The sequence below is a fragment of the Rhynchophorus ferrugineus genome, unplaced genomic scaffold (assembly GCF_030347505.1).
Source record: "Rhynchophorus ferrugineus isolate W39M unplaced genomic scaffold, kcgeb_rfMv2 rfM17, whole genome shotgun sequence".
Taxonomy (NCBI): Eukaryota; Metazoa; Arthropoda; class Insecta; order Coleoptera; family Curculionidae; genus Rhynchophorus; species Rhynchophorus ferrugineus.
In genome coordinates this window covers 1,158,625-1,230,713 of record NW_027472596.1, presented here as the reverse complement: position 1 = coordinate 1,230,713, position 72,089 = coordinate 1,158,625, and the positions used below count along the sequence as shown (strand labels likewise).

At 38.4% G+C, this 72,089-nt stretch overlaps 3 protein-coding genes across 4 annotated transcripts; 1 reads left to right on the top strand and 2 right to left on the bottom strand.

Annotated features, from left to right (window-relative positions):
• Positions 1-37,965: 37,965 nt before the first annotated feature.
• Positions 37,966-44,630, bottom strand: LOC143205787 (uncharacterized). Its single transcript, XM_076418822.1, has 3 exons — positions 44,240-44,630; positions 40,987-44,185; positions 37,966-38,643 (listed from the first exon to the last, which is right to left on the bottom strand). Exons 1-2 carry the CDS (start codon positions 44,628-44,630, stop codon positions 44,145-44,147), a joined length of 432 nt encoding a protein of 143 aa, XP_076274937.1. The 3' UTR covers positions 37,966-38,643; positions 40,987-44,144.
• A 121-nt stretch (positions 44,631-44,751) lies between these two features.
• LOC143205785 (uncharacterized) lies at positions 44,752-46,992 on the bottom strand. 2 transcript variants are annotated; one of them, XR_013007907.1, is made up of 3 exons: positions 45,492-46,143; positions 45,370-45,432; positions 45,164-45,245 (listed from the first exon to the last, which is right to left on the bottom strand). XR_013007907.1 is itself a non-coding variant. In XM_076418818.1 (2 exons), the coding sequence occupies exon 1, from the start codon at positions 46,010-46,012 to the stop codon at positions 45,497-45,499; it is 516 nt and encodes a 171-aa protein (XP_076274933.1). In that variant the 5' UTR covers positions 46,013-46,992; the 3' UTR covers positions 44,752-45,432; positions 45,492-45,496. The 2 variants fall into 2 exon arrangements, 1 of the variants encoding a protein (XP_076274933.1); XM_076418818.1 differs by having other exon boundaries at positions 44,752-45,432; positions 45,492-46,992.
• Positions 44,869-46,538, top strand: LOC143205792 (uncharacterized). Its single transcript, XM_076418829.1, has 2 exons — positions 44,869-45,592; positions 45,746-46,538. Exon 1 carries the CDS (start codon positions 44,869-44,871, stop codon positions 45,193-45,195), a length of 327 nt encoding a protein of 108 aa, XP_076274944.1. The 3' UTR covers positions 45,196-45,592; positions 45,746-46,538.
• Positions 46,993-72,089: the final 25,097 nt, after the last annotated feature.

Below are 72,089 nucleotides of genomic sequence, written 5' to 3'. Positions count from 1 at the left end.
AAGGCTACGAAAAGCCAAATGAGTTATTGGCCTAAAATATCGGCCAGCTCGGTAATACATCTATTGTCCGAGAGACGAAGAGTGGAGGACTTGGGGGACGTCTGTTTCTCTATGAATTTGATTGTTCCTGACGAACCACGGGGCATTGATTATTCTTCTGAGAATTTTGTTTTGGAAGACTTGAAGACGTTCCACCTAGCTAGGTGAGACGTATTTTAGATAGACACTGGAGCCGCATAGAACGACTGATCGAACCAGCATCTTGTACAGGAGAGATTTTATAGATAGAGGAAGCCTGCTGGCCCGGTTGATAAGCGGGAACAGCAAAGTAACAATACCTTGCCCTTTATGGAGGGACTTTTGAATGTGGGAATTCCACCTAAATTTGCGATCGAAGACAAGAGCGAGATAGGTGGCTTCTTCTGACCATGGGATTTCGGCGTTCTCGATTTTAAGACGCGAAATGCTCGGTGCAAAACGCTTCTTGTGGAAAAAGATGGCCTGGGTTTTCTGTGGGTTGACCTCCAGAAATGTAACCACTGGACCGTCTCATCGAGTTGTTTTTGGAGTCTGCTTCGGATATGCGGTGTTATTCTTGAAGAAGCAAAGTAAGCAGTGTCGCCTGCGTAAAAAGCAGCCTCAACTTGTGGTCTCCTAGGGATATCTGAAAGAAAAATATTAAATAGATCGGGTGCCAGGGGGAGCCTTGTGGAACTCCTGCATCGATGGTTTTCCGGCTAGAGAGAATATCTTTAATCTTCACCTGGAACGATCGTCCTGACAGAAATTGTCAAAGGCTTTGGTTAGGTCCAAGAAAACCGCTCCAAGTCTCCCACGAAAAGTGAAAGTGAATTAGTGTAGTGGAAGTGCAGGGTGAATCTAATTTACAAGAAAATTAAAGTTTTCTGATAAATTTGAATCAGAATAGAATCTAATTATTAGATACTATTCGGACTATTTTGTTCTCTTGTGTAATCGTGCAGTTTGATTGCCAAAATTAAGCCTGTACAGAGGAGAAAGAGGATAAACAAAGGACTTTAGGAGGGTGAAACCTATCCGAAAACAAAGAGTGAGTGTGTGCACAGTGATTGTGTATGCAAAATAGTGACCAGTGCGAAGGTCGGTAACCAAGTGGCGACAAGTCAAAGGGGAACGAAGCGCTGGAATCAAGGTAAGTGATAGTCAATAAGGATTAAGCAACGCAGTGTTGTGGAATTACAGTCCCATACACAGTTTTCAAAATTTTTTAAATTCTAAATTTATATAAAAACAAAAATCAGCAAATTTATCCGGCTTTAATAACGCAATCAGACATTAATATATCGAGTTCCGTGCTAGCTCTCGAAGAGAACGGTCGTGTCCGGTCCGCCGAACCTACCTGCGCTTCCGAGAATTACCCGAAACTTTCTCAAAGACGGTCGATCCGTTATCACGTTTCCACCAGTGCCTACTTCAAAAAAAAAGCGTCTGTAAGCGCCGAAAAGGCGCACTTACAGACAACGTTTAACGTTTGTAAACGCCGGAAAGCGTTTTACAAGCGGGGCAATGGCGTCCCACACGCCAGAGCCAGCACCGCCTTCAGAAAGTTGCCGTCTAACAACCGACAAATGTGCCGATGATAGCCCTGACGATGCCCCGATGAGAGGTAATGAACTCATCGAGTACCTAAAAATTGAAAACGCAGAGCTCAAAACTGAGGTTACCCAACTGCGAATACTGCTAACAGAGCAAGGAGAAGAGCTCTCCGCAATGCGGATGATGCTGCAAGACGCCCTTACTAAACCCACTCCGGCGCAGTTAGTACATCAACCTCAAGAGACAACAAATGAAATTACATCTCAACCGCTAGAAAATGAAGATCCGGATGATGGATTCACCGTGGTGGGAAAGAGGAAGAGGGGCCCCATCACCCCACCACAACCAAGTCAGCTGTCGAAGGCCGTCGATAAGGCTAGACATGTAGCTGCAACCAAGCCGGCTGCCAAGCCGTCTACCCAACCCATCCAGCAGAGAGCCAAGGCCAACTCGCAACCATCAACCTCCAGAAATGCCGTCAGATCACCGTCCACCAAGCCGCTAACTAAGACAGCTACCCAGCCAACGCCCAAACCAGCGGCCGTCATGACGACCCAGCCAATTCAGGTAAGTAGACAGGCTATTAATTCACTGAATACATCGCCTCAAGCTACCACAGTTCCAAACACTTCGGGAACTGCCTCACAATCACCAACATCACTACCTATGCCAACTCTTTCGGCGAACCCAAATCCAACCACTGCTCCAAGAAAGGAAAAAATCCCACACATCGTTCTTCGTGACACGAAAAAATATTCAGAAATCCTTAGAACTTCGAGAGATAATTCAATAGAAATTACTGCAACTTTAAGCCGAAAACTTCGAACGATTTCCGCAAACTGACCAAGCTTCTTGAAGACCGGAAATACGCATTTCACTCCTTCTGCCCTCCTTCTGAAAGACAATACGAGTCATCATCCGCAACATCCCAACGATTGTAACGGTTAACGAAGCCAAAGAACACCTTATTTCGCAAGGTTTCCACCCAAAATCTCTTCAAAGGTGGAAACTTAAATCAGGCGAAGACCTTCCCATAATCCGGGTCGTTGTTCCTAACGAAGAAAGGAACATCATTAATCTCACCAAAATAGGCCTGTCAATCGTGAAAGTCGAACTCCAGCGAGGCAACGGCCAGCCTGTGCAGTGCTTCAACTGCCAGCTGTTTGGCCATTCCAGCTCTCGTTGTAGAGCGCCTCCCCGGTGTGTCAAATGCGCCGGACACCATGAAACCCGTTTGTGCACCAAGGTACGCGATGAGCCACCTAAATGCAGCAATTGTGGAATCTTAGACCAACCCAATCCAGACAAGCCTCCGGCAACACAAACTCTGTGTGGACCAACCAGGGAGGAAGGAGGTTAGCTCAAAAGCTGGCCTCCTCCAACCGGGCGGCTCCCGCCAATATCGCAGCCCCTGCCCCAATGCAACCTTCTGCACTGCCAGCGGGTCTTCCAACTACCTTCACACTGCAGCAGATGCTCAGCATCCTGCAGTTCATTCAATCCCAACAATTATTTCCCAATGTAGCCGCCTAAGCGGCAACCCCCCCTTTCCCATCTAGCTTTCAGCAGCTGTTTACTCGTCAAAATGGCTGCTTCCAAAGTTCTTAAAATCATGTCGTGGAATGCCAACAGCTTACGCGATAAAAAAGTGGAGCTGGAACTCGTTTTTTCGTCTTCAGACATCGATATAGCACTTATCCAGGAGACTCTCCTAAAACCCTCTCATCGTTTTCCCTTCTAAACTACACGGTTTACAGGAATGACCGTATCCCAACTCGCGGTGGCGGAACTGCTATACTAGTCAAAAAAGGAATTAAACACAACCTTCTGCCTTCAATTGTATCGTCACCAAATATCGAGTCCACCTCTATCCAGGTGGAAACTCAGGATCGTCCAATCGTGATCACTTCTCTGTACAGGAAATGCTCCACACATGACTCGTCTGCCTTCAAAACGCTCTTTGACGGCCCAACCTCAAAAATAATCGGTGGAGACTTCAACGCTCACCATCCCATGTGGGATTGCGAGCGCGCAAATCGAGCAGGCAACGACATCGCAGCACTGAGTGCAAACTTAGGGCTTGGTCTCGCCCTGCCGGATGAGCCTACCCATCACCCCGCTATTGGACAACGGGGCACTCCACGCATTCTGGATTTTTTCATTCTCCAGAATATCAATCGTCCTTGTGATGTACAAGTTCTCGACGAGTTACATTCGGACCATCGTCCGATTATATTAACTCTCGGGGATTGTTGTGCAATCGAAATTCCTCGCTTCAAGGCCAGAAAGAAAACCGACTGGAAGAGATATCAGGAAATTCTCTTGGAATCCGGTCCAATCCCGAAGATTGATCGACCTGACCAACTCGAGCGTACCGTGTCGAAGCTAACACGAGACATCCAGTCCGTCTATCACAATTCATCATTCGAAGTTCCATCTTATTCAAACTCTCAAAGTGAGCCAGTTCCTGAAGGCATCAAGTCACAGATCAGACTCAAAAATCGTCTCTATCGTAGAGCTCGTGAGACCCTCAACTCGGCAGACAAAAGGGAGGCCAACAGAGTAAAACGAGAAGTGAAGGAATCCATCAAGGCCTGGCGATCCGAGAAATGGAACTCATTTCTAGCGAACCAAAGACTGGATGGCCCCGCAACTTTCTGGCGACTCTCTAAAAGCCTCGTGGGGAAGGTGCAAAACGTCATACCCCCCTTAAAGTCAGCGGAGACAGGAACTTTTGCAGTCACCGACCGCGAAAAGGCCGAGCTCCTCGCTAAAACCTATGAGGCTCAAATGGAACGCCTCCCTCCTGCTACAAATATAAACGCTGCTGACAACGACGAAATCATTAGAAATTCCAACTCCGTTCGTTCGCAAGTGCCACCGAGTTATCTTTTAAACCATCTAGTCACTCCTAAAGTACTCACTCAAATGATCATCAAGATTCAGAAAAAGAAGGCCCCGGGCTTCGATAATATTTCGATAGCCCAACTAAAAAATCTTCCCTACAAGCAGCTTGCTGAACTAAGTAATATCATCAACGCCATTCTGAGGCTGCAACACTTTCCATCCACATGGAAACATGCATTCATCGCAGTTATCCCCAAAAAAGGAGCTAAGTCATCACCTTCTGACTACAGACCTATCAGCCTACTAAGTTCCATTTCCAAGCTGGCTGAAAGAGCAATTCTTTATGCCCTCAATGATTTTACGAAAACAAACAATATCATTCCAGATGAGCAATTCGGGTTCCGCGCCAAACACTCAGCCATTCATCAGGCCCATCGGCTGGCCGAAAAAATCAACTGTGCTTTTAACCGACGTGAAAGACTTGGAGCGGTCTTCTTGGACCTAACCAAATCCTTTGACAAGGTTTAGCACGAAGGCTTAGTAGCGAAATGCATCCGATTAGGTCTAACTGATGACCCAACAGCTCTTATCAAATAATTTCTGTCAGGACGATCGTTCCAGGTGAAGATTGAAGATATTCTCTCTATCCGGAAAACCATCGACGCAGGAGTTCCACAAGGCTCCCCCCTGGCACCCGCTCTATTTAATATTTTTCTTTCAGATATCCCTAGGAGACCACAAGTTGAACCTGCTTTTTACGCAGGCGACACTGCTTACTTTGCTTCTTCAAGGGTAGCACCGCACATCCGAAGCGCACTCCAAAAACAACTCGATGAGACGGTCCAGTGGTTACATTTCTGGAGGTTGCAGGTCAACCCACAGAAAACCCAGGCCAACTTCTTCCTCAAGAAGCGTTTTGCACCGAACATTTCGAGTCTTAAAATCGAGAACGCCGCAATCCCATGGTCAGAAGAAGCCGCCTATCTCGGTCTTGTCTTCAATCGCAAATTTAGGTGGAATTCTCACATTCAAAAGTCCCTCCATAAAGGTCAAGGTATTGTTAATTTGCTGTCCCGCTTATCAACCGGGCCAGCAGGCTTCCTCTATCTATAAAATCTCTCCTGTACAAGATGCTGGTTCGATCAGTCGTTCTATACGGCTCCAGTGTCTATCTAAAAAAAAAACAGACGTTCCCCAAGTTCGCGATTTTATATCCAAGGTTTACTCGAGATACTTCTCCACACTTCGTCTCTCGGACAATAGATGTATTACCGAGCTGGGCAATATTTTAAGCCAATAACTCATGCGGCTCTTGATAGCTTTATTCTATCACAGCCGACACTACCCCGTCATGCTCTAGCTCCAAATTGTCTTGACCTTCTCCGGCGAGCCATTAACTCATGTACCGCAAGCTGCGTGGTGTGATAACGACGCCACGTCCTTGCCTGGCCCTTGTGGCTCTTAACGGTGTTACCGGTTAGGGATATCCTCCTTACTAACAATAAGAACTATCAGTTAGGGTCATTGGATCAGCTGATAGGATGGGGTTTAGTGGGTAGCCCAGAGGCAGTCTCCACATAACCAATCCAACTCGCTTATTCCTGCGGGTCTTCCCGACCAGGTATCCGTAACAGGATTCCCCTTCCCGGTTGCAAGCAAAAAAAAAGTAATGCGCCACATTTATGCTTATACAGATTTATATGTAATATATGTCGTTTTATTTTTTTTGTAGTTTGCTTGTGAATAACTATATATTGTAAATTATCTTGGAACGCTAGTTTCCGAGGGCAAAAAAAATATTTAAATGATAAATAGTAAGATACTTTTGACTGGCATAATAGGTATTACTTTGGACTGGTATAATAGGTAATACTTATTTGATAAACTTTCACGATTTTTGTCCAAGCCTCTTGCAGATCCAGAATAATGTTTTACAGTAGTATTAGTTTTACAGTAGTAAGTATATTAAATATTTGTAATAAATACATTTTCTGATAGGAAAACTCTACTTTAAACTTCAACAATTTATTTTGTTGGCTATTTTAAAGCCCATTGAAATAATGACCACTGAGTTATCTGGTGAAAGATATCCCAATGATGTCTTTAATTATACGATTAATAAGTGGACTGCAATTTTCCCTCAAATCCAGGATTTTAACAAGTGAATGGAGAAAAAATGACAAAATTGTTTATTAGATATCATAAATAAAAGACAATTTTAGAAATGAATACGATATGCGGGAAATCTACATTTTTAGATCGTAGATTTAAAAAAAGCAGGATTAGGTATTGCAAATAATGCTGAGGCGATACAAAAAGTTATCACAAAAGAGGTATCTTCTATTCTAACTTCAAAAAATACAAATATAGTTCCACAACTCCAAATTCAAGGCAAATTTACTAACCAAGGATGTATTGACATCTGGAGATATTTTGGTGATTTCATACGCCGCCTTATTATTTCCATTAGGTTTTAAATCAATATAGAACATAGGCGGGATGTTTTATAGTCGTGCGATGTCGTATTTTATGAATATTTAGGAGCTCGTGGGCTTTTCAGCTAGGGCTACCTTGATGGTGTTAAAGTCCGTCCCGTGATCTAATACTTTTAACACGAATGCTCTCTAGGATTTTCGCCGGAATGTATCGTATTGGTTGTTTCTTTCATTTAATTCTTTTACTAGGATTTTAAAGTGCTCCGCTTCTAACAACTGGATTTTTACTCTTTCATAGGTCACTGTTTTAATTGTGTAGTACGTAGTAATGGCTTTCAATAGGTCATGGATGTGTTTTATTACTCCTACCTTATAGACTGTTATTGGTGGTAGCTTGGGAACAACTTTTTCAGGCCTTGGTTGTATATTCTCTTCAATTTATTCCGACAGGTTGTTAAAGCTGTTTTTTGTCTCTAATGTTTTTATAACCAATAGTCACTGAGCCTTGTTTGCTTCCCCGCGATTTCTTCTTCTGGGCCTCTCAATCATTTTTGTTAATGACTGTAGTCTATTCTGATGGTGGAGTTTACGTTATTGCTGATTGTTCTAATCTTATATCAAAGTATGCAGAAGATTTGATTGAATCGCTGTAGTTTGCTATTTTTAGATTTTTAATATTTTATTTTATGCGTTTTTAAAACTCAAATATATAATATTTTTTTAAAGGTATCTTTCTAGAGCTTGGAGCGTATTGAAAATACGTCTCCACCCCATGAATGTTGGAACCGAACTGACTGTGTATATGAACGCATTATCATCGTTAGACATGGCAGTGTTAATAGAAAAATGTTTGTCAAAGTACATCATCATTCATCATTTCAGCGAGAGATGCGAATGAGAGGACCGACTGAATACCACGATATTGTCGCCCGAATTGCAAGGGAAGATTTCCCATTCTATCGAACATCGAGTGTGCAGATTTTAGTTACTTTTTACCATTTTTGCGCAACTTACCGTTGGCTTTCGTTCAAAAGGGTTTCACGGTTGTAGCCCCTCCGTGAATGCTACACCTGAGAAAGCCCCCTCCATATTATTTTTTTCGAAATAATATTACTTAATAGCATAGAAAGCCTGATCTTGATATTTTGGCTAATCGCCGATTAGGATTGCAATATAATATATTTAGTAATTAATTTTATTCGAATAATTACATCTAATGACCACATCGTTACTGCTTTTCAGTGGTGTTCATCCTAAACACTGTTTTATAGCCAAATTATAATTACTGGACTACTAGGTCCGTTTTCACTCTCGCAACCATCCGGTGCAATTCATACTTCTATCACACATCTTCTTAAATATTCCTTTAATATTTTGTTGAGAACCGCAAAATAGTTATTTTACTCTAAAATTACTGTATTGCGACTTGTCGAATAGCGAGTAGAAGATGATAATGCCAGTACAAATATGCTTTAATATAAACCCCTATGTCGATATATCTCACTCATCGCACCTTTCACCTCCTATAAATTTGAAACTCGTAGAAAAGAACTGTTAAAATTAGGTTGTACTCCTATTATATATTATAATAGTTTTACTAAAATGTTGGATGCACTTGCAAGCCATAGGGCCGATGTGTCTTCATATTCATATTGTCATATATATGCAATTATAATTTATTAAAATAAAATGTTCGTTCTCTCTGTTTGTTTGTTCTATTTAATGTTATAACTAAAAATAATGAGAGGGAAATTAATAGATTTCTAAATAAATGTATATCAATTTCTGTTGTTATTTTCCTTCATATGAAATATAGGTAATGTAGAACCGATTGGCGGAAATAAGGTAATAATTAGGAACTTAAATGTCTCCAATAGACAATAAGTGATAAATGATACGTGTAAAGTGATGCATGAAATGAGGGGAATTGTTATAAGCATTAGTTAAATTAATAAAATTATGTAAATGATAAAAGTTCAACTATTTTGATAATTGTTAGAATCGGTTCGGTGAAGACGATGGGCAATTAAAACACTGGATTCAACTGTATTTTGCAAATGCACGTCAAAATCAATCGGTTTTATTACATTCGTGATGCTAGACAAAGATGTAGGGTTTCTTGTCAGTATAAAATGTGTGATAGGTAAGGACAGAGATGAATGCTTGGAGCTGTTAATTTTAAATATGTTTATATTTTCCAATGGTAGTATAAGCGAGACAGAGAAGTATATATATTCATTCGCGTACTAACTTTAAAAAAGGAACGGAAAATAAAATTATTAATTTCTATTAACATGTTATAAATAATATAATTTTAATGTAGGAATCCTTATATTCAGAATGTTCTGTGGATTTGTAAAAAGGAATGTAATAATAACACCATAAATGTTCTATCGTGTTTAAATATATTAATTGGTATTTTTAAATTACATACTATAATAAATATAAATAGCACAGAATAACTTAAACAAAACCTAAAACTAAAGGTGTTCGATAACCATAACTACTAAATAAAATGTAAACGTAAAACTAATTATTGAAAAATCTAATCTATGACGAACCTAAAAATGATTATACAACAACTACCAGACTCTTTTTAAATAAAATTTCTTTTATTTTAAAACGGAAATATTTTCAATTTACTGTTCAGGGATATTGTCATGATCAACTTTTCTCCCGTAAGGCGATTTCTTCGAACATTATTATTTGCCCAGATTTTGATAAAGCTCCTTCCGAGGGGAGAGATCTTGCGGGTATAGAGGAACATTTAACGTGTAACTGATATAATTCAGGTAGTATATAGTATATAGTAGTAATAAATTGCATTTCCAAATAATATAAAGTCTTGGTCAATAGTTGTGACTTGAATTTCAAGTTATGGAGCTATATTTATATGTTTTGAAGTTAGAAATTGAAGTTTGAAGGAAGATTATTTGCAATACCAAATCCGGCTTTTTTAAACCAAGAATCTAAAAAATTTCTAAAATTGCCAGTCATGTATTGATGACATCTAATAGACAATTTTATAATTTTTCCCCGTTCACTTGTTAAAATCCTGGATTTGATGGAATGTTGAAGTCCTCTTATTAATGGTATAATTAAAGAGATCTTGAGATATCTCTCACCAGATAACTCGGTGGTTATTATTTCAATGGGCTTTAAAATTTGAACACATTCTGTTAAGATAGTCATTCGTCAACAAATAAAAACTGTGGTGCTCTTCTTAATAGCCATTAAAATACATTATTGCATAGTAAAGTAGAGTTTTCCTATCAGAAAATGTATTTATTACAAATATTTAATATATTTTAATTACTACTAACCTCTTTGTATTATTTTTGTTAGTGTTGGGAACAATCGATTGAAATCGCCTTTTTTTTGCTTGGAACCGGGTAGGGGTTACAGATACCTCGTCGGGAAGTCCCGCCGGAATAAGCGAGTTGGACTGGTTATGTGGAGACTGCCTCTGGGCTACCCACTAAACCCCACCCTATCAGCTGATCCAATGACCCTAACTGATACTTCTTACTGTTAGTAAGGAGGGTGCTCGTAACCGATAACACTGTTAAGAGGCACAAGGGCCAGGCAAGGACGTGGCGTCGTTGTCACGCCACGCAACTTGCGGTACATGAGTTAATCGCTCGCCGGAGAAGGTCGAGACAATTTGGAGTTAGAGCACGACGGGGTAAAGTCGGCTGTGATAGAATAAGGCTACGAAGAGCCAAATGAGTTATTGGCCTAAAATATCGGCCAGCTCGGTAATACATCTATTGTCCGAGAGACGAAGAGTGGAGGACTTGGGGGGACGTCTGTTTCTCTATGAATTTGATTGTTCCTGACGAACCAGGGGGCATTGATTATTCTTCTGAGAATTTTGTTTTGGATGACTTGAAGACGTTCCACCTAGCTAGGTGAGACGTATTTTAGATAGACACTGGAGCCGGAGAGATTTTATAGATAGAGGAAGCCTGCTGGCCCGGTTGATAAGCGGGAACAGCAAAGTAACAATACCTTGCCCTTTATGGAGGGACTTTTGAATGTGGGAATTCCAACTAAATTTGCGATCGAAGACAAGGCCGAGATAGGTGGCTTCTTCTGACATGGGATTTCGGCATTCTCGATTTTAAGACGCGAAATGCTCGGTGCAAAACGCTTCTTGTGGAAGAAGATGGCCTGGGTTTTCTGTGGGTTGACCTGCAACCTCCAGAAATGTAACCACTGGACCGTCTCATCGAGTTGTTTTTGGAGTATGCTTCGGATATGCGGTGTTACTCTTGAAGAAGCAAAGTAAGCAGTGTCGCCTGCGTAAAAAGCAGCCTCAACTTGTGGTCTCTTAGGGATATCTGAAAGAAAAATATTAAGTAGAGCGGGTGCCAGGGGGGAGCCTTGTGGAACTCCTGCATCGATGGTTTTCCGGCTAGAGAAAATATCTTTAACCTTCACCTGGAACGATCGTCCTGACAGAAATTGTCAAAGGCTTTGGTTAGGTCCAAGAAGACTGCTCCAAGTCTCTCACGAAGAGTGAAAGTGAATTGGTGTAGTGGAAGTGCAGGGTGAATCAAATTTACAAGAAAATTAAAGTTTTCTGATAAATTTGAATCAGAATAGAATCTAATTATTAGATACTATTCGGACTATTTTGTTCTCTTGTGTAATCGTGCAGTTTGATTGCCAAAATTAAGCCTGTACAGAGGAGAAAGAGGATAAATAAAGGACTTTAGGAGGGTGAAACCTATCCGAAAACAAAGAGTGAGTGTGTGCACAGTGATTGTGTATGCAAAACAGTGACCAGTGCGAAGGTCGGTAACCAATTGGCGACAAGTCAAAGGGGAACGAAGCGCTGGAATCAAGGTAAGTGATAGTCAATAAGGATTAAGCAACGCAGTGTTGTGGAATTACAGTCCCATACACAGTTTTCAAAATTTTTTAAATTCTAAATTTATATAAAACAAAAACCAGCAAATTTATCCGGCTTTAATAACGCAATCAGACATTAAAATATCATTAAATATCTGGGAAATTCCACAACGTGCGTCACCGATCATCAAAGTCGGGGTGGAGCTTTATTATACAGATAGCAATAATAATAAATATATACTGCTAATTCATCATTAAACTTTAATTAAATTCAGTAATAATCAAATTAATCTTTACGGCTAGCAATATAAATATACACTATTAATTCATCATAAAAATCTAATTAAATTCTTATATAAAGTTTATAACAGGGCGGTACTGGGATACGATCAACAGTATATTACATTATTGTACGTGGAAAACCAATTAAGGGCGTGACCCAACATTAAATTAAATAAAAAAGGCGGTGTTGGGTTACTAATATAATTAGCGGTAAGGAGGTCACAATGGCCTCTAAAGAAGCGACCGCAGAGGCCACCTCGGCCTCAATTAATGAGGGAGACTGGTTTAACAACCCAGCCCTAATCAAAATAAGGGCGGCAACAGAGCCGACAGAAGGCAGCCCAAGAAGAACGAGGTCGCAGACCACGGATGAAAGAAAATCCGTGGAAAATAACGACGCGGCTGAAGATATAACACACAAGGAGCAGCTGGAGGAGCTGAAGAGTATGTCGGTTAAAAGCTTGGTAGAGCTGTCGGAGAGGCAGGCCGAAAGGATGAGGCTATTAATCACGCGGGAAAACCCGTTGGCTAAAAAATTAGCCTTCACCAAAGCCGACGCTAAAACAGTTGTGAGGAAAATTGACCTACTCTTAAAGGTCATATTTATAATGTCCATGGAGCTGGACATTAAAAGAAAATCCGAGGAGGCCAACAAGAGATTGGAAAGCTTGGAAGAATCCATCGGGAAAAAGAGGGAGAGAATGGACAAGAAGAGGGAGAGTAGGATGGCTAGACTGGAAAAACTCATCGCAAAACCAAAACCTGACGAATCCACCTCCACAAACGATAAAAATAAGCAAAATGAGCCCGCGAAAACCGCCAAACCTACCAAGACGCCCAGCAATGAAAAGGGGATGGCGGGGAGCGACATGGCGACGAAAGGAACGACAAAAAAAGACGACAATTGACAGAACGAAAAGAACGCTCAGCTATGCCAACGTAGCGGCCAAGCCAGGAAAAAACTGGACCACACCGCCGAAAGAGATGGCGAAGGAGGAGCTGATCATTAAAATCAGCAAAAAATCAGGGGAAGAGGCAAAGAAGGAGCTCAAAATTACACTGGCCCACCACGAGATACAGGGTGGATTTAAGCAGCTTAGGACCCTGAAGAACGGCACTATCATTATGTCGTGCCATGACGAGGAACAAAGGAGAAGAGTTTCGGAAAAATTAAAAAACAGCGGGAACGCAAATATTAAAAACGGAGCCAACAGAAACCCCAGAATCGAAATAAGGGGAATCATAAAGGGAACGAAAAGCGATTAATTAATCGCTGATATTGTCAAGGAGAATGAGTGCATCCGAACAGCACTCCAGGGTCAAACAATAGAGGGACGAATAAGGACAATATGCACCTTTAACGGAGCCAAGAGGGACACGTGGATGATTGAACTCGGCCCAAATCTGTTCAAGGCCATCATGAAACAGGGCCGCATCATGGTTGACACGATGGCACACAAGATCACGGAACACGATGAACCAATGCGGTGCTACAGATGCTGCAAGTTCGGCCATACAGCAAAGAACTGCAAGACAAAGGAACTCACCTGCTACGTATGCGGTGGTGATCATGAAGGGAAGACGTGCAAAGCCACGAAGAAGAGCTGCACAAACTGTACAAAAGCAGGTACAAAGGCGGGAAACAATCACAGGGCCACTGACTACCAATACTCAGTATATAAAAAACAACAGGGAGAATTAAAAAGAAGAACCAACTACGGATGGTAATGAAAATCCTTCAAGTCAACGTGGGAAAAGGAATCAGTGCAACCGCACTGGTAAGGGAAAAAGCGGCAAGAGATGGATTGGAGGTAGTCCTAATCCAGGAACCAACGCCGAGGAAGCAGGAATGGGAAGGTTGGAAACTCATGAGAAAGATGACGGGAAGCAAAACCCAAATCTGGACCAGAGAAGAAATCCAGTCCCTACTGATAGAGGAGTTGTCAACAAAAAATGTGACAACAATCGCAATAGACGACGTCTTGAACACAAACGTCTACGAGGAACCAGGCGAGAGGGCACTGAAAAGTTTAGACGAACTCACCGCCGGAATAAACATATACCGAGGCAAATGGATAGTCGCCGGGGACTTCAACGCAAAACACACGTTGTGGGGAGCTCCAGAAGCTCACCAAGAGGTGAGGAACTTCTAGACTGGGCAATCAGTCCTAGAGCTCGCAGAAGGAGACTACACGGTGCCCAGCTTCGATTGTAATAGGGGCACAGGGCACATGGACCTCACGTGTAGTAGGGGAATAAACGTGGAAGAATGGAAAATCAAAGGTGACGAGGAAACACTAAGAGACCACAAATATATCGAATATCGAGTGGCGAGCGGAAATGGGAAAATCAACCCAAGAAAAAGGGTAAGATGGGATTTCGCCGGCACCGATTGGGATCTGGTCAGGGTGAAACTGGAAGAAATAGAGACTAATATCGGACAAACAGTAACACACGAAGTGATTGAGGAGCAGGCGGCCAGTTTTCAGAAAGTCATACAGGCAGCAGGAAGACTGGTAAAACGAAAAACCATCATGGTAAAAAATGGTAATGAATGGTGGGACGGGCAGTGTGCGGAACATAAACGAGCACTAACTGTACTGAAGAGGAGAATAAGAAGAAGCACGGACAATTAACAAATAGTGAATGAGTACAACGAACGGAAGAGAGAGTATCGGAAAATGATACGAGAAAAGAAAACCGAGCACGACAGTCAGGCGATTAACAACCTGATAGAAACAAACTCGTGGGACGGTATTTGGGAAGCTATCAGAAGAATGGGCATAAGAAGAGGCGAAGTGGTAGCAACGCCTGAAGACGCAACACTGGAGGCAAGAGAAGCAGCCGAAAAATAAAGAGTGGAGAAATACCACCCAGCAATGGACCTGGAGGAAACAAAGCGAACTCGCGAAGTCATAAGCGCGGTCATGAGCGAGGAATGGCCGAGTACGGAGACTGGCGAGGCAGAAATAACCGAAGGAGAAATCGAATCGGTCATAGAGAACATGAGAAACCGAAAGGCAGAAGGGGAAGACCGCATACCAAACAAGCTCCTGAAGAATGTCTAGATCTCGAAAAAACACGAGTTCCTGACGCTGTACAGGAATTGTTACAACGCGGGATACTTTCTTAAGATACGGAAAACGGCTAAACTGTGCTGGTTAAACAAAAGCGACGGAGGCGAACGACCCATCAGCCTTCTACCAACGCTAGGAAAAGTACTAGACAAAATACTTAATCAGAGACTACTGGCAATGGCGGAGGAGATGGAGCTACATGACTCAAGGCAGTACGGCTTCAGAAAAAACAGGTCAACCGTACAAGCCGTGAGTGATCTACTGAAATGGATCAACACCGAAAAAGAACAAGGGAAACACGTTCTAATGGTGACGCTGGACCTCCGAAACGCTTTCAACTGAGCAACATAGGTAGAGATATTGGAAGAACTGCGAAGAAGCAGAATTAATAAGAAAATGGCAAGATCAATAGCCAGCTTCTTGACGGGAAGGAAAATCATCAGCAACCAGGTGGCAATGGAAATTGACAAGGGATGTCCGCAAGGGTCAAGCTTAGGGCCAACGGTATAGCTGCTGGGCATGAACAGCTGATTCCGCAAAGTCTCTGAATCGGAAGTAGGGGACTGCGGAATGAGAATTCAGGCATTCGCGGACGACCAGGTGATTGCTCTCAGCAATAAATACATCAGAAACAGGCTGGACCTTGGCTGGAACAACTGTTGGGAAAATTGCCAAAAATGGGCCTACGGGGCAGAAGCAGAATACAACAAGGAAAAAACTGAGGCTTGCTGTTTCTCGAACAAGAAAAACAGCAGACCACCGACGGTCAAACTTGGCGAAGACATCATCCAGGTCAAAGATACAATAAAGTATCTGGGTGTGACAATTGACAGGAAACAGCAGTATATACAACACATACAGCTGTTGAGGAAAAAAACAGAAAAGGTGATGTGCCGGCTCTGGGGAATACTGCGCAGAAGAAGCGACCCTAGAGCACCAGAGGTCATGCGTCAAATATACGACAGGGTTATAAAACCCGCAGTATTATACGGCTCAGAAATATGGGGATACAGGGCCTCGATGGGAAGGGCTAGGACAGCACTAGCAGCAGCACAAAGAACTGCACTGTTAGCAATCACAGGCGCCCATCCAACCACATCGAATGATGCTCTGCAGGTAATAGCTGGAACACCACCCCAATACCTGGAAGACGAGATCCAGGGGTGGGCTGCATAAAAATACGGATACCCCAATGGGCCAAAAGGATTAGAACCAAAGAAACTGCCATGACCATGGGAGGAACCGTGGGAAAATCGGACAAATAGCGTCGGAAACACCAAGATATGGACAGACGCTAGTGCCAAGGAAGAAAAAGCAGGCATAGGAATAGTGATTTGGACAGGAACAAGTGCCCAGGAAGAGATAAGTCTAAGGATAAAAGACGAATCGAGCTCCAGAGCGGCAGAATTCGTGGCGGTACAGAAAGCCATAGAACTGGTACGGGACAGATGCCTACCAGGACCAATCAGCATTCGAACGGACAGTAGAATGTCCATATGGTGGGCCGAGCACGCAAACACACGAAATAAGGACATAATGCAAATCAAAGCAACTTTGCTAGAGTTGCAGAAAAGCGGTAGTGAAATATCGCTAAAATGGTGTCGGAAAATGACAACGAAGGAAATGATAACCGCAGACAGACTCGCGAGAGAAGCCACTGCAAACGAAGGAATAGGACTGGAAAACCACGGATGGATCAGCACCAGAATCATCAATAGAATCAAGGAAGGAGAAGTAAAAAGAAGATGGCGAATGCATTGGGAGCAATCCATTAAAGGAAGAACCCTCTACAAATACTGCCAACAAGTGGGGAGAGGAAATATAGGACTGAGCAGGAAGGCTGTGCAATTGATGACGGGGCACGGAAATATGCAAGCCTACCTGCACAGATTTAAATTAAAGGAGATCAATGGACTCTGCGAGTGTCGCATAGGTCCAGAAGACACGACGCATATATTGGAGATATGCGAAATTGGGAAAAGGGTAGAGGCCCGAAACAGGCATCGGACAGCCGACGGGAACTACCAGTTAAGGAACGCAGAGGGAATAGTAAACAAGGAAACCGTCACAGAGATCAACGCGTGGTCCGACACGGTAATCGATTATGAGGAAAATTATAGCCAGGATGCTGGTGTGCAAGAAAGCGGCCAGTTAGAGATCAGTGAGGAAATATGACAGAGAATTAGCGAATGAAGTGCGCAATATCGTCGCGACGTGGCAGAAAAGGCGCTCGGAGACCAGTCCATGAACCGTTCCCGAGACTTATGTAGGAAAGACCAGCTCTGAGCTTTTACAAGCACCAGAGCCATAGACAAATGGTCTACAATTCAGTAGGCTGATAGGTCTGTAGTCATGTGGATAGAAAGTATTGCAGCCCCAGAATGGCCTTGATGATATTACTTAGTTCGGCGAGCTGCTTTTTATTCCGAATCTTGCTGATCATTTGCGTGAGTATTTTAGGGGTGACTAGATGGTTTAAAAGATAACTTGGAGGCACTTGAGAACGAACGGAGTTGGAATTCCTAACGATTCCGTCGTTCTCAGCAGCGTTTATATTTGTAGCAGGAGGGAGGCGTTCCATTTGGGCCTCATAGGTTTTAGCGAGGAGCTCGGCCTTTTCGTAGTCAGTGACTGCAAATGTTCCTGTCTCCGCTGACTTTAGGGGGGGTATGACGTTTTGCGCATTCGCCACGGGGCTTTTAGAGAGTCGCCAGAAAGTTGCGTGGCCAGACAGCCTTTGGTCCGCAGCCTTTGAAGTCAGAAGGTTGTGTTGAATTCCCTTTTTGATTAGGATAGCAGTTCCGCCACCGCGAGTTGGGATACGGTCATTCTTGTAAACCATGTACTTTAGAAGGGAAAAACGATGAGAATGTTTTAGGGGAGTATCCTGGATAAGTGCTATATCAATAGGGGCTGGGATATTGGCGGGAGCCGCCCGGTTGGAGGAGGCCAGCTTTTGAGCTAATCTCCTTCCTTCCTGGTTGCTCCACTCAGAATTTGTGTTGCCGGAGGCTGGTCTGGATTGGATTGGTCTAAGATTCCTGGGAGCAGGTCGACAGCTACAGCCTGTGTAATTAGCTGTGTGTGGGTCTCCACAATTGCTGCATTTAGGTGGCTCCTCGCGTACCTTGGTGCACGAACGGGTTTCATGGTGTCCGGCGCATTTGACACACCGGGGAGGCACTCTATAACGAGAGCTGGAATGGCCAAACAACTTGCAGTTGTAGCACTGCACAGGCTGGCCGTACGCTTGCTGGAGTTCGACTTTCACGATTGACAGGCCTATTTTGGTGAGATTAATGATATTCCTTTCTTCGTTAGGAACAACGACCGGGATTATGGGAAGGTCTTCGCCTGATTTAAGTTTCCACCTTTGAAGAGATTTTGGGTGGAAACCTTGCGAAATAAGGTGTTCTTTGGCTTCGTCAACTGTTACAATCGTTGGGATGTTGCGGATGATGACTCGTATTGCCCTTTCACAAAGAGGGCAGAAGCAGTGAAATGCATATTTCCGGTCTTCAAGAAGCTTGGTCAGTTTGCGGAAGTCGTTCGAAGTTGGTACAAATAAGCGATTTCCGTCCTTTCGGCTTAAAGTTGCAGTAATCTCTATAGGATTATCTTTCGCAATTCGAAGGATTCCTGAGTATTTCTTCGTGTCACGAAGACGATGGGTGGGATTTTTTCCTTTTTACGAGCGGTGGTTGGATTTGGGTTCGCCGAAAGAGTTGGCATAGGTAGTGAGGGTGGAGATTTTGAGAGTGTTCTCGAAGTGTTTGGAAGCGGTAGCTTGAGGAAAAGTGTTTAGTGAGTTAATAGCCTGGCTACTTACCTGAGTAGGCTGGGTCGTCTTGAGGGCCGCTGGTTTGGGCGTTGGCTGGGTAGCTGTCTTAGTTAGCGGCTTGGTGGACGCTGATCTGACGGCATTTCTGAAGGTTGATGGTTGCGAGTTGGCCTTGGCTCTCTGCTGCATGAGTTGGGTAGAAGGCTTGGCAGCTGGCTTGGTTGCAGCTGCATGTCTAACCTTATCGACGTCCTTCGACAGCTGACTTGGTTGTGGCGGGGTGATGGGGCCCCTTTTCCTCTTTCCCACCACGGTGAATCCATCATCCAGATCATGATTTTCAACCGTTGGGATGTGAGTTCATTTGGTGTCTCAGGAGGTTGATGTACTGACTGCGCCGTGGTGGGTTTAGTAAGGGCGTCTTGTAGCAACATCCGCATTGCGAAGAGCCCATCGCCTTGCTTTGTTAACTATATTCGAAGTTGAGTAACCCCAATTTTGAACTCTTGAATTTAAATTTTTAGATACTCGATGAGTTCAGAACCCATCATCCGGGTAACGTCGGGGATATCATCGGCACATTTCTCTGTTGCTGGACGGCAACTTTCTGGAGGCAATGATGACTCTGGCGAGCGGGACGCCATTGCCCAGCTTGTAAAACGCTTTCCGGCGTTTACAAACGTTTATGATGTACGGGCGAAGGTGCAGATGGAAGCGGTTTACGAGTCGATCGTTTGGCAATCAATTGGGGGTAATTCTCGGAGGAGTAGGTAGGCTCGGAGGACCGGACACGACCGTTCTCTTCGGAAGCTAGCACTGAACTTGAAATCGACTATAGACTGTTCACTAATTGACTACTTTTTGCTATCGACCATTTCAGTCGCTATTTTTGGTTCGACTGTTTTTACTAGTAACTGTTTTCAGTCGCTATTTTCGGTCCGACTGATTTTATTACGATTTACTATCAATTGTCATCATTCGACTGATTTTTAACGTTCTCGCCTTTCGTCCTAGTCGCGACCTTGAAATTAATGCGCCGTATTTATGCTTATACATATTTATATGTAATATATGTCGTTTTTTTGTAGTTTGTTTGTGAATATCTATATATTGTAAATTAACATAGCAGCCTTTTGGAACGCTAGATTTCGAAAGCAAAAAAAGTAAATAATTAAATGATAAATAGTAAGATACTTTTGACTGGCATAATAGGTAATACTTTGAACTGGTACAATAGGTAATACTTTTTTGATAAACTTTCATGATTTTTGTCCAACCCTCTTGCTTGCCGAAACCTTTTTCCCGAAATCTTGAAAACTAAAATTAGATTCCATAGGTTTCAGAAATTGCATTGATCCAAAAGATTAGAAGAATTTTTTACAGAAGCAGTTGCTAAATTTGTTTCAAAAATATTAATCGTAAAGAGGTTAATAAAGTATATTAAATATTTGTAATAAATATATTTTCGATAGGAAAATTCTACTTTAATTTTCAACAATTTATTTCGTTGGCTATTAAGAAGAACACCACAGTTTTTATTTGTTATCAAATGGACTTTCTTAATAGAATCTGTTCCAATTTTTAAACCCTTTGAAAAAATGACCACCGAGTTATTTGGTGAAAGATATCCCAACGATATTTTTAATTATACGGTTAATAAGACTGCAATATTCCATCAAATCCAAGATTGTAACAAGTGAATGGAGAAAAAATTACAAAATTGTTTATTAGATGTCATAAATAAAAGACTGCCAAATTTAGAAATGAATACGATATGGGGGAAATCTACATTTTTATATGCTAGATTTAAAAAAAGCAGGATTAGGTATTGCAAATAATGCTGAGGGGATACAAAAAGTTATCACAAATCTATCTTCAATTCTAACTTCAAAAAATACAAATATAGTTCCACAACTTGAAATTCAACACAAAATTACTGACCAAGGATTTATTGAGATCTGGAAATATTTTGGTGAATTCATACACCGCCTAATTATTTCCATTAGGTTTTAAATCAATATAGAACATAGGCAGGAGGTTTTACAATCGTGCGATGTTATATATTGTGAACATTTACGAGCTCGTGGCTTTTTTCAACTAGGGCTACCATCATGGTGTTAAAGTCCGTCCCGTGATGTAATCCTTTTAACACGAATCTTCTCTCGGATTTTGGCCTGAATGTATGGTATTAGGTGTTTCTTTTATGTAATTCTTTTACTAGAATTTTAAAGTGCTTCGCTTCGAACAATTGTATTTTCATTGTTGTTAAGTATATGACTTGTCTCGATACAAGAGCCAGTATAGAAATGAGAAAGAAAACTTAGTAGAGGGCGCTGTGACTTGTATCGAGAGGGTATAAGTTACCAGGGATCAAAATAAAGTTTCTCTTTTGTTCCAAGGCCATAAGTGGTGCATTAATTCCGTTCCGTCCCGAATCATAAGTGATTCGCAAAAATTGTTAAAAAAGGTTATGGGCCCAGAATTCTCGTTGTAAATGAGAGGTAGTAGGGTGATGACGGAGAATGTAGATGAGTTGAAGTTATTAGTTCGGTATAGTATATATATAATTATATATACACGAAAGAAATTGGAAGTAACAAGATGGCTGTATGCAACAGACGGAAATTAATTTCGGGACACTAGAGCATTCAAAGACCAATGACCATCAGAAGGAACACCAGGAAACTAAAAATGTGATCTTCAGCTATCAGTAAGAAAGACGAAAACATTGTAATCAATGTAGTAAATAGTAATGGAGTAATTAAGAGTTCAGAAAATCAATCACTTTTATAATATTCAAGGATCAATGAACCACTAGTAAATTAGTAACATGGGATCCAACAGAATTATCAGTAGGATAGAAGGAAACATTGTAATCAATATAGTAATTAGTAATGAAGTAATCAACAGTTTAGAAAATCAACCACGTGTATAATTTATAACGATCAGGGAAACACTAGTAAACGAGTAACATGGGGTCCAACATATTTATCGGTAGGATAAAGAAACATTGAAATTAATTAAGCAATTAGTAATGGGGTAAAGTTTAGAAAATCAACCATGTAATTGCAGGAAGAATGAAAAGCTATTGAACCCAATGAAGAATTTTCAATTTCTAAGGATGGAGAACAAAGTTACTTAGCAGAGTTTAGTTAGAAAATACTAGAATTTTGATATAAATATCAATTCAATTGGTGAAGAAGATAGATAAACCTTGTTCTATGTGCGTAGAAGCTAAAGCAACCAGGAGCCCTTTAAACTGCAAGGAGTCGAGAAGAAGTGCAATCGAAAAGTTAATTCATTGGGATATTTATAGGCTAATAAACCCCATATATGAAGATGGAGGAAGATATTTATAATAGGAAGGAAGGAAAATACTAGAAGATTTGTCTCATTTTAACAGCGTAAAAATCCTGAAGACAAAAAATAAAACTGAAGAGAATTTGAAACAATATATTAGTTAATTAGAGAGACAGCATGGAGTAAAGCTATTTTGTAGAAAAAAGGGGATTCATTTAGAATATAGCAATAGCCCATTCACCGCAAAGTAATGGAAAAGCGGAAAGATTAAATAGGACATTATTAAATAATTAAATGTAGTTCTGTATATGAACCAAGATACCAACAATTAAATCAAGCATTGTTCGGGTAAACTATATTTGGAGAGATAAGGTAATGACTATTGTCTAGTCATGGAAGGTAGTAATTATTCAGTAGTACTCAATGCTGAAGCATTAATAAAATGACGAAGAGCATATAGTGGATATAATGGACAGTCTCTATAAAGTTAAACAATTTATTGAAATGGAAAAAGCAGCGATAGAAGAGATTAAGATCCATCAAAAACACATAATTTAATGACTGCTTGAGGAATTTTACGTAGAAGGTTGTTACACCAATTAAAATTAATATTAGCACCAGCAAAAGTGGGGAAATAGTTTACAGTTATAATTTAACGGATATAAGTGTTGTTAGTTATAAGATCACATCTAAGCAGATCAATTTCGTACGTCAATGGAAGTCAACTTCCGTATGGATAATAGTGAAGAAATAATTAAAGATATACATTTTAGAAAGTATATAGAGAGACCAATATAAGGCAAGCATAGAAATTTCAAAGAAGAATCTGTGAGTAAATGGATGCTGACAGTTTTGCAACAGGAAGAAGAAAACAAAAATGTGAGTGATGATGAAAAAAAAAGCATTCAGGAGTAGATAGCAGACGGTGATGACGAGCCTGATGAAAATGAACCTATGTTGTCTAAATTGGAACCAATTCTAGAAGAAAGGAAATTAGACGACCATGAGATATATATCTCCTATTGTCTGTTTATTTCAAAAATGGAGCTAGTGGTGACTAATTAGTTATGATACCTCAGTAATACCAGAAGACCATGGGCTAATATAAGGCAGAAGTCGACTGGAAGGAACAGGTTAAGAAGACTGCAGTGGTGACCATTTAGTTATAATAACTCAGTGAAACCATAAGGCCATGGACTAATGTAAGGCGGAAGTGGACTTGAAGGAGAAAGTTATGAAGAATGGTATGGTAATCGACTAGGATATTTTAATGGATTCATGCTATTTGATAAAAACAACCCAGAGGCACGGAAGAAATTCTTTTGAAGAGAAATACATGTGTATGTTTGGCAGCCCAAGAACAAACTATATAATCGATATTAAATTGGACAGTGTTTTGGCGACTATTTGTATGATATAGTTCAAAGTTTTTTTTTGCTCAAAGAGAGAATTGTTTTTAAGTAGAAAACTAACAGTTACCTTTGTTTATCACATAATTGTGTAGATTCATTTGATTAAATTATTAATTAAAGTTAAATTCTGGCAATACTGAATTAGAATAGTTTTAAGTTCGAACAAATATGTATGTACAATGTAATAGTTTTGTTCTGACAATTTAAATGTACTTTTGTAATCTTTGTTTACAATCTTAATTAGGTTAAGTTATATAGTACATTTAAATTTAGGGTTTCACGGTTGCAGCCCTTCCGTGAATGCCCCCTCCATATTGTTTTGTTCGAAATGATATTACTTAATAGCATAAAAATCCTGATCTTGATATTTTGGTTAATCGCCGATTAGAATTGCAATATAATATTTTTATTAATTAATATTATTCGAATAATTACATCTAATGACCACATCGTTACTGCTTTTCAGTGGTGTTCATCCTAAACACTGTTTTATAGCAAAATTATAATTACTGGACTACTAGGCCCGTTTTCACTCTCGCACACATCTGGTGCAATTCATACTTCTATCTCACATCTTAAATATTCGTTTAATATTTTGTTGAGAACGGAAAAATAGTTACTCTACTCTAAAATTACTGTTCGGCGCCTTGTCGAATAGGGAGTAGAAGATGATAATGCCAGCATAAATATGCTTTAATATAAACCCCTATGTCTATATGTCTCGCTCATCGTACCTTTCGGCCTCATAAAAATTTGAAACTCGTAGAAAAAAAACTGTTAAAATTAGGTTGTACTCTCCTATTATATGTTATAGGGCTGATGTGTCTTCATATTTATATTGTCATATATATATGCAATTATAACTTTTTAAAATAAAATGTTCGTGCTCTCTGTTTGTTTGTTCTATTTAATGTTATAACTAAAAATAATGAGAAGGAAATTAATAGATTTCTAAATAAATGTATATCAATTTCTGTTGTTATTTTCCTTCGTATGAAATATAGGTAATGTAGAACCGATTGGCGGAAATAAGGTAATAATTAGGAACTAAAATGTCTCCAATAGACAATAATTGATAAGTGATACGTGTAAAGTGATGCATGAAATGAGGGGAATTGTTACAAACATTAGTTAAATTAATAAAACTATGCAAATGATAAACGTTCAATGATTTTGATAATTGTTAGAACCGGTTCGGTGAAGGTGATGGGCAATTAAAACACTGGATTCAACTGTATTTGTAATTCACAAACAACTCGCTTAAAGCTATAGCTCGAGTGGGGTGACTTTGACACCAGCATGTGCCGTAGCGTTGTTACAATTCTATATTTCAAAGCGACTATTGTAACATTAATTTAGGCAACCACATATTCATGGCGCATGGTGACAATTTATGCGCCGCCATCTGATTTTCTTTAAATACCGCTACATATAAACCAATCAAATGCTCCTATTTTCAATCTAGATACATACACGTTCATTTGTTAAATATAAATACTGTTAGCTGCCACTAAATAATATTGACATTCCAGTTTTTATTCTTAGTCTGTATGCATAGTGCAATTTAATAGTAGGTAGGTGATTTAATACAAAACTATCATGAATTACTCTCATGATAATAATTATATGCGTACTTCTGCGTACACATCAATTTTGAGTGAAATTTTTGAAAGCAACAGTGAAAACTTAAATCAAAATACCAGTACACCTTTGGCAAAAGAAAATGAACCTAACAAGTTTCCAAGTATTATTTAAATAGTACATCTTACTTCATGGCTACTCAAAATTTCCATTATAGATTTTAATGACCCACAAAATGATCTGAATTCCGTCAACAACATTTATAATCCATCCCAGGGCGAAAGTTCTAATCCATATCTATTTACCATGCACCAAACCGCAAACAGGTTTATTCTATATGCAGATAATCCGCTATACATATTTATTAAAGCTAAAGAGTTAAGAAATATTAGCATTAGTCAAAGTTGGAATAAATGGGTATTTTCTCCGTATACCGAAAAAAAAAATTATTTACTACAGTCAGGTTGGGGTTATTTTAACAGTTTTTTTTATTCAATAGCGTTTCAAATTATACAGTTAAATTATTTCATATTATTTATATAACAATTTACTACATTTTAGATTGGTAAACAAATTAAATTATTGTATTACGCTGAAAAGGAACAAATGATAGCTGGTATTGCAGAATATCAGGGCATGATTAAAGATCAAAATCTAAGCAAACCTACGGCCTCCATCAAGTGGATATTCAATAAGCGCATTAAACAAAAGAGAATAATGTAAGATACTCTGAAAAACAATCAGATACAGCAACATAATTCATTTTTAAATTTCAGACACATCGTTAATCCTTATGATTCAGGAACGCCTATAGTGTTATCCAAAGATGGAGCTGTGATAAGGCAAGACGTCGCACAAAGCTTGATTGATATGTTTACCGATGCAGAATGACAAGAGCAAATTTGAATTGTTATAGTGTTATATTAGTTTAGAATATTTATAACAGTTGTTTGTAATTATTATTATACATAGTAATGTAATATGACGAAATTATGTAATATAATGGTTATGGTTATTATTGTTAATAAATATTGTTGTATTGTTATAATTAAAATAACTAAATGACACTGTCGCTATGTATGAATATTGTAAATAATTACCATACATATCTAGAAATATATATAGTTGCTTGATGATGCGATCTAATCATAGGTATATATAAAACTGACGAAATATAATCACCTTATTACTACTTAACTATAACAGTACCAATGCCTATTTAAGTTAAATAATATCCGATTAGTAGGTGCTAATGTCTTGCTATTCAACACTCTTCGATACTATGAGGTAACGTAATTCCCTTATAAATATTATGTTATTTAAAACTTTATAGGACACCAATTTTGAGTAATAGATCAATAATCTAAAACATATCAAAAGTAATATAAGTAGTGTTAAAAATTCATTCCAAAGCTTCTACGGTGTGAACTACTTGCCTTTAGAGAAAATCTTATATCAACAGGAATCATTTAATTTCACACTCATTAAAATTATCAAAATACAAATAGTTTTATGAAATGCTTAATGGTTTCTCGTTATTAAATATTATATTGCTGTTAATTTCAGGATAAACAAAATATATCGCACTAGATTATTGGTTATATTTATCATCGTAATATCGGAACTAAATATAAAGAACTCTTCTTTCAGATATCTATATTTGAGAAGAGAGAAAATGTTCCGGTATACATATGACTGGATATACACAAACACTATATATTATGTATATCGCATAATTAATATTAATACAGGTTGAACATAAATAGCGTTTCTATTTCCATTCAAATATATTCTAAAAATATGACAGACAAGTGATCTAATTAATACAGTACAGAATTTTACAGTGTACCGCCATCTTTCGGTATTATATATATATATATATATATATATATATATAGAAATATATATAACGTTTCTAATTCCATTCAAATTTATTCGAAAAATGTGGCAGATAATTGATCTAATTAATACGTAGTGTGCCGCCATCTATCGGAATTATTGTTTGTAGTTAATTCACACCCTATGCGAAAGATGGTCCTATAGACCGACTTGATTTTAGACGATCTCTTTACCCATTAGGCAACCTATATTCCCATAATTAACCATCAGTAGGGTTATGCACTTTCTGCGCTGTTTTTTATATTTTCTTTTAGGTCGTTTGTGCTTGTATTTTCATATACGTTTAATAATCTGTTAAGTTTGACCAGTTTTTAATTTGTTGTAATCGCACCGGTCAAGAAGGTCACAATTCCATAACCGAAAATAACTACTAGCGTTGGAACTATCGACTGAAAACAGTCTAAACAGTCGATAGTGGCAAAACAGTCGAAAGGTCGATAGAAATTATTATTATCAGTCAAATGCACGCTTCGATTGATTTATTACATTCGTGATGTTAGACAAAGATGTAGGAATTCTTATCTGTGTAAAATGTGAGATAGGAAAGGACGGAGACGAATGCTTGGAGCTGTTAATTTTAAATATGTTTATATTCTCCAATGGTAGTATAATCGAAGTCGGTCTTGTGGTCAGTGGGCGTTGAAATTTTCATTCGACGAGTATTCGTCGGAGATTGGTATTCGGTACAGTTGAATGCAGAAGATTTCCTTTACAGTTATGTAATCACAAAGGAACGTGTTTGGATATCGATTATAATGGAGGTTGAACAGACGTAATAAAATAGTAATCTTTGGGAATGTTGTAGTTAATTATGCATCATAATAAGATTTTGGGTTTCTACTATAGGCGATATCACATTTTAATTTTAATGTTGCAAAAATTGCAATTCATGTAAATTTTCTGTTCAGTGTATACTTTTTGCATTTCGATTTTGGCTGGTCGGTATTAGCAGAATATATCACCCCTGGTATCGATAAATAATTTTAGGTTTTATGTAAACTTTAAAAAAAAATTTACAAATTTAACTTGGACGGATCTATCACTATACGATAAAATTTTATTAATAATTAAATTATTTATCAAATTTAACTCCAGATAAATTTTTGATATCATAAAAATTTTTTTTATTAATTGCATCTTGCGTTGGATATGCTTGATATAGTTTTAATTTGCATATTTCTTTATAGCTACTGTACTGTTGTGGTAGCTGGTGCTCAAGCAGAGTGACTATGTGCGGGATTTATACATCAGTATGTATTCCCAAACTAAAGAAAAATTGTGTGAGAGGCAGAACCTTTGGTGGAACGCTGCGGAGGAAAGGGAGAGAGGACCGCTAGTGAAAAAAAAAAAGTGTGGGTGCACCCACTATAGAAATTATTTTGCAAATGCAATGAATTTTAAAAATAAATTAATTTTGCAAAAGCTCTGATCATTTACTATACCATCATTTTCTTTCCGATTTGTCAGTTCCAGCTCTGTTGTTAACAATTGATGTTTAGGTAAATTTGATTTCAGTTTTCAATAATTATACTATTTTGATAAAATTTCATTATTTGGAATTTTTCATAACAGATTTTTTAACGCTCGTGCTATTATTAACAATATTTTATTGATATTTAGACATATTTCATTTCCGATTTCTTTGCTATTACACTGCTATAAGGAATAATAGAATTTTAGGCTAATATTATTCAGATGTTTCAGCTCTCGTACTATTATTGATTACATTTGATCTTTAAACATATTTCATTAAATATTTTTCCAGCTTTTGTACTGTTATTAAAAACAATTGATAGTTAGGCAAATTGCTTTTGAGATTATCCAGCATAAAATGTACTTTTGTACTATTATTGTTAACATATACTTTTAAGCGGTCTTATTTTAGAATTTTTCAGCACTTGATTTTTTGACATATTTCATTTCAGTTATTCCAACGCCATTATTAATAATAACTGATTTCTAAACAAATGTTTTTTATCTTTTAGTCTTTTGGTATATGGTGCAAGGACGCCTCAGCTAGCAGGATTACCGTGTTAGAATATGAATCCAAGACAGGACCATGTACAGCAACTAAATAGTAAGTCAACATAAATGAGCGAGGCCAGCACCACGGAATGGGTCCATAACAGTCTCCTTTGGTCCATTGATCGAAACACATTACCATGTTTTACCTGTCGGACCAATAAATCAGAATTTTTGTCGAACAAATACCTTTTATTTAATAATTATAAATATATATATATATATATACATATATATATATATATATATATATATATATATATATATATATATATATATATATATATATATATATATATATATATATATATATATATATATTGGAACTTCTACAATCTGCCCTTGTGCAATAAGTAATATTGTTTGGTTTCCGTTATGTAATATAACTATACTAACATGTAGAGTTAGTAGTCTGCTGTACAACTTATAATCTAAACCTTGTTCTAGATACTATTCTAACTCCAATTAAAAATAATCATTAATTTTAAAGTCTCTCCTAACTTATTCTAACTAACTAACGCACACATTTACGGTTTGGCGAGTGCATTAGTATGCACTAATATTCTTCCGGAGTACTTCGCACTAGCACTTCGAATTACACTCGTTATGGGTTCTATGTGTATATCGCATTAAATTAGTTTGTTGGACACCTAATATGGGGCATTGACGACGACTCGCAACATTTTATTCTGGAACCTCTGAAGGATATCTATGTTAGATTTGCAAGTAGTACCCCACAGTTCAATACCATAGATCCAGATGGGCCTAAGTATTGATTTATACGACAAAAACCTTGTTATCTAATGATAATTTAGATTTACGCCCTATCAGCCAATACGTTTGGTTTAGTTTAAGCCCAAGCTGTTTGCGTTCTGTCACTATATGTTTTTCCAAGTCAGATGTCGATCAAAATGTATTCCCAGATAGTTAACGTTATCTGCTCGCGGAAACTTATGATTATTCAATTTTACTGAGAGACAGGTTCTTCTGCAAAGGGTGAATGTTATATGGGTAGATTTTGCCTCATTTGATTTGATACGCCAGGTTTTCAACCACAATTCGACTTTGTTAAGATGAAGTTGGAGGTTTTTGTGGCTGATATTGGATCCTCGTGTGACCGCTATATCGTCAGTATATGTTGCGACAGTAATGTTTTGTGAGGTCGGTGGTTCAGCTGTACACATAAGATATAACAATGGACCGAGAACACTGCCCTGCCGAACAACCGAATATATAGGCTGTAGGTCAATGTATTCGTCACCCTGTTTGGCAATAAAATGTCTGTCTGAGAGGTACGATTTCAGCAATTACAAATGCGTATGGAGCAAAAGCTTTTTCAATTTAACACGCAGTCCAGTGTGCCACACTTTGTCGAGGACCTGAGTAAAATCGAAAAATGAAGCTTATCATTTAAGTTTTTGTTAATTTGGTTGACTACTCTATGTATGTGTTCTGTTGTTCCGTATTTATTACGCAAGCCAAATTGATCGTCTTGAATAACATTTATCTCCTCTGCGATTAATTTTAATCTATTAATGTATAGTTATTCTAAAAGTTTTGAGATGACAGGTAACAGGCTCATAGGATAAGAGGAGACATCTTATTATTTTTCGGATGATTCAAAATCATAATGATTTGAGCCACTTTCCAGATGCTAGGAAAATAATTAAGTCTTAGCATGGCATTAAATATGAATGTTATTTATTTGATGCACTTTCCTGAGAACTCTTTCAAGATTCTTTTAGCAATTAGGTCAAAACTGGGAGCTTTTTATAATAAATTTTTTTAGGTATTGTTTGTTTAACATCTTTAACAGTAAATTCCTTAAGATCCATTTCAAACGGAGTGTTAAGAAATTCCATTATGTTATTTTCTTCTGTTGCGGGTATTTCAAATGGGTACGTATTAAATACGGTTTTTAAGTGTTTAGAGAAAACTTCCGCTTTACCTTTGTCATTCCTATCCCATGTTCTGTTAATTTTAATGATAAATTTAGTGATAACAAACTGTCTGATTTTTCTCTAAATAATTGCCAGTTGGTTTTTGTGTTATGCAAATAAAGTGATTTTGTTTTGTTGAGATATTTGAGTTCACTGTTATAATAACTGGTGAGTGGTCAGATGATAGATCGAGGCATGATTCTGCTTTGCACGTTTTGTTATTAATATTTTTTGTAACACAAAAGTCTATGGTATCGGGAATTTTATTTCTACCTGACGGCCAATATGTTGGCTCACCAGTAGATATATTCTTTATATTATGGGCCTTCATTGTTTTGACCAATTATCTGTCTTTTGGTGTTCTTAGTCTAGAAACCTACATAACATGTTTTGTATTGTAGTCTCCCACGGTAATGAACCTATTACCCAGCGTGAAGAGAAACCCCGTGTGCCCAGAAGAAGCCGTGGTATTGTGCTGCCTTGTTGTGTTTAGGTGGACAATATATAGCATTAATTGTTAATGGCCCATGCACTTATTCAATAGTTAGACTGGTGGCTTGTAAATATTTCTCACTGAATTTCTCTCTTTCACGGTGCCTTATATTTCACTGATCATTATAAATGTTCCTCCATTTGCTTCACCATCTGGGTGTTTTGTGTTATACAGCTTGTATTTCGGAATCTCTAAATATTTTTTATCCGTGAAATGTGTTTCGGATACCATCATGATATCAATATTTTGTTCATACAAAAACCAAGTGATGTATTGGTGCTTTAGACGAGTTAGATGGTATGGGCTGTTTTGGTGGCTATAAATTTCTTTTTTCTGTCAGTGTTGAATACAGTTTGTGTTGCAACGCTTTATGGACTAGGCATTCCCTATGGCGCAATTTATTTTGTCGTCACGTGTTTTGCGTATGCAATTATTGGTCGCATAACGATGCGACGAAATGAACGAAATGCGCAGGGGAGCGTATTTCACGCATCTGTACAACTTGCGACAGTTTGTCTTAGTATGTCCATATGCTTGGAATCTGGCGCATTGTTGAATGAGTTTTTGCGCATTGTTGTTTCGGAGTTCCGTGCTAGCTCTCGAAAAGAACGGTCGTGTCCGGTCCGCCGAACCTACCTGCGCTTCGGAGAATCACCTGAAACTTTCTATAAGACGGTCGATCCGTTATCACGTTTCCACCAGTGCCTACTTAAAAAAAAGTGTCTGTAAGCGCCGAAAAGGCGCATTTACAGACAACGTTTAACGTTTGCAAACGCCGGAAAGCGTTTGACAAGCGGGGCAATGGCGTCCCGCACGCCAGAGCCAGCACCGTCTTCAGAAAGTTGCCGTCAAAAACCGACAAATGTGCCGATGATAGCCCTGACGATGCCCGGATGATGGGTCCTGTACTCATCGAGTATTTAAAAAATAAAAAGGCAGAGCTCAAAATTGAGGTTACTCAACTGCGAATATTGCTAACAAAGTAAGGAGACGAGCTCTCCGCAATGCGGATGATGCTACAAGACGTCCTTACTAAACCCAACCCGGCGCAGTTAGTACATCAATCTCAAGAGACACCAAATGAAATCACATCTCAACGGCTAGAAAATGAAGATCCGGATGATGGATTCACCGTGGTGGGAAAGAGAAGCCCCATCACCCCACCACAACCAATTCAGCTGTCGAAGGCCGTCGATAAGGCTAGACATGCAGCTTCAACCAAGCCAGCTGCCAAGCCGTCCACCCAACCTATCCAGCAGAGAACCAAGGCCAACTCGCAACCATCAAACTCCAGAAATGCCGTCAGTTCAGCGTCCGCCAAGCCGCTAACTAAGACAGCTACCCAGCCAACGACCAAACCACCGGCCGTCAAGACTACCCAGCCTATTCAGGTAAGTAGCCAGGCTATTAATTCACTAAACTCTTACAGAGTAAAACGAGAAGTAAAGGAATCCATTAAAGCCTGGCGATCCGAGAAATGGAACTCATTTCTAGCGGACCAAAGGCTGGATGGCCCCGCAACTTTCTGGCGACTCTCTAAAAGCCCCGTGGCGAAGGCGCAAAACGTCATACCCCCCCCTATAATCAACAGAGACAGGAACGTTTGCAGTCACCGACCTCGAAAAGCTAAAAACTAAAATACTCACGCAAATGATCAGCAAGATTCGGAATAAGAAGGCCCCGAGTTTCGATAATATTTCGATAGCCTATGCTTCATGCTCTTAATGGTTTTACAAAAACAAACAATATCATTCCAGATGAGCAATTCGGGTTCCGCGCCAAACTCTCAGCCTTTCATCAGGCCCATCGGCTGGCCGGAAAAATCAACTGTGCTTTTAACCGACGTGAAATACTTGGAGCGGTCTTCTTGGACCTAACCAAATCCTTTGACAAGGTTTAGCATGAAGGCTTAGTAGCGAAATGCATCCGATTAGGTCTACCTGATGACCCAACAGCTCTTATCAAATAATTTCTGTCAGTACGATCGTTCCAGGTGAAGATTGAAGATATTCTCTCTATCCGGAAAACCATCGACGCAGGAGTTCCACAAGGCTCCCTCCTCGCACCCGCTCTATTTAATATTTTTCTTTCAGATATCCCTAGGAGACCACAAGTTGAACCTGCTTTTTACACAGGCGACACTGCTTAATTTGCTTCTTCAAGAGTAGCACCGCATATCCGAAGCGCACTCCAAAACAACTCGTTGAGACGGTCCAGTGGTTACATTTCTGGAGGTTGCAGGTCAACCCACAGAAAACCCAGGCCATCTTCTTCCTCAAGAAGCGTTTTGCACCGAACATTTCGCGTCTTAAAATCGAGAACGCCGCAATCCCATGGCCAGAAGAAGCCGCTTATCTCGGTCTTGTCTTCAATCGCAAATTTAGGTGGAATTCTCATATTCAAAAGTCCCTCCATAAAGGTCAAGGTATTGTTAATTTGCTGTCCCGCTTATCAACCGGGCCAGCAGGCTTCCTCTATCTATAAAATCTCTCCTGTACAAGATGCTGGTTCGATCAGTCGTTCTATACGGCTCCAGTGTCTATCTAAAAAAAAACAGACGTTCCCCAAGTTCACGATTTTATATCCAAGGTTTATTCGAGATATTTCTCCACTCTTCGTCTCTCGGACAATAGATGTATTACCGAGCTGGGAAATATTTTAAGCCAATAACTCATGCGGCTCTTGATAGCTTTATTCTATCACAGCCGACACTACCCCGTCATGCTCTAACTCCAAATTGTCTTGACCTTCTCCGGCGAGCCATTAACTCATGTACCGCAAGCTGCGTGGTGTGATAACGACGCCACGTCCTTGCCTGGCCCTTGTGCCTTTTAACGGTGTTACCGGTTAGGGATATCCTCCTTACTAACAATAAGAATTATCAGTTAGGGTCATTGGATCAGCTGATAGGGTGGGGTTTAGTGGGTAGCCCAGAGGCAGTCTCCACATAACCAATCCAACTCGCTTATTCCTGTGGTCTTCCCGACCAGGTATCCATAACAGAATTCCCCTACCCGGTTGCAGGCCAAAAAAAAGTAATGCGCCACATTTATGCTTATACAGATTTATATGTAATATATGTCGTTTTATTTTTTTTTGTAGTTTGCTTGTGAATATATATATATATATTGTAAATTAACATAACATTATCTTGGAACGCTAGTTTCCGAGGGCAAAAAAATATTTAAATGATAAATAGTAAGATACTTTTAACTGGCATAATAGGTATTACTTTGGACTGGTATAATAGGTAATACTTATTTGATAAACTTTCGCGATTTTTGTCCAAGCCTCTTGCAGATCCAGAACAATGTTTTACAGTAGTATTAGTTTTACAGTAGTAAGTATATTAAATATTTGTAATAAATACATTTTCTTATAGGAAAACTCTACTTTAAACTTCAACAATTTATTTTGTTGGCTATTTTAAAGCCCATTGAAATAATGACCACCGAGTTATCTGGTGAAAGATATCCCAATGATGTCTTTAATTATACGATTAATAAGTGGACTGCAATTTTCCATCAAATCCAGGATTTTAACAAGTGAATGGAGAAAAAATGACAAAATTGTTTATTAGATATCATAAATAAAAGACAATTTTAGAAATGAATACAATATGCGGGAAATCTACATTTTTAGATCCTAGATTTTAAAAAAGCAGGATTAGGTATTGCAAATAATGCTGAGGCGATACAAAAAGTTATCACAAAAGAGGTATCTTCTATTCTAACTTCAAAAAATACAAATATAGTTCCACAACTCCAAATTCAAGGCAAATTTACTGACCAAGGATGTATTGACATCTGGAAATATTTTGGTGATTTCATACGCCGCCTTATTATTTCCATTAGGTTTTAAATCAATATAGAACATAGGCGGGATGTTTTATAGTCGTGCGATGTCGTATTTTATGAATATTTAAGAGCTCGTAGCCTATTTCAGCTAGGGCTACCTTGATGGTGTTAAAGTCCGTCCCGTTATCTAATCCTTTTAACACGAATGCTCTCTAGGATTTTCGCCTGAATGTATGGTATTGGTTGTTTCTTTCATTTAATTCTTTTACTAGGATTTTAAAGTGCTCCGCTTCTATCAACTGGATATTTACTCTTTCATAGGTCACTGTTTTAATTGTGTAGTACGTAGTAATGGCTTTCAATGGGTCATGGATGTGTTTTATTACTCCTACCTTATAGACTATTATTGGTGGTAGCTTGGGAACAACTTTTTCAGGCCTTGGTTGTATATTCTCTTCATTTTATTCCGACAGGTTGTTAAAGCTGTTTTTTGTCTCTAATGTTTTTATAACCAATAGTCACTGAGCCTTGTTTGCTTCCCCGCGATTTCTTCTTCTGGGCCTCTCAATCATTTTTGTTAATGACTGTAGTATATTCTGATGGTGGAGTTTACGTTATTGCTGATTGTTCTAATCTTATATCAAAGTATGCAGGAGATTTGATTGAATCGCTGTAGTTTGCTATTTTTAGATTTTTAATATTTTATTTTATGCGTTTTTAAAACTCAAATATATAATATTTTTTTAAAGGTATCTTTCTAGAGCTTGGAGCGTATTGAGCGTATTCCTCTATCTATAAAATCTCTCCTGTACAAGATGTTGGTTCGATCAGTCGTTCTATGCGGCTCCAGTGTCTATCTAAAATACGTCTCACCTAGCTAGGTGGAACGTCTTCAAGTCTTCCAAAACAAAATTCTCAGAAGAATAATCAATACCCCTGGTTCGTCAGGAACAATCAAATTCATAGAGAAACAGACGTCCCCCAAGTCCTCCACTCTTCGTCTCTCGGACAATAGATGTATTACCGAGCTGGCCGATATTTTAGGCCAATAACTCATTTGGCTCTTCGTAGCCTTATTCTATCACAGCCGACATTACCCCGTCGTGCTCTAACTCCAAATTGTCTCGACCTTCTCCGGCGAGCGATTAACTCATGTACCGCAAGTTGCGTGGTGTGCAACGACGCCACGTCCTTGCCTGGCCCTTGTGCCTCTTAACAGTGTTATCGGTTACGAGCACCCTCCTTACTAACAGTAAGAAGTATCAGTTAGGGTCATTGGATTAGCTGATAGGCTGGGGTTTAGTGGGTAGCCCAGAGGCAGTCTCCACATAACCAGTCCAACTCGCTTATTCCGGCGGAACTTCCCGACCAGTTATCCGTAACAGGATACCCCTACCCGGTTCCAAGCAAAAAAAGGCGATTTCAGTCGATTGTTCCCAACACTAATAAAAATAATACAAAGAGGTTAGTAGTAATTAAAATATATTTAATATTTGTAATAAATACATTTTCTGATAGGAAAATTCTACTTTACTATGCAATAATTTATTTTAATGGCTATTAAGAAGAGCACCACAGTTTTTATTTGTTGACGAATGACTATCTTAACAGAATGTGTTCAAATTTTAAAGCCCATTGAAATAATAGCCACCGAGTTATCTGGTGAGAGATATCTCAAGATCTCTTTAATTATACCATTAATAAGAGGACTTCAACATTCCACCAAATCCACGTTTTTAACAAGTGAACGAGGAAAAATTATAAAATTGTCTATTAGATGTCATCAATACATGACTGGCAATTTTAGAAATTTTTTAGATTCTTAGTTTAAAAAAGCCGGATTTGGTATTGCAAATAATCCTCCTTCAAACTTCAAATTCTAACTTCAAAAAATATAAATATAGATCCATAACTCGAAATTCAAGGCACAACTATTGACCAAGAATTTATATTATTTGGAAATGCAATTTATTACTACTATATACTATATACTACCTGAATTATATCAGTTACACGTTAAATGTTCCTCTATACACGCAACAGTAAATTGAAAATATTTCCGTTCAAAAATAAAAGAAATTTTATTTAAAAAGAGTCTGGTAGTTGTTGTAAAATCATTTTTAGGTTCGTCATAGATTAGATTTTTCAATAATTAGTTATACGTTTACATTTTATTTAGTAGTTATGGTTATCGAACACCTTTAGTTTTAGGTTTTGATTAAGTTGTTCTGTGCTATTTATATTTATTATACTATGTAATTTAAAAATAGCAATTAATATATTTAAACACAATAGAACATTTATGGTGTTATTATTACATTCCTTTTTACAAATCCACAGAACATTCAGAATATAAGGATTCCTACTTTAAAATTATATTATTTATAACATGTTAATAGAAATTAATAATTTTATTTTCCGTTCCTTTTTTAAAGTTAATACGCGAATGAATATATATATATATATATATATATATATATATATATATATATATATATATATACTTCTCTGTCTCGCTTATACTACCATTGGAAAATATAAACATATTTAAAATTAACAGCTCCAAGCATTCATCTCCGTCCTTACCTATCACACATTTTATATTGTGTTAGAACCGATTGTGTAGAATCGATTTGGTGAAGGTGTTTGGGCAATTAAAACACTGGATTCAACTGAGTCTCTCTCTATTTATTTCGACAAACATTTCGGTCAAAGCCCCAACACAGGATGAATCAAGATGGCGGGATCTTCATCCTGCCCGGATGGCATTAGTGCGAGCATGCGCCGTAGCGTTTATTATAATTTACAGGAAACTACTTTAATATCAACTATGTCATATATACACCGACAGAGGGCGTTAGATGTAGGCGCATCCACCCAATTATTTATATATCCAACACTCGGCCATCCTGACTTCGCAGCGTCCTCGCAAGGCTTCACTCCAGCTGCTCTTGAACATTGTAGTTGGTGGCTTTGGTCTTTCTATAATGGAAACATAGTCTTTACTACATGGTCTATTAAAATGTCTTACCTGGATGATTTTTTTCCTTCATTGCTTCATTTTATAGCTTCCATGCAGTTTGTTTTATAACTTCTGTGAAGTCAATTTTATACTTTTTGGCTGAACTGCAGATGCCTTCGGTGAGGTTCAACTGCTAGCCTCCATTTTAACTTCTCTGAATGGCCTGGTGCATTACGTGCTTCTTCTTCTGCTACTTTCTAACGAACCTTATAATTTATATCCTTTTGCGTTTGATATTTAGAATTTTACATCCAATAATAGTCTAAACTATTTACTTGAAATAATTACTTTGCCAATTTACACACTGTTTAATAACTTTGCACCTTTATATTCTCAAGTTTTTTGTTTTCCAACTAAATTTATTTTAATTGCATTTACTGCAATATTTTATAACATTTTGAAACTTTATAACCAATGAAACTATCCAACAACTACAATATTATCTTTTTCAATGTTCACCTCAACTGAACAATCAAACTCATGTTTGCTGTATACTTATTATTTACTTTACCCAACTATAAACTGTTTATACTTATTGTTGTTCTGCAAACCTTTGTTGTATTTTCTTTCACACTATTCTTACCCATGTATTTCATTACTTGATTTCTATTTTGATCATTTATTGTCTTTTAACTAAATTGTATATATCTGCCTATTTACTGGTCTGATTTCATATGACTATTGTTCTTCATCACTATGTTCTTAATAGATTTATTTTATATTCCATGTATTCATTAAAACACATACATTCTTGTATTTGCGTTTAAAAGTTAATTTATTCTCTGATTAGTTGCTGCCTTTTAACAAAAGTTTTGTAAGTTATTGTTATGTTGCCTTTATTTTAATCATAAATGTTACAGAATCATATTGAATGTATGTATCCACTACAAGTTTTAAATTTACAATTCCAAAATTTTAACGTATTTCCCTAGTGTAAGCGTTTACCTATGATTATATCCATGTCTAGAGAATTATTGACGAAAGTAGGTGATTTCTTGAACAGAAAAGTTGTTAATTCAGGTTAAAATCATGCATCAGATCTTTCAAAGTTACAACCTCTAAATTGATAATAATCTCAAGCCGTATCTAAATACAAAATTCATGCAACTACAATTGGCACATTCATTGGATTTAAGAAGGTTGTTCTGCTACCTTTTTTTTATGTTAATTATAATATTCCATTCCAGGAAATCACCAAAATTAAAAAGAATTTGGATTAGCTTACATTAGATGAATTCAAGTTATAACACTTTTTGTTTTGTTTAATTCTCAATTATTTAACTTATTTAATTAATTTATAGATAATCTGACAAATGAAACGTGGGTATATTGCTTTAAAGAAAATATTTTATTTTAATCATTTATTTTATATATTTGTAACAAAATATAAACTATACCATTGCTGTATTTTCAATATCAAAAATCCTATTCAAGGTTATTATTAAATTCTATCATTTCATTCCCAAAATATTTAAAATTTTCTGAACTAAACTATCTATTTGAAGGCTTTATTTGTATCCATTTATTCAAACACATTGATATGATCTGCTGTCAACCCTAATTTTGAATTAAAATTAATCAACTTCAAAATATTGTCAAGAATTTTTATTACAGCAGCAGAATTTTTATTATAATCTTGCAATTTATAACATTTAAGTTGTTCAAAAATCTGTTTTTTTGAACTCTTATTTTAAAATTCTGAATGTATTATACTAATTAAAATGTATTGATATTACCCAAAAATACATAGTGTTTATAGGAAATATTATCATTATGCTACAATTGAGCTTCTATTAATTAAATTTAAACAAAAATGAAATTTACACTTAACTTGAAATACAGCAACATTATTATTTAACATAATTTATCCTATAACTTTATTAGCTAATTTTGCTGAAATTATTTAGCGACCAATCAGATTATCCTATTAATTATGTATTGTTAGAACCGATTGTGTAGAATCGATTTGGTGAAGGTGTTTGGGCAATTAAAACACTGGATTCAACTGTCTCTCTCTATTTATTTCGACAAACATTTCGGTCAAAGCCCCAACACCGAATGAATCAAGATGGCGGGATCTTCATCCTGCCCGGATGGCATTAGTGCGAGCATGCGCCGTAGCGTTTATTATAATTTACAGGAAACTACTTTAATATCAACTATGTCATATATACACCGACAGAGGGCGTTAGGTGTAGGCGCATCCACCCAATTATTTATATATCCAACACTCGGCCATCCTGACTTCGCAGCGTCCTCGCAAGGCTTCACTCCAGCTGCTCTTGAACACTGTAGTTGGTGGCTTTGGTCTTTCTATAATGGAAACATAGTCTTTACTACATGATCTATTAAAATGTCTTACCTGGATGATTTTTTTTTCTTCATTGCTTCATTTTATAGCTTCCATGCAGTTTGTTTTATAACTTCTGTGAAGTCAATTTTATACTTTTTGGCTGAACTGCAGATGCCTTCGGTGAGGTTCAACTGCTAGACTCCATTTTAACTTCTCTGAATGGCCTGGTGCATTATGTGCTTCTTCTGCTACTTTCTAACGAACCTTATAATTTTTGCGTTTGATATTTAGAATTTTTCATCCAATAATAGTCTAAACTATTTACTTGAAATAATTACTTTGCCAATTTACACACCGTTTAATAACTTTGCACCTTTATATTCTCAAGTTCTACGTTGATCCCCAAAATTTCTTGCTTCGTTTTTTTGTTTTCCAACTAAATTTATTTTAATTGCATTTACTGCAATATTTTATAACATTTTGAAACTTTATAACCAATGAAACTATCCAACAACTACAATATTATCCTTTTTCAATGTTCACCTCAACTGAACAATCAAATTTATGTTTGCTGTATACTTATTATTTACTTTACCCAACTATAGACTGTTTATACTTATTGTTGTTCTGCAAACCTTTGTTGTATTTTCTTTCACACTATTCTTACCCATGTATTTCATTACTTGATTTCTATTTTGATCATTTATTGCCTTTTAACTAAATTGTATATATCCGCCTATTTACTGGTCTGATTTCATATGACTATTGTTCTTCATCACTATGTTCTTAATAGATTTATTTTATATTCCATGTATTCATTAAAACACATACATTCTTGTATTTGCGTTTAAAAGTTAATGTATTCTCTGATTAGTTGCTGCCTTTTAACAAAAGTTTTGTAAGTTATTGTTATGTTGCCTTTATTTTAATCATAAATGTTACAGAATCATATTGAATGTATGTATCCACTACAAGTTTTAAATTTACAATTCCAAAATTTTAACGTATTTCCCTAGTGTAAGCGTTTATCTATGATTATATCCATGTCTAGAGAATTATTGACGAAAGTAGGTGATTTCTTGAATAGCAAAGTTGTTAATTCAGGTTAAAATCATGCATCAGATCTTTCAAAGTTACAACCTCTAACTTGATAATAATCTCAAGCCATATCTAAATACAAAATTCATGCAACTACAATTGGCACATTCATTAGATTTAAGAAGGTTGTTCTGCTATCTTTTTTTTTATGTTAATTATAATATTCCATTCCAGGAAATCACCAAAATTAAAAAGAATTTGGATTAGCTTACATTAGATGAATTCAAGTTATAAAACTTTTTGTTTTGTTTAATTCTCAATTATTTAACTTATTTAATTAATTTATAGATAATTTGACAAATGAAATGTGGGTATATTGCTTTAAAGAAAATATTTTATTTTAATCATTTGCTATTTTATATATTTGTAACAAAATATAAACTATACCATTGCTGTATTTTCAATATCAATAGTCCTATTCAAGATTATTATTAAATTAGACTATCATTTCATTCCCAAAATATTTAAAATTTTCTGAACTAAACTATCTATTTGAAGGCTTTATTTGTATCCATTTATTCAAACACATTGATATGATCTGTTGTCAACCCTAATTCTGAATTAAAATTAATCAACTTCAAAATTTTGTCAAGAATGTTATTGTCTTAATGTGTCAGTACAATGTCTGAAAATTTTATAATCTTGCACTTTATAACATTTCTTTCGTCTGAAGGTTAAAAATCTGTTCTTTAAACGTTCATTTTAAAATTTTCAGAATGTATTATACTAATTAAAATGTATTGAAATTACCCAAAAATTCCTAGTGTTTATAGGAAATATATAATAAATCATAATATCATTATGCTACAATTGAGCTTCTATTAATTAAATTTAAACAAAATGAAATTTACATTTAACTTGAAATATAGCAACATTATTATTTAACATAATTTATCCTATAACTTTATTACCTAATTTTGCTGAAATTATTTAGCGACTAATCAGATTATCGTATTAAATATGTATTTTAATGAATTATGTTTGTATTTAAATTGAATTGTCATAATTGGTATATTTGTTGATTGCAAATTATTTAAATCTTGTTTGTAATTAATAAAGTCTATTCTTTCTAATTTTGACATGGAATTTAAAATAGTAATCTTGGATGTTAAAAATATCTCGATTCCTAATTTTTTTTTGTTATTATATACTAATTTTGGCTGATTTAATAACAATGGTTACCTTACCCCTATCTGCATCTTACAAAGTTTACTGTGGATTAATTTGCTGTTTACCGTGAGTGATCTTCAAAAATATTCTTCCAATGGTCTGCTTCTGTAATTGCTACTGGTTCCTTCTTCTCTTGTGTCCATGTAACTTTTGCATAACAGCCGATGTGTTATTTCCTAATCTCTATCTGCTTTCTATAATAATGTACTCGAAACAAAATACTAATTAGTTTTAATCCAAACTCATGTGGATTTACTACTTATACTACCAAACCAATGATTTCTAGTATTCTCTCACCTTACTAATTTTGTGCACATTAATAGGATGTCTACCTTACTTGTATCAATATTGTGTACTGGTAATACTTAATGCTTGTGCTTGCTACTGACTTGCTTCTAAAACCTGGCCATTGTTGACGTCTTTTACTGACTACATGATTGACTTTGTAACTACTTGAATTTGTTTCTGAACAGCCTGTTTGTTTATGTCCACATTGTGGTGGTGCGTTTGTTGAATTTTTGCTTATTGATAGCCTGTGTGACATTCGCCATATTGGCAACATGTGTAATTCTAGAGGTTTTGTTTACTATTTTTGTTACTGTTTGATTACTACTTGATCTTCTATGATTGCGACTTTTATTGTGCTTGGCTGTTTGATGACATCCACCATATTGGCAGCATGTGTGTTTATTGAGGTTTTGTTTACTAATTTTGATACTGCTTAATTACTACTTTCATCACTACTTTGATATAAACCTTATTGGCTGTATATTTACTGAAATGTTGTTGATAGTACTTCATCTTGATGGCTCGTTTGTTGACAACCACTTTGCTAGCGGTTTGTCTACTATTCTTCATAATCTTGATAGCTGGTTTGTTGACTTTTACCTTATTACCACCTGGTGGTTAACATACATTTTGGTGTACCCCTTTTAGACGCTTATTTGTCAACATGGCAACCTGTTTGTGGCCAGTTGTCTAGTTGGCGACAGCTACTGGGTTCCCCCTAATGATGGCAGTCTGATTGCAAACGCCCATTAGGTTGGCATGGCTGTTGCTGCTGTTCTCGATGTTAGTGGTCTAATTAGAGACAACTATCTTGTCGGCCTGGAAGTTAATACTCACTCTAATAATGTCCTGATTTCAAATGTCTATCTGATTGCCGTGCGTGTTGTTGGCCCCGTGTTGGTAGCCTGACTGCAGACATTCATCTGGTTGTAATGAATGATGCTGGCCCCATGTTGGTGGCCTGACTGCAGATATTCAACTGGTTCGCTTGGCTGTGCGTGTTCGCGCTGAAGTGTCTGCTTGGCGGTTCTGTAGATGTTCGTCTTGTCAACCTAAATGTTAATACTCACTGTAATTGTGGCCTGATATACTATCTGTATTGGTTGCGGATGCCTCTGTGATGGTGGTCTGACTGTAAACCTCAATCTGATTGCTGTAATTGCTGCTGTCGGCCATGGTGAAGGCCTGATGGCGGACAAACTTCTTGTTCGTCTGGCTGCATGCATCCCCTGTGATGGAGGACTGGCTGCCGACATTCATGTGAATGTCGTGACTGCTATTGTCGTCCGTAGTGGAGACCTGGCAGTAGACGTTTATATAAACGTCGCTTGCGATGGCCACCGATTGGTTGGCCCCTCTTGCGCTGGCAGTCTGGTTGTAGACGTTCATAGAAACGTCGCTGGCGATGGCCACCGGTTGGTTGGCCCCCCTTGCGCTGGCAGTCTGATTGTAGACGTTCATAGAAACGTCACTCGTGGTGGCAACAGGCTGGTTGACCCCTCTTGCAGGCAGCTTTGTTGTAGACGTTCATAGAAACGTCGCTGGCGATGGCCACCGGTTGGTTGGCCCCCCTTGCGCTGGCAGTCTGGTTGTAGACGTTCATGGAACGTCACTCGTGGTGGCAACCAGTTGGTTGACCCTTGGTGTCACCGTGCTTGGTGATTCTGTAGTGGTCTCTTGGCTGGGCAGCTGGTCTGCGATGGCTCCACAAGGTTGGTGGTTCGTACGTGTGGCCCCCTTGGTTGGCTGCACGTCTGCTGCGTGGCCCCTGTTTATGGACTGCCCGTTGTGGCCCCCAGGTTGGTGGGACGCTCATTGTGAACGTTCCTGGTTGACGGAACGCTCGTTGTGGCCCCCTCAGATTGACGGCCAGTTCGTTGTGGGCCCCTCAGGTTGGTGGGCAGCTCGTTGTGGACCTTCTAGGTTGAAGGAACGCTCGTTGTGGACCTTCTCTGTAAGAGAAACGCTCGTTGTGGACCCCAGGCTGGTGGGCGGCTCGTTGTGGACCCCCCCCCCCCCAGGTTAGTGGGCAGCTCGTTGTGGATCTTCTAGGTTGAAGGAACGCTCGTTGTGGACCTTCTCTGTAAGAGAAACGCTCGTTGTGGACCCCAGGCTGGTGGGCGGCTCGTTGTGGACCCCCCCCAGGTTAGTGGGCAGCTCGTTGTGGACCTTCTAGGTTGAAGGAGCGCTCGTTGTGGACCCCAGATTGGTGGGCGGCTCGTTGTGGACCCCCCCTCAGGTTGGTGGGCAGCTCATTGTGGACCTTCCATGTTGAAGGAACGCTCGTTGTGGCCCCCAGATTGGTGGGCGGCTCGTGTGGACCCCCCTCAGGTTGGTGGGCAGCTCGTTGTGGACCTTCCATGTTGAAGGGACGCTCGTTGTGGCCCCCAGATTGGTGGGCGGCTCGTTGTGGACCCCCTCAGGTTGGTGGGCAGCTCATTGTGGACCTTCCATGTTGAAGGAATGCTCGTTGTGGCCCCCAGATTGGTGGGCGGCTCGTTGTGGACCCCCCTCAGGTTGGTGGGCAGCTCGTTGTGGACCTTCCATGTTGAAGGAACGCTCGTTGTGGCCCCCAGGTTGGTGGGCGGCTCGTTGTGGATTTCTCGAGTTGACGTCACACCTGTTGTGCGACCGTCAGGTAGGCGGCAAGCAGGTTGCAGGCTTCGCGTTGATTGCGGACCCCAGGTAGGCGGCACGACGGTTGCACGCCCGTCAGGTAGGCGGCATGCATGTTGCGGGCCCTTCGAAGAAGCTGCACGCTGACTGCAGACCCCAGGTAGGCGGCACGCTCGTCTGGTAGGCGTCATGTCGTGGAACACCCAGGTTGGTGGGCAGCTTGTCATGGCTCCCCAGATTGACGTCGACCTTGTTTACATACCTGATACAAAGTCTGCGAACTAGTGGTGAAGTCCCAGTGGCACCCCTCTTGTTAGTGCACCTCGTACTGTCTCTCATGATGCAGGCCTAGTTGGCGCCTATCCTGTTGATGTACCCCTTCCTGTCTCTCATCGTGCAGGACTGCTAGGTGGCGTCAATCTTGTTGGTATACCTGGTGTTGTCTTTCACTATAGCGAACTTGTGTAGTTCACCATGTCTGTGGCCTGCCAGTTGCGAATTGTTGTATCACAGGTTATTGCTCTCTATGTAGGCTAATTCGCTGTTCCACATCATGGCGACTTGCTGGTGTACCTCATTGTCATGTCTATCGATTTGCAACAGAACCCTTGTGGAAAAAAAAAACAGATGAATCAGAAAAATATAATTTTCAAATTTATCTACTCCCTATAATAAATAGAAAGTACGTCTGTTGCACTTGAAGACGTTGTTGCTTGTAAAAAAAAAATAAAAAAAATAAATAAAAAAAAAATATTTTACCAGATCCGGTCCTGTGCCATTGTGCCCAGAGGCGGACAATCAATTTGCATCGCCTATTACCTAGAACTAATTCGCTACGCCGAATTTTTTTCAACATTTCTTTTTCAGAATTTAAAGAAAGTTCCCTTTTCTTCCTACAGTGTAATTAAAATGTTTTAAATTCATACCTGCATCCTTTGTTTACGTTTCACCCATTTCGGCGCCATTTTGTGGCTTGGGTACGCGCCGATGTTTGTTTACATTATGTTATTTTCGTGTTAATGGCTAATTACTAATTAATAATCAAACTGCCCTTGTGGCGATTGATCTAAAACAATAGTGTTTTAATAATATTCCTTTGTATTACCTTGTTCGCCTCATGGATTCTAGCTTGCGTCGTTTACACACTAAACACTACTTCAAACAATCACTATAAATCACTGTGCACGCGTTGTTCTTTATCCCACTTCTGATTTGTTAGAACCGATTGTGTAGAATCGATTTGGTGAAGGTTTTTGGGCAATTAAAACACTGGATTCAACTGAGTCTCTCTCTATTTATTTCGACAAACATTTCGGTCAAAGCCCCAACACAGAATGAATCAAGATGGCGGGATCTTCATCCTGCCCGGATGGCATTAGTGCGAGCATGCGCCGTAGCGTTTATTATAATTTACAGGAAACTACTTTAATATCAACTATGTCATATATATACCGACAGAGGGCGTTAGATGTAGGCGCATCCACCCAATTATTTATATATCCAACAATTGACAAGAAACCTTACATCTTTGTCTAACATCACGAATGTAATAAAACCGATTGATTTTGACGTGCATTTGACTGATAATAGTAATTACTATTTTCAGTCGCTATTTTTTATGTTTCGACTGTTTTCAGTGGATAGTTCCCAACGCTAGTAGTTATTTTCGGTTATGGAATTGTGACCTTCTTGACGGGTGCGATTACAACAAATTAAATACTGGTCAAACTTAACTGTTTATTAAATGTATACGCAAATACAAGCACAAACGACCTAAAAAAATAGGAAAAACAGCGCAGAAAGTGGTTACCCCCTACTGATGGTTAATTATGGGAATTTCGGTTGCCTAACGGGTAAAGAGATCGTCTAAAATCAAGTCGGTCGATAGGACCATCTTTCGCATAGATGGCGGCGCATAAATTGTCACCATGCCCCATGAATATATGGTTGCCTAAATTAATGTTACAATAGTGGCCTTGAAATAAGGAATTGTATCAACGCTACGGCACATGCTGGTGTCAATGTCACCCCACCCAAGCTATAGCTTTAAGCGGGTTGTTTGAAATTACAAATACAGTTGAATCCAGTGTTTTAATTGCCCATCGTCTTCACCGAACCGATTCTAACAATTATCAAAATCGTTGAACTTTTATCATTTACATAATTTTATTAATTTATCTAATGTTTATAACAATTCCCCTCATTTCATGCATCACTTTACACGTATCATTTATCACTTATTGTCAATTGGAGACATTTAAGTTCCTAATTATTACCTTATTTCCGCCAATCGGTTCTACATTACCTATATTTCATATGAAGGAAAATAACAACAGAAATTGATATACATTTATTTAGAAATCTATTAATTTCCCTCTCATTATTTTTAGTTATAACATTAAATAGAACAAACAAACAGAGAGAACGAACATTTTATTTTAATAAATTATAATTGCATATATATGACAATATGAATATGAAGACACATTGGCCCTATGGCTTGCAGGTGCATCTAACATTTTAATAAAACTATTATAATATATAGTAGGAGTACGACCTAATTTTAACAGTTCTTTTCTACGAGTTTCAAATTTATAGGAGGTGAAAGGTGCGATGAGTGAGACATATCGACATAGCGGTTTATATTAAAGCATATTTGTGCTGGCATTATCATCTTCTACTCAATTCGACAAGTCGCAATGCAGTAATTTTAGAGTAAAATAACTATTTTGCGGTTTTCAACAAAATATTAAACGAATATTTAAGAAGATGTGTGATAGAAGTATGAATTGCACCGGATGGTTGCGAGAGTGAAAACGGACCTAGTAGTCCAGTAATTATAATTTGGCTATAAAACAGTATTTAGGATGAACACCACTGAAAAGCAGTAACGATGTGGTCATTAGATGTAATTATTCGAATAAAATTAATTACTAAATATATTATATTGCAATCCTAATCGGCGATTAACCAAAATATCAAGATCAAGCTTTCTATGCTATTAAGTAATATTATTTCGAAAAAAATAATATGGAGGGGGCTTCCTCAGGTGTAGCATTCACGGAGAGGCTACAACCGTGAAACCCTTTTGAACGAAAGCCAACGGTAAGTTGCGCAAAAATGGTAAAAAGTAACTAAAATCTGCACACTCGATATTCGATAGAATGGGAAAGCTTCCCTTGCAATTCGGGCGACAATATCGTGGTATTCAGTTGGTCCTCTCATTCGCATCTCTCGCTGAAATGATGAATGATGATGTACTTTGACAAGCATATTTCAATTAACACTGCCATGTCTAACGATGATAATGCGTTCATATACACAGTCAGTTCGGTTCCAACATTCATGGGGTGGAGACGTATTTTCAATACGCTCCAAGCTCTAGAAAGATACCTTTAAAAAAATATTATATATTTGAGTTTTAAAAACGCATAAAATAAAATATTAAAAATCTAAAAATAGCATACTACAGCGATTCAATCAAATCTCCTGCATACTTTGATATAAGATTAGAACAATCAGCAATAACGTAAACTCCACCATCAGAATAGACTACAGTCATTAACAAAAATGATTGAGAGGCCCAGAAGAAGAAATCGCGGGGAAGCAAACAAGGCTCAGTGACTATTGGTTATAAAAACATTAGAGACAAAAAACAGCTTTAACAACCTGTCGGAATAAATTGGAGAATTTTGTTTTGGAAGACTTGAAGACGTTCCACCTAGCTAGGTGAGACGTATTTTAGATAGACACTGGAGCCGCATAGAACGACTGATCGAACCAGCATCTTGTACAGGAGAGATTTTATAGATAGAGGAAGCCTGCTGGCCCGGTTGATAAGCGGGAACAGCAAAGTAACAATACCTTGCCCTTTATGGAGGGACTTTTGAATGTGGGAATTCCACCTAAATTTGCGATCGAAGACAAGACCGATATAGGTGGCTTCTTCTGACCATGGGATTTCGGCATTCTCGATTTTAAGACGCGAAATGCTCGGTGCAATGCTTTTTGTGGAAAAAGATGGCCTGGGTTTTCTGTGGGTTGACCTGCAACCTCCAGAGATGTAACCACTGGACCGTCTCATCGAGTTGTGTTTGGAGTCTGCTTCGGATATGCGCTGTTACTCTTGAAGAAGCAAAGTATGCAGTGTCGCCTGCGTAAAAAGCAGCCTCAACTTGTGGTCTCCTAGTGATATCTGAAAGAAAAATATTAAATAGGGCGGGTGCCAGGGGGAGCCTTGTGGAACTCCTGCATCGATGGTTTTCCGGCTAGAGAGAATATCTTTAATCTTCACCTGGAACGATCGTCCTGACAGAAATTGTCAAAGGCTTTGGTTAGGTCCAAGAATACTGCTCCAAGTCTCTCACGAAGGGTGAAAGTGAATTGGTGTAGTGGAAGTGCAGGGTGAATCAAATTTACAAGAAAATTAAAGTTTTCTGATAAATTTGAATCAGAATAGAATCTAATTATCAGATACTATTCGGACTATTTTGTTCTCTTGTGTAATCGTGCAGTTTGATTGCCAAAATTAAGCCTGTACAGAGGAGAAAGAGGATAAACAAAGGACTTTAGGAGGGTGAAACCTATCCGAAAACAAAGAGTGAGTGTGTGCACAGTGATTGTGTATGCAAAACAGTGACCAGTGCGAAGGTCGGTAACCAAGTGGCGACAAGTCAAAGGAGAACGAAGCGCTGGAATCAAGGTAAGTGATAGTCAATAAGGATTAAGTAACGCAGTGTTGTGTAATTACAGTCCCATACACAGTTTTTAAATTTTTTTAAATTCTAAATTTATATAAAAACAAAAACCAGCAAATTTATCCGGCTTTAATAACGCAATCAGACATTAAGATCTCATTAAATATTTGGGAAATTCCACAACGTGCGTCACCGATCATCAAAGTCGGGGTGGAGTTTTATTATACAGATAGCAATAATAATAAATATATACTGCTAATTCATCATTAAACTTTAATTAAATTCAGTAATAATCAAATTAATCTTTACGGCTAGCAATATAAATATACACTATTAATTCATCATAAAATTCTATTTAAACTCTTATATAAAGTTTATAACAGGGCGGTATTGGGATACGATCAACAGTATATTACATTATTGTACGTGGGAAAACCCATTAAGGGCGTGACCCAACATTAAATTAATTAAAAAGGCGGTGTTGGGTTACTAATATAACTAGCGGTAAGGAGGTCACAATGGCCTCTAAAGAAGCGACCGCAGAGGCCACCTCGGCCTCAATTAATGAGGGAGACTGGTTTAACAACCCATCCCTAATCAAAATAAGGGCGGCAACAGAGCCGACAGAAGGCAGCCCAAGAAGAACGAGGTCGCAGACCACGGATGAAAGAAAATCCGTGGAAAATAACGACGCGGCTGAAGAAATAACACACGAGGAGCAGCTGGAGGAGCTGAAAAGTATGTCGGTTAAAAGCTTGGTAGAGCTGTCGGAGAGGCAGGCCGAAAGGATGAGGCAATTAATCACGCGGGAAAACCCGTTGGCTAAAAAATTAGCCTTCACCAAAGCCGACGCTAAAACAGTTGGGAGGAAAATTGGCCTACTCTTAAAGGTCATATTTGTAATGTCCATGGAGCTGGACATTAAAAGAAAATCCGAGGAGGCCAACAAGGGATTGGAAAGCTTGGAAGAATCCATCGGCAAAAAGAGGGAGAGAATGGACAAGAAGAGGGAGAGTAGGATGGCTAGACTGGAAAAACTCATCGCAAAACCAAAACCTGACGAATCCACCTCCACAAACGATAAAAATAAACAAAATGAGCCCGCGAAAACCGCCAAACCTACCAAGACGCCCAGCAATGAAAAGGGGATGGTGACGAAAGGAACGACAAAAAAAGACGACAATTGACAGAACGAAAAGAACGCTCAGCTATGCCAACGTAGCGGCCAAGCCAGGAAAAAACTGGACCACACCGCCGAAAGAGATGGCGAAGGAGGAGCTGATCATTAAAATCAGCAAAAAATCAGGGGAAGAGGCAAAGAAGGAGCTCAAAATTACACTGACCCACCACGAGATACAGGGTGGATTTAAGCAGCTTAGGACCCTGAAGAACGGCACTATCATTATGTCGTGCCATGACGAGGAACAAAGGAGAAGAGTTTCGGAAAAATTAAAAAAGAGCGGGAACGCAAATATTAAAAACGGAGCCACCAGAAACCCCAGAATCGAAATAAGGGGAATCATAAAGGGAACGAAAAGCGATTAATTAATCGCTGATATTGTCAAGGAGAATGAGTGCATCCGAACAGCACTCCAGGGTCAAACAATAGAGGGACCAATAAGGACAATATGCACCTTTAACGGAGCCAAGAGGGACACGTGGATGATTGAACTCGGCCCAAATCTGTTCAAGGCCATCATGAAACAGGGCCGCATCATGGTTGACACGATGGCACACAAGATCACGGAACACGATGAACCAATGCGGTGCTACAGATGCTGCAAGTTCGGCCATACAGCAAAGAATTGCAAAACAAAGGAACTCACCTGCTACGTATGCGGTGGTGATCATGAAGGGAAGACGTGCAAAGCCACGAAGAAGAGCTGCACAAACTGTACAAAAGCAGGTACAAAGGCGGGAAACAATCACAGGGCCACTGACTACCAATACTCAGTATATAAAAAACAACAGGGAGAATTAAAAAGAAGAACCAACTACGGATGGTAATGAAAATCCTTCAAGTCAACGTGGGAAAAGGAATCAGTGCAATCGCACTGGTAAGGGAAAAAGCGGCAAGAGATGGATTGGAGGTAGTCCTAATCCAGGAACCAACGCCGAGGAAGCAGGCATGGGAAGGTTGGAAACTCATGAGAAAGATGACGGGAAACAAACCCCAAATCTGGACCAGAGAAGAAATCCAGTCCCTACTGATAGAGGAGTTGTCAACAAAAAATGTGACAACAATCGCAATAGACGACGTCTTGATCACAAACGTCTACGAGGAACCAGGCGAGAGGGCACTGAAAAGTTTAGACGAACTCACCGCCGGAATAAACAGATACCGAGGCAAATGGATAGTCGCCGGGGACTTCAACGCAAAACACACGTTGTGGGGAGCTCCAGAAGCTCACCAAGAGGTGAGGAACTTCTAGACTGAGCAATCAGTCCTAGAGCTCGCAGAAGGAGACTACACGGTGCCCAGCTTCGATTGTAATAGGGGCACAGGGCACATGGACCTCACGTGTAGTAGGGGAATAAACGTGGGAGAATGGAAAATCAAAGGTGACGAGGAAACACTAAGCGACCACAAATATATCGAATATCGAGTGGCGAGCGGAAATGGGAAAACCAACCCAAGAAAAAGGGTAAGATGGGATTTCGCCGGCACCGATTGGGATCTGGTCAGGGTAAAACTGGAAGAAATAGAGACTAATATCGGACAAACAGTAACACACGAAGTGATTGAGGAGCAGGCGGCCAGTTTTCAGAAAGTCATACAGGCAGCAGGAAGACTGGTAAAACGAAAAACCATCATGGTAAAAAATGGTAATGAATGGTGGGACGGGCAGTGTGCGGAACATAAACGAACACTAACTGTACTGAAGAGGAGAATAAGAAGAAGCACGGACAATTAACAAATAGTGAATGAGTACAACGAACGGAAGAGAGAGTATCGGAAAATGATACGAGAAAAGAAAACCGAGCACGGCAGTCAGGCGATTAACAACCTGATAGAAACAAACTCGTGGGACGGTATTTGGGAAGCTATCAGAAGAATGGGCATAAGAAGAGGCGAAGTGGTAGCAACGCCTGAAGACGCAACACTGGAGGCAAGAGAAGCAGCCGAAAAACAAAGAGTGGAGAAATACCAGCAATGGACCTGGAGGAAACAGAGCGAACTCGCGAAGTCATAAGCGCGGTCATGAGCGAGGAATGACCGAGTACGGGGACTGGCGAGGCAGAAATAACCGAAGGAGAAATCGAATCGGTTATAGAGAACATGAGAAACCGAAAGGCAGAAGGGGAAGACCGCATACCAAACGAGCTCCTGAAGAATGTCTAGATCTCGAAAAAACACGAGTTCCTGACGCTGTACAGGAATTGTTACAACGCGGGATACTTTCCTAAGATATGGAAAACGGCTAAACTGTGCTGGTTAAACAAAAGCGACGGAGGCGAACGACCCGTCAGCCTTCTACCATCGCTAGGAAAAGTACTAGACAAAATACTTAATCAGAGACTACTGGCAATGGCGGAGGAGATGGAGCTACATGACTCAAGGCAGTACGGCTTCAGAAAAAACAGGTCAACCGTACAAGCCGTGAGTGATCTACTGAAATGGATCAACACCGAAAAAGAACAAGGGAAACACGTTCTAATGGTGACGCTGGACCTCCGAAACGCTTTCAACTGAGCAACCTAGGTAGAGATATTGGAAGAACTGCGAAGAAGCAGAATAAATAAGAAAATGGCAAGATCAATAGCCAGCTTCTTGACGGGAAGGAAAATCATCAGCAACCAGGTGGCAATGGAAATTGACAAGGGATGTCCGCAAGGGTCAAGCTTAGGGTCAACGGTATGGCTGCTGGGCATGAACAGCTGATTCCGCAAAGTCTCTGAATCGGAAGTAGGGGACTGCGGAATGAGAATTCAGGCATTCGCGGACGACCAGGTGATTGCTCTCATCAATAAATACATCAGAAACAGGCTGGACCTTGCCTGGAACAACTGTTGGGAAAATTGCCAAAAATGGGCCTACGGGGCAGGAGCAGAATACAACAAGGAAAAGACTGAGGCTTGCTGTTTCTCGAGCAAGAAAAACAGCAGACCACCGACGGTCAAACTTGGCGAAGACATCATCCAGGTCAAAGATACAATAAAGTATCTGGGTGTGACAATTGACAGGAAACAGCAGTATATACAACACATACAGCTGTTGAGGAGAAAAACAGAAAAGTTGATGTGCCGGCTCTGGGGAATACTGCGCAGAAGAAGCGACCCTAGGGCACCAGAGGTCATGCGTCAAATATACTACAGGGTTATAAAACCCGCAGTATTATACGGCTCAGAAATATGGGGATACAGGGCCTCGATGGGAAGGGCTAGGACAGCGTTAGCAGCAGCACAAAGAACTGCACTGTTAGCAATCAAAGGCGCCCATCGAACCACATCGAATGATGCTCTGCAGGTAATAGCTGGAACACCACCCCAATACCTGGAAGACGAGATCCAGGGGTGGGCTGCATAAAAATACGGATACCCCAATGGGCCAAAAGGATTAGAACCAAAGAAATTGCCATGGCCATGGGAGGAACCGTGGGAAAATCGGACAAATAGCGTCGGAAACACCAAGATATGGACAGACGCTAGTGCCAAGGAAGAAAAAGCAGGCATAGGAATAGTGATTTGGACAGGAACAAGTGCCCAGGAAGAGATAAGTCTAAGGATAAAAGACGAATCGAGCTCCAGAGCGGCAGAATTCGTGGCGGTACAGAAAGCCATAGAACTGGTACGGAACAGAAGCCTACTAGGACCAATCAGCATTCGAACGGACAGTAGAATGTCCATATAGTGGGCCGAGCACGCAAACACACGAAATAAGGATATAATGCAAATCAAAGCAAATTTGCTAGAGTTGCAGAAAAGCGGTAGTGAAATATCGCTAAAATGGTGTCGGAAAATGACAACGAAGGAAATGATAACCGCAGACAGACTCGCGAGAGAAGCCACTGCAAACGAAGGAATAGGACTGGAAAACCACGGATGGATCAGCACCAGAATCATCAATAGAATCAAGGAAGGAGAAGTAAAAAGAAGATGGCGAATGCATTGGGAGCAATCCATTAAAGGAAGAACCCTCTACAAATACTGCCAACAAGTGGGGAGAGGAAATATAGGACTGAGCAGGAAGGCTGTGCAATTGATGACGGGACACGGAAATATGCAAGCCTACCTGCACAGATTTAAATTAAAGGAGATCCATATACTCTGTGAGTGTCGCATAGGTCCAGAAGACACGACGCATATATTGGAGACATGCGAAATTGGGAAAAGGGTAGAGGCCCGAAACAGGCATCGGACAGCCGACGGGAACTACCAGTTAAGGAACGCAGAGGGAATAGTAAACAAGGAAACCGTCACAGAGATCAACGCGTGGTCCGACACGGTAATCGATTATGAGGAAAATTATAGCCAGGATGCTGGCGTGCAAGAAAGCGGCCAGTTAGAGATCAGTGAGGAAATATGACAGAGAATTACCGAATGAAGTGCGCAATATCGTCGCGACGTGGCAGAAAAGGCGCTCGGAGACCAGTCCATGAACCGTTCCCGAGACTTACGTAGGAAAGACCAGCTTAGAGCTTTTACAAGCACCAGAGCCATAGACAAATGGTCTACAATTCAGTAGGCTGATAGGTCTGTAGTCATGTGGATGGAAAGTATTGCAGCCCCAGAATGGCCTTGATGATATTACTTAGTTCGGCGAGCTGCTTTTTATTCCGAATCTTGCTGATCATTTGCGTGAGTATTTTAGGGGTGACTAGATGGTTTAAAAGATAACTTGGAGGCACTTGAGAACGAACGGAGTTGGAATTCCTAACGATTCCGTCGTTCTCAGCAGCGATTATATTTGTAGCAGGAGGGAGGCGTTCCATTTGGGCCTCATAGGTTTTAGCGAGGAGCTCGGCCTTTTCGTAGTCAGTGACTGCAAAAGTTCCTGTCTCCGCTGACTTTAGGGGGGGTATGACGTTTTGCGCATTCGCCACGGGGCTTTTAGAGAGTCGCCAGAAAGTTGCGGGGCCAGACAGCCTTTGGTCCGCTAGAAATGAGTTCCATTTCTCGGATCGCCAGGCTTTAATGGATTCCTTCACTTCTCGTTTTACTCTGTTGGCCTCCCTTTTGTCTGCCGAGTTGAGGGTGGCACGAGTTCTACGATAGAGACGATTTTTGAGTCGGATCTGCGACTTGATGCCTTCAGGAACTGGCTCACTTTGAGTGTTTGAAAATGATTGAACTTCGAATGATGAATTCTGATAGGCGGACTGGATGTCTCGAGTTAGCTTCGACACGGCACGCTCGAGTTGGTCAGGTCGATCAATCTTCGGGATTGGACCAGATTCCAAGAGAATTTGCTGATATCTCTTTCAGTCGGTTTTCTTTCTGATTCGATAGTTAATATAATCGGACGATGGTCCGAATGTAACTCGTCGGGAACTTGTACATCAGAAGGACGATTGATGTTCCGGAGAATGAAAAAATCTAGAATGCGTGGAGTGCCCCGTTGTCCAATAGCGGGCTGATGGGTAGGCTCATCCGGCAGGGCGAGACCAAGCCCTAAGTTTGCACTCAGTGCTGCGATATCGTTGCCTGCTCGATTTGCGCGCTCGCAATCGAACATGGGATGGTGAGCGTTGAAGTCTCCAGCGATTATGTTTGAAGATGGGCCGTCGAAGAACGTTTTGAAGGCAAACGAGTCATGCGTGGAGTATTTCCTGTACAGAGAGTTGATCACGATTGGACGATCCTGAGTTTCCACCTGGATAGAGGTGGACCCGATATTTGGTGACGATACAATTGAAGTCAGAAGGTTGTGTTTAATTCTCTTTTTGATTAGGATAGCAGTTTCGCCACCGCGAGTTGGGATACGGTCATTCTTGTAAACCGTGTACTTTAGAAGGGAAAAACGATGAGAATGTTTTAGGGGAGTATCCTGGATAAGTGCTATATCGACGCCTGAAGACGAAAGAACGAGGTCCAGCTCCACTTTTTTATCGCGTAAGCTGTTGGCGTTCCACGACATGATTTAAGCACTTTGGAAGCAGCCATTTTGACGAGTAAACAACTGCTGAAGGCTAGACGGGAAAGGGGGGTTGCTGCTTAGACGACTACATTAGGAAATAATTGTTGGGATTGAAAGAACTGCAGGATGCATCTGAGCATCTGCTGCAGTGTGAAGGTAGTTGGAAGACCCGCTGGCAGTGCATAAGGTTGCATTCGGGCAGGGGCTGGGATATTGGCGGGAGCCGGTCGGTTGGAGGAGGCCAGCTTTTGAGCTAACCTCCTTCCTTCTTGGTTGCTCCACTCAGAATTTGTGTTGCCGGAGGCTGGTCTGGATTGGATTGGTCTAAGATTCCTGGGAGCAGGTCGACAGCTACAGCCTGTGTAATTAGCTGTGTGTGGGTCTCCACAATTGCTGCATTTAGGTGGCTCCTCGCGTACCTTGGTGCACGAACGGGTTTCATGGTGTCCGGCGCATTTGACACACCGGGGAGGCACTCTATAACGAGAGCTGGAATGGCCAAACAAGTTGCAGTTGTAGCACTGCACAGGCTGGCCGTACGCTTGCTGGAGTTCGACTTTCACGATTGACAGGCCTATTTTGGTGAGATTAATGATATTCCTTTCTAATATAAGGCAGAAGTCGACTGGAAGGAACAAGTTAAGAAGACTGCAGTGGTGATCATTTAGTTATGATAACTCAGTGAAACCAGAAGGCCATGGACTAATGTAAGGCGGAAGTGGACTTGAAGGAGAAAGTTATGAAGAATGGTATGGTAATCGACTAGGATATTTTAATGGATTCATGCTATTTGATAAAAACAACCCAGAGGCACGGAAGAAATTCTTTTGAAGAGAAATACATGTGTATGTTTGGCAGCCCAAGAACAAACTATATAATCGATATTAAATTGGACAGTGTTTTGGCGACTATTTGTATGATATAGTTCAAAGTTTTTTTTTTGCTCAAAGAGAGAATTGTTTTTAAGTAGAAAACTAACAGTTACCTTTGTTTATCACATAATCGTGTAGATTCATTTGATTAAATTATTAATTAAAGTTAAATTCTGGCAATACTGAAATAGAATAGTTTTAAGTTCGAACAAATTTGTATGTACAATGTAATAGTTTTGTTCTGGCAATTTAAATGTACTTTTGTAATCTTTGTTTACAATCTTAATTAGGTTAAGTTATATAGTACATTTAAATTTAGGGTTTCACGGTTGCAGCCTTTCCGTGAATGCTACACCTGAGGAAGCCCCCTCCATATTGTTTTATTCGAAATGATATTACTTAATAGCATAAAAATCCTGATCTTGATATTTTGGTTAATCGCCGATTAGAATTGCAATATAATATTTTTATTAATTAATATTATTCGAATAATTACATCTAATGACCACATTGTTACTGCTTTTCAGTGGTGTTCATCCTAAACACTGTTTTATAGCAAAATTATAATTACTGGACTACTAGGTCCGTTTTCACTCTCGCACACATCTGGTGCAATTCGTACTTCTATCTCACATCTTCTTAAATATTCGTTTAATATTTTGTTGAGAACGGAAAAATAGTTACTCTACTCTAAAATTACTGTTCGGCGCCTTGTCGAATAGGGAGTAGAAGATGATAATGCCAGCATAAATATGCTTTAATATAAACCCCTATGTCTATATGTCTCGCTCATCGTACCTTTCGGCCTCATAAAAATTTGAAACTCGTAGAAAAAAACTGTAAAAATTAGGTTCTACTCTCCTATTATATGTTATAATAGTTTTCTTAAAATGTTAGATGCACCTGCAAGCCATAGGGCTGATGTGTCTTCATATTTATATTGCCATATATATGCAATTATAACTTTTTAAAATAAAATGTTCGTTCTCTCTGTTTGTTTGTTCTATTTAATGTTATAACTAAAAATAATGAGAAGGAAATTAATAGATTTCTAAATAAATGTATATCAATTTCTGTTGTTATTTTCCTTCGTATGAAATATAGGTAATGTAGAACCGTTTGGCGGAACTAAAATGTTTCCAATAGACAATAATTGATAAGTGATACGTGTAAAGTGATGCATGAAATAAGGGGAATTGTTACAAACATTAGTTAAATTAATAAAATTATGCAAATGATAAACGTTCAATGATTTTGATAATTGTTAGAACCGGTTCGGTGAAGGTGATGGGCAATTAAAACACTGGATTCAACTGTATTTGTAATTCACAAACAACTCGCTTAAATCTATAGCTCGGGTGGGGTGACTTTGACACCAGCATGTGCCGTAGCGTTGTTACAATTCTATATTTCAAAGCGACTATTGTAATATTAATTTAGGCAACCACATATTCATGGCGCATGGTGACAATTTATGCGCCGCCATCTGATTGTCTTTAAATACCGCTACATATAAACCAATCAAATGCTTCTATTTTCAATCTAGATACATACACGTTCATTCGTTAAATATAAATACTGTTAGCTGCCACTAAATAATATTGACATTCCAGTTTTTATTCTTAGTCTGTATACATAGTGCAATTTAATAGTAGGTAGGTGATTTAATACAAAACTATCATGAATTACTCTCATGATAATAATTATATGCGTACTTCTGCGTACACATCAATTTTGAGTGAAATTTTTGAAAGCAACAGTAAAAACTTAAATCAAAATACCAGTACACCTTTGGCAAAAGAAAATGAACCTAACAAGTTTCCAAGTATTATTTAAATAGTACATCTTACTTAATGGCTACTCAAAATTTCCATTATAGATTTTAATGACCCACAAAATGATCTGAATTCCGTCAACAACATTTATAATCCATCCCAGGGCGAAAGTTCTAATCCATATCTATTTACCATGCACCAAACCGCAAACAGGTTTATTCTATATGCAGATAATACGCTATACATATTTATTAAAGCTAAAGAGTTAAGAAATATTAGCATTAGTCAAAGTTGGAATAAATGGGTATTTTCTCCGTATACCGAAAAAAAAATTATTTACTACAGTCAGGTTGGGGTTATTTTAACAGTTTTTTTTATTCAATAGCGTTTCAAATTATACAGATTAATTATTTCATATTATTTATATAACAATTTACTACATTTTAGATTGGTAAACAAATTAAATTATTGTATTACGCTGAAAAGGAACAAATGATAGCTGGTATTGCAGAATATCAGGGCATGATTAAAGATCATAATCTAAGCAAACCTACGGCCTCCATCAAGTGGATATTCAATAAGCGCATTAAACAAAAGAGAATAATGTAAGATAATCTGAAAAACAATCAGATACAGCAACAAAATTCATTTTTAAATTTCAGACACATCGTTAATCCTTATAATTCAGGAACGCCTATAGTGTTATCCAAAGATGGAGCTGTGATAAGGCAAGACGTCGCACAAAGCTTGATTGAAATGTTTACCGATGCAGAATGACAAGAGCAAATTTGAATTTTATAGTGTTATATTAGTTTAGAATATTTATAACAGTTGTTTGTAATCATTATTATACATAGTAATGTAATATGACGAAATTATGTAATATAATGGTTATGGTTATTATTGTTAATAAATATTGTTGTATTGTTATAATTAATATAACTAAATGACACTGTCGCTAAGTACGAATATTGTAAATAATTACCATATATATCTATAAATATATATAGTTGCTTGATGATGTGATCTAATCATAGGTATATATAAAACTGACGAAATATAATCACCTTATTACTACTTAACTATAACAGTACCAATGCTTATTTAAGTTATATAATATCCGATTAGTAGGTGCTAATGTCTTGCTATTCAACACTCCTCGATACCATGAGGTAACGTAATTCCCTTATAAATATTACGTTATTTAAAACTTTATAGGACACCAATTTTGAGTAATAGGTCAATAATCTAAAACATATCAAAAGTAATATAAGTAGTGTTAAAAATTCATTCCAAATGTTCCGGTATACATATGACTGGATATACACAAACACCATATATTATATATATATCGCATAATTAATATTAATACAGGTTGAACATAAATAGCGTTTCTATTTCCATTCAAATATATTCTAAAAATACGGCAGATAAGTGATCTAATTAATACAGTACACAACTTTGCAGTGTACCGCCATCTTTCGGTATCAATGGACCAAAGGAGACTGTTATGGACCCATTCCGTGGTGCTGGCCTCGCTCATTTATGTTGACTTACTATTTAGTTGCTGCACATGATCCTGTCTTGGATTCGTATTCTAACACGGTAATCCTGCTAGCTGAGGCGTCCTTGCACCATATACCAAAAGACTAAAAGATAAAAAACATTTGTTTAGAAATCAGTTATTATTAATAATAGCGTTGGAATATCTGAAATGAAATATGTCAAAAAATCAAGTGCTGAAAAATTCTAAAATAAGATCGCTTAAAAGTATATGTTAACAATAATAGTACAAAAGTACGTTTTATGCTGGATAATCTCAAAAACAATTTGCCTAAATATCAATTGTTTTTAATAACAGTACAAAAGCTGGAAAAATATTTAATGAAATATGTTTAAAGATCAAATGTAATCAATAATAGTACGAGAGCTGAAACATCTGAATAATATTAGCCTAAAATTCTATTGTTCCTTATAGCAGTGTAATAGCAAAGAAATCTGAAATGAAATATGTCTAATTATCAATAAAATATTGTTAATAATAGCACGAGCGTTAAAAAATCTGTTATGAAAAATTCCAAATAAACAAATTTTATCAAAATAGTATAATTATTGAAAACTGAAATCAAATTTACCTAAACATCAATTGTTAACAACAGAGCTGGAACTGACAAATCGGAAAGAAAATGATGGTATAGTAAATGATCAGATAATTAAAATTCATTGCATTTGCAAAATAATTTCTATAGTGGGTGCACCCACACTTTTTTTTTCACCAGCGGTCCTCTCTCCCTTTCCTTCGCAGCGTTCCACCAAAGGTACTGCCTCTCACACAATTTTTCTTTAGTCTGGGAATACATACTGATCTATTAATCCCGCACATAATCACTCTGCTTGAGCACCAGCTACCACAACAGTACAGTAGCTATAAAGCAATATGCAAATTAAAACTATATCAAGCATATCCAATGCAAGATGCAATTATTAAAAAAAATTTAATGATATCAAAAATTTATCTGGAGTTAAATTTGATAAATAATTTAATTATTAATAAAATTTTATCGTATAGTGATAGATCCGTCCAAGTTAAATTTGTACAATTTTTTTTTTAAGTTTACATAAAACCTAATACCAGTGGTGATATATTCTGCTAATACTGACCAGCCAAAATCGAAATGCAAAAAGTATACCCTGAACAGAAAATTTACATGAATTGCAATTTTTGCAACATTAAAATTAAAATGTGATATCGCCTATAGTAGAAACTCTAAATTGTATTATGATGCATAATTAACTACAACATTCCCAAAGATTACTATTGTATTACGTCTGTTCAACCTCCATTACATATTGTGATTACACTTTTACATAACTGTAAAGGAAATTTTCTGCATTCAACTGTACCAATCTCCGACGAATACTCGTCGAATGAAAATTTCAACGCCCACTGACCACAAGACCGACTTCGATTATACTACCATTGGAGAATATAAATATATTTATAACATCAGTATAACATCACGAATGTAATAAATCAATCGAAGCGTGCATTTGACTGATAATAGTAATTACTATTTTCAGTCGTAATTTTTTTAATATCGACCTTTCGACTGTTTTGCCACAATCGACTGTTTAGACTGTTTTCATTCGATAGTTCCAACGCTAGTAGTTATTTTCGGTTATATATATATATATATATATATATATATATATATATATATATATATATATATATGTATATATATATATATATATATATATATATATATATATATATATATATATATATATATATGTATATATATATATATATATATATATATATATATATATATATATATATATATATATATATATATATGTATATATATATATATATATATATATATATATATATATATATATATATATATATATGTATATATATATATATATATATATATATATATATATGTATATATGTATATATATATATTGGAACTTCTACAATCTGCCCTTGTGCAATAAGTATTATTGTTTGGTTTGCGTTATGTAATATAACCATACTAACATGTAGAGTTAGTAGTCTGCTGTACAACTTATAATCTAAACCTTGTTCTAGATACTATTCTAACTCCAATTAAAAATAATCACTAATTTTCAAGTCTCTCCTAACTTATTCTAACTAACTAACGCACACATTTACGGTTTGGCGAGTGCATTAGTATGCACTAATATTCTTCCGGAGTACTTCGCACTAGCACTTCGAATTACACTCGTTATGGGTTCTATGTGTATATCGCATTGAATTAATTTGTTGGACACCTAATATGGGGCATTGACGACGACTCGCAACATTTTATTCTGGAACCTCTGGAGGATATCTATGTTAGATTTGCAAGTAGTACCCCACAGTTCAATACCATAGGTCCAGATGGGCCTAAGTATTGATTTATACGACAAAAACCTTGTTATCTAATGATAATTTAGATTTACGCCCTATCAGCCAATACGTTTGGTTTAGTTTAAGCCCAAGCTGTTTGCGTTCTGTCACTATATGTTTTTCCAAGTCAGACGTCGATCAAAATGTATTCCCAGATAGTTAACGTTATCTGCTCGCGGAAACTTATGATTATTCAATTTTACTGAGAGACAGGTTCTTCTGCAAAGGGTGAATGATATATGGGTTGATTTTGCCTCATTTGATTTGATACCCCAGGTTTTCAACCACAATTCGAATTTGTTAAGAAGTTGGAGGTTTTTGTGGCTGATATTGGATCCTCGTGTGACCGCTGTATCGTCAGTATATGTTGCGACAGTAATGTTTTGTGAGGCCTGTGGTTCAGCTGTATACATAAGATATAACAATGGACCGAGAACACTGCCCTGCGGAACACCCGAATATATAGGCTGTAGGTCAATGTATTCGTCACCATGTTTGACAATAAAATGTCTGTCTGAGAGGTACGATTTCAGCAATTACAAGTGCGTATGGAGCAAAAGATTTTTCAATTTAACATGCAGTCCAGTGTGCCACACTTTGTCGAGGGCCTGAAAAAAATCGAAAAATGAAGCTTATCATTTAAGTTTTTGTTAATTTGGTTGACTACTCTATGTATGTGTTCTGTTGTTCCGTATTTATTACGCAAGCCAAATTGATGGTCTTGAATAACATTTATCTCCTCTGCGATTAATTTTAATCTATTAATGTATAGTTTTTCGAAAAGTTTTGAGATGACAGGTAACAGGCTCATAGGATAAGAGGAGACGTCTTATTATTTTTCCAATGATTCAAAGTCATAATGATTTGAGCCACTTTCCAGATGCTAGGAAATTAATTAAGTCTTAGCATGGCATTAAATATGAATGTTTTTAATTTGATGCACTTTCCTGAGAATTCTTTCAAGATTTTTTTAGCAATTAGGTCAAAACTGGGAGCTTTTCTATAATAATTTTTTTTAGGTATTATTTGTTTAACATCTTTAACAGTAAATTCCTTAAGATCCTTTTGAAACGGAGTGTTAAGAAATTCCATTATGTTATTTTCTTCTGTTGCGGGTATTTCAAATGGGTACGTTTTAAATACGGTTTTTAAGTGTTTAGAGAAAACTTCTGCTTTACCTTTGTCATTCCTATCCCATGTATTGTTAATTTTAATGATAAATTTAGTGATAACAAACTGTCTGATTTTTCTCTAAATAATTGCCAGTTGGTTTTTTTGTTATGCTAATAAAGTGATTTTGTTTAGTTGAGATATTTGAGTTCACTGTTATAATAACTGGTGAGTGGTCAGATGATAGATCGGGGCATGATACTGCTTTGCACGTTTTGTTATTAATATTTTTCGTAACACAAAAGTCTATGGTATCGGGAATTTTATTTCTACCTGACGGCCAATATGTTGGCTCACCAGTAGATATATTCTTTATATTATGGGCCTTCATTGTTTTGATCAATTATCTGTCTTTTGATGTTCTTAGTCTAGAAACCTACATAACATGTTTTGTAGTGTAGTCTCCCACGGTAACGAACCTATTACCCAGCGTGAAGAGAAACCCCGTGTGCCCAGAAGAAGCCGTGGTATTGTGCTGCCTTGTTGTGTTTAGGTGGACAATATATAGCATTAATTGTTAATGGCCCATGCACTTATTCAATAGTTAGACTGGTGGCTTCTAAATATTTCTCACTGAATTTCTCTCTTTCACGGTGCCTTATATTTCACTGATCATTATAGATGTTCCTCCATTTGCTTCACCATCTGGGTGTTTTGTGTGATACAGCTTGTATTTCGGAATCTATAAATATTTTTATCCGTGAAATGTGTTTCGGATACCATCATGATATCAATATTTTGTTCATACAAAAACCAAGTGATGTATTGGTGCTTTAGACGAGTTAGATGGTATGGGCTGTTTTGGTGGCTGTAAATTTCTTTTTTCTGTCAGTGCTAAATAGAGTTTGTGTTGCAACGCTTTATGGACTAGGCATTCCCTATGGCGCAATTTATTTTGTCGTCACGTGTTTTGCGTATGCAATTATTGGTCGCATAACGATGCGACGAAATGAACGAAATGCGCAGGGGAGCGTATTTTACGCATCTGTACAACTTGCGACTGTTTGTCTTAGTATGCCCATATGCTTGGAATCTGGCGCATTGTTGAATGAGTTTTGCGCATTGTTGTTTCGGAGTTCCGTGCTAGCTCTCGAAGAGAACGGTCGTGTCCGGTCCGCCGAACCTACCTGCGCCTCCGAGAATCACCCGAAACTTTCTCTAAGACGGTCGATCCGTTATCACGTTTCCATCAGTGCCTACTTAAAAAAAAGCGTCTGTAAGCGCCGAAAAGGCGCATTTACAGACAACGTTTAACGTTTGCAAACGCCGGAAAGCGTTTTACAAGGGGGGCAATGGCGTCCCGCACGCCAGAGCCAGCACCGTCTTCAGAAAGTTGCCGTCAAAAACCGACAAATGTGCCGATGATAGCCCTGACGATGCCCGGATGATGGGTCCTGTACTCATCCAGTATTTAAAAAATTAAAAGGCAGAGCTCAAAATTGAGGTTACTCAACTGCGAATATTGCTAACAAAGCAAGGAGACGAGCTCTCCGCAATGCGGATGATGCTACCAGACGTCCTCACTAAACCCACCCCGGCGCAGTTAGTACATCAATCTCAAGAGATACCAAATGAAATCACATCTCAACGGCTAGAAAATGAAGATCCGGATCATGGATTCACCGTGGTGGGAAAGAGGAGCCCCATCACCCCACCACAACCAAGTCAGCTGTCGAAGGCCGTCGATAAGGCTAGACATGCAGCTGCAACCAAGCCAGCTGCCAAGCCGTCCACCCAACCTATCCAGCAGAGAACCAAGGCCAACTCGCATCCATCAACCTCCAGAAATGCCGTCAGATCAGCGTCCGCCAAGCCGCTAACTAAGACAGCTACCCAGCCAACGCCCAAACCACCGGCCGTCAAGACTACCTAGCCTATTCAGGTAAGTAGCCAGGCTATTAATTCACTAAACACTTACAGAGTAAAACGAGAAGTAAAGGAATCCATTAAAGCCTGGCGATCCGAGAAATGGAACTCATTTCTAGCGGACCAAAGGCTGGATGGCCCCGCAACTTTCTGGCGACTCTCTAAAAGCCCCGTGGCGAAGGCGCAAAACGTCATACCACCTCGCCCCCCCCCTATAATTAACAGTGACAGGAACTTTTGCAGTCACCGACCACGAAAAGCTAAAAACTAAAATACTCACGCAAATGATCAGCAAGATTCGGAATAAAAAGGCCCCGAATTTCGATAATATTTCGATAGCCCAATGCTTCATGCTCTTAATGGTTTTACGAAAACAGACAATATCATTCCAGATGAGCAATTCGGGTTCCGCGCCAAACACTCAGCCATTCATCAGGCCTATCGGCTGGCCGGAAAAATCAACTGTGCTTTTAACCGACGTGAAAGACTTGGAGCGGTCTTCTTGGACCTAACCAAATCCTTTGACAAGGTTTAGCACGAAGGCTTAGTAACGAAATGCATCCGATTAGGTCTACCTGATGACCCAACAGCTCTTATCAAATAATTTCTGTCAGGACGATCGTTCCAGGTGAAGATTGAAGATATTCTCTCTATCCGGAAAACCATCGACGCAGGAGTTCCACAAGGCTCCCCCCTGGCACCCGCTCTATTTAATATTTTTCTTTCAGATATCCCTAGGAGACCACAAGTTGAACCTGCTTTTTACGCAAGCGACACTGCTTACTTTGCTTCTTCAAGAGTAGCACCGCACATCCGAAGCGCACTCCAAAAACAACTCGATGAGACGGTCCAGTGGTTACATTTCTGGAGGTTGCAGGTCAACCCACAGAAATCCCAGGCCATCTTCTTCCTCAAGAAGCGTTTTGCACCGAACATTTCGCGTCTTAAAATCGAGAACGCCGCAATCCCATGGTCAAAAGAAGCCGCCTATCTCGGTCTTGTCTTCAATCGCAAATTTAGGTGGAATTCTCACATTCAAAAGTCCCTCCATAAAGGTCAAGGTATTGTTAATTGGCTGCCCCGCTTATCAACGGGGCCAGCAGGCTTCCTCTATCTATAAAATCTCTCCTGTACAAGATGCTGGTTCGATCAGTCGTTCTATACGGCTCCAGTGTCTATCTAAAAAAAAAACAGACGTTCCCCAAGTTCACGATTTTATATCCAAGGTTTACTCGAGATACTTCTCCACTCTTCGTCTCTCGGACAATAGATGTATTACCGAGCTGGGCAATATTTTAAGCCAATAACTCATGCGGCTCTTGATAGCTTTATTCTATCACAGCCGACACTATCCCGTCATGCTCTAACTCCAAATTGTCTTGACCTTCTCCGGCGAGCCATTAACTCATGTACCGCAAGCTGCGTGGTGTGATAACGACGCCACGTCCTTGCCTGGCCCTTGTGCCTCTTAAAGATGTTACCGGTTAGGGATATCCTCCTTACTAACAATAAGAACTATCAGTTAGGGTCATTGGATCAGCTGATAGGATGGGGTTTAGTGGGTAGCCCAGAGGCAGTCTCCAAATAACCAATCCAACTCGCTTATTCCTGCGGGTCTTCCCGACCAGGTATCCGTAACAGGATTATCCTACCCGGTTGCAGGCCAAAAAAAAAGTAATGCGCCACATTTATGCTTATACAGATTTATATGTAATATATGTCGTTTTATTTTTTTTGGAGTTTGCTTGTGAATAACTATATATTGTAAATTAACATAACATTATCTTGGAACGCTAGTTTCCGAGGGCAAAAAAAATATTTAAATGATAAATAGTAAGATACTTTTGACTGGCATAATAGGTATTACTTTGGACTGGTATAATAGGTAATACTTATTTGATAAATTTTCGCGATTTTTGTCCAAGCCTCTTGCAGATCCAGAATAATGTTTTACAGTAGTATTAGTTTTACAGTAGTAAGTATATTAAATATTTGTAATAAATACATTTTCTGATAGGAAAACTCTACTTTAAACTTCAACAATTTATTTTGTTGGCTATTTTAAAGCCCATTGAAATAATGACCACTGAGTTATCTGGTGAAAGATATCCCAATGATGTCTTTAATTATACGATTAATAAGTGGACTGCAATTTTCCATCAAATCCAGGATTTTAACAAGTGAATGGAGAAAAAATGACAAAATTGTTTATTAGATATCATAAATAAAAGACAATTTTAGAAATGAATACGATATGCGGGAAATCTACATTTTTAGATCCTAGATTTTAAAAAAGCAGGATTAGGTATTACAAATAATGCTGAGGCGATACAAAAAGTTATCACAAAAGAGGTATCTTCTATTCTAACTTCAAAAAATACAAATACAGTTCCACAACTCCAAATTCAAGGCAAATTTACTGACCAAGGATGTATTGACATCTGGAGATATTTTGGTGATTTCATACGCCGCCTTATTATTTTCATTAGGTTTTAAATCAATATAGAACATAGGCGGGATGTTTTATAGTCGTGCGATGTCGTATTTTATGAATATTTAAGAGATCGTGGCCTTTTTCAGCTAGAGCTACCTTGATGGTGTTAAAGTCCGTCCCGTGATCTAATCCTTTTAACACGAATGCTCTCTAGGATTTTCGCCTGAATGTATGGTATTGGTTGTTTCTTTCATTTAATTCTTTTACTAGGATTTTAAAGTGCTCCGCTTCCAACAACTGGATTTTTACTCTTTCATAGGTCACTGTTTTAATTGTGTAGTACGTAGTAATGGCTTTCAATGGGTCATGGATGTGTTTTATTACTCCTACCTTATAGACTGTTATTGGTGGTAGCTTGGGAACAACTTTTTAAGGCCTTGGTTGTATATTCTCTTCAATTTATTCCGACAGGTTGTTAAAGCTGTTTTTTGTTTCTAATGTTTTTATAACCAATAGTCACTGAGCCTTGTTTGCTTCCCCGCGATTTCTTCTTCTGGGCCTCTCAATCATTTTTGTTAATAACTGTAGTCTATTCTGATGGTGGAGCTTACGTTATTGCTGATTGTTCTAATCTTATATCAAAGTATGCAGGAGATTTGATTGAATCGCTGTAGTTTGCTATTTTTAGATTTTTAATATTTTATTTTATGCGTTTTTAAAACTCAAATATATAATATTTTTTTAAAGGTATCTTTCTAGAGCTTGGAGCGTATTGAAAATACGTCTCCACCCCATGAAAGTTGGAACCGAACTGACTGTGTATATGAATGCATTATCATCGTTAGACATGGGAGTGTTAATAGAAATATGCTTGTCAAAGTACATCATCATTCATCATTTCAGCGAGAGATGCGAATGAGAGGACGGACTGAATACCACGATATTGTCGCCCAAATTGCAAGGGAAGCTTTCCCATTCTATCGAACATCGAGTGTGCAGATTTTAGTTACTTTTTACCATTTTTGCGCAACTTACCGTTGGCTTTCGTTCAAAAGGGTTTCACGGTTGTAGCCCCTCCGTGAATGCTACACCTGTAAAGAACTGTTAAAATTAGGTTGTACTCCTATTATATATTATAATAGTTTTATTAACATGTTGGATGCACCTGCAAGCCATAGGGCCGATGTGTCTTCATATTCATATTGTCATATATATGCAATTATAATTTATTAAAATAAAATGTTCGTTCTCTCTGTTTGTTTGTTCTATTTAATGTTATAACTAAAAATAATGAGAGGAAAATTAATAGATTTCTAAATAAATGTATATCAATTTCTGTTGTTATTTTCCTTCATATGAAATATAGGTAATGTAGAACCGATTGGCGGAAATAAGGTAATAATTAGGAACTTAAATGTCTCCAATAGACAATAAGTGATAAATGATACGTGTAAAGTGATGCATGAAATGAGGGGAATTGTTATAAACATTAGATAAATTAATAAAATTATGTAAATGATAAAAGTTCAACGATTTTGATAATTGTTAGAATCGGTTCGGTGAAGATGATGGGCAATTAAAACACCGGATTCAACTGTATTTGTAATTTCAAACAACCCGCTTAAAGCTATAACTTGGGTGGGGTGACATTGACACCAGCATGTGCCGTAGCGTTGATACAATTCCTTATTTCAAGGCCACTATTGTAACATTAATTTAGGCAACCATATATTCATGGGGCATGGTGACAATTTATGCGCCGCCATCTATGCGAAAGATGGTCCTATCGACCGACTTGATTTTAGACGATCTCTTTACCCATTAGGCAACCGATATTCCCATAATTAACCATCAGTAGGGGGTAACCACTTTCTGCGCTGTTTTTCCAATTTTTTTAGGGCGTTTGTGCTTGTATTTGCGTATACGTTTAATAAACTGTTAAGTTTGACCAGTATTTAATTTGTTGTAATCGCAACCGTCAAGAAGGTCACAATTCCATAACCGAAAATAACTACTAGCGTTGGGAACTATCCACTGAAAACAGTCGAAACATAAAAAATAGCGACTGAAAATAGTAATTACTATTATCAGTCAAATGCACGTCAAAATCAATCGGTTTTATTACATTCGTGATGCTAGACAAAGATGTAGGGTTTCTTGTCAGTATAAAATGTGTGATAGGTAAGGACGGAGATGAATGCTTGGAGCTGTTAATTTTAAATATGTTTATATTTTCCAATGGTAGTATAAGCGTGACAGAGAAGTATATATATTCATTCGCGTACTAACTTTAAAAAAGGAACGGAAAATAAAATTATTAATTTCTATTAACATGTTATAAATAATATAATTTTAATGTAGGAATCCTTATATTCAGAATGTTCTGTGGATTTGTAAAAAGGAATGTAATAATAACACCATAAATGTTCTATCGTGTTTAAATATATTAATTGGTATTTTTAAATTACATACTATAATAAATATAAATAG

What these genes read in the sequence shown, in the direction of transcription:
- LOC143205787 (XM_076418822.1), bottom strand. Translation starts at nt 44,630, where the DNA reads ATGAACGTCTACAATCAGACTGCCAGCGCAAGGGGGGCCAACCAACCG. An exon ending in TATATCAGGCCACAATTACA is followed by an intron (nt 44,186 to 44,239) that starts GTGAGTATTAAC and finishes ACCGCCAAGCAG; the next exon opens with ACACTTCAGCGCGAACACGC.
- LOC143205792 (XM_076418829.1), top strand. Translation starts at nt 44,869, where the DNA reads ATGGCTCCACAAGGTTGGTGGTTCGTACGTGTGGCCCCCTTGGTTGGC.
- LOC143205785 (XM_076418818.1), bottom strand. Translation starts at nt 46,012, where the DNA reads ATGACAAGCTGCCCACCAACCTGGGTGTTCCACGACATGACGCCTACC.